This window comes from Serinus canaria, chromosome 25 (assembly GCF_022539315.1).
Source record: "Serinus canaria isolate serCan28SL12 chromosome 25, serCan2020, whole genome shotgun sequence".
Classification (NCBI taxonomy): Eukaryota; Metazoa; Chordata; class Aves; order Passeriformes; family Fringillidae; genus Serinus; species Serinus canaria.
This window is the reverse complement of record NC_066338.1, coordinates 10054487-10121885: the sequence shown is the minus strand read 5'-3', so window position 1 is coordinate 10121885 and position 67399 is coordinate 10054487. Positions and strand designations below refer to the sequence as shown.

Here is a 67399-nt window from a genome sequence, read left to right as displayed (position 1 = left end):
CCCCATCCCTGCTCTGCTGTGGGAATAGATGGGGTTCAGAGCTCCAGAATCAGGGGGATGGCCAAGATTCCCAAATTGGGGGGCTGAATGCATGCTCTGGGGCCATCCTCAGGGTCCTGGGGTGCAGGGGAAGCACACTGGGGGTGCAGGTTGGGGGGGGGGGCTGCCCTGCCCCAGCCCCTGCGAGGGGGTCTCTGGGATCTGTTTTAATCTCCTCAGGGCCGGTGCTTTTCCCATCCCTCATGGGAAGGTGACCGAATATCCCTCAAAAGGGGAAATTGAGGTGTGGGGGGTCCTCACCCCATCCCTGAGGACACTTGGGGGGGCGCAGGGTTTAATTTCCTGCCCTGCTGCTGACCCAAAGGGCTCTTCTACCTCCCTTCCTCCTCCTGCTTGTCCCCAACCCCTTCTGGGGACAGCTGGGGGAGGGACGGTGCCGCTCCCCAGGCTCAGCCGGGACTGCAGGTCCAGGGCTGCCAAAATCCAGGTGGGGCTGCCCATCCCCCCCAGCCAGGGCTGCAGGACCCTCCGGGTGGGGTCGAGCTGAACCTGGGATGGGGGAGCTCCAGGGCAGAGCCTCCCCCCTCCCTGGGCAGCTGGAAGAGGGGCTGGAGCTGGGGGGGGGCGGGGTGGGTGTCCCTGTGCCGGTGTCCCTGTCCTGGTGTCCCTGTTGTCCCTGTGCCAGTGTCTCGGTGTCCCTGTGCTGGTGTCCCTGTGCTGGTGCCCCTGTCCTTGTGCTGGTGTCCCTGTTGTCCCTGTGCCAGTGTCTCGGTGTCCCTGTGCTGGTGTCCCTGTCCTGGTGTCCCTGTCCTGGTGTCCCTGTTGTCCCTGTGCCAGTGTCTCGGTGTCCCTGTCCTGGTGTCCCTGTTGTCCCTGTGCCAGTGTCTCGGTGTCCCTGTGCTGGTGTCCCTGTGCTGGTGTCCCTGTTGTCCCTGTGCTGGTGTCCCTGTGCTGGTGTCCCTGTCCTGGTGTCCTTGTGCCTGTCCTGGTGTCCCTGTGCTGATATGCCTGTGCCAGTGTCTTGGTGTCCCTATGCCTGTGCCAGGGACACCGTCCCTGTCCTGGTGTCCCTGTGCCTGTGCCAGGGTCCCTGTCCCTGTCCTGGTGTCCCTGTGCCGGTGTCCCTGTGCTGGTGCCCCTGTCCCTGTGCTGGTGTCCCTGTGCCAGTGTCTCTGTCCTGGTGTCCCAGTGTCCCTGTCCTGTTGTCCCTGTCCCTGTGCCAGTGTCCCTGTGCCTGTCCTGGTGTCCCTGTGCCAGTGTCTCTGTCCCAGTGTCCCTGTCCTAGTGTCCCCGTGCTGGTGTCCCTGTGTCCCTGTCCCGATGTCTGTGTCCCTGTCCCCGTGCTGGTGTCCTGCTGTCCCTATGCCTGTCCTGGTGTCCCTGTGCCAGTGTCTCTGTCCTGGTGTCCCGGTGTCCCTGTGCTGGTGTCCCTGTCCCCGTGCTGGTGTCTCCGTGCTGGTGTCCGTGTCCCTGTCCCTGTGCTGGTGTCCTGCTGTCCCTATGCCTGTCCCGGTGTCCCTGTGCCAGGAGCTGCTCTGGCAGAGGGTTGTGGTAGAACTGGAAGAGCAGGGCCAGAGCAGAAGGTGAAGGTGTGGGTTTGGCACAGGTGAGGGGCTGGGGAGTTGTGGGTCACTTTTTGAGGGCACCAGCAGAGCTGTCTGGGAGAACTGGTAGGGCTGGAGTCAAACCGGCCGTGTGGGCAGGGCTGGAAGCGCTGCAAGGATAGCTCCTGCTCCTTCCAGCCCCGGGATGGATCCTTGCACCTGCTGCTCTTCCCCGCTCCAGCACAGGCACCCACTTATCCTGCCCAGGATTCAAGCTTTCCCCTCCCAACCCACCAGCTCCCACAGGATCCACGGTCTGAGCCTTGCTCTTTCCCTGACCCTGTGGGGTGAGTTTGTGTCCAGCTCAATCCATTCTTCCCCCTAAACTTTGAGACTTGAGCTGATTTGCACCCAGGATTGTTTTTTTTTAATTTTATTTTTAAACTTTCCTTTATTTGCAATAAATAATAAACTATAATACAAAGATTTCAACACAGAATCCAAAAAGTCTTGTTCTTTTGGGAATAAAAAGGACTCCCAGCACCAGGAAAGGTGAAAGAGCATCTACGAGCAGCCCCTGGGCTGGGGGTAGCCCCACCCCCTGCCCTAAGCAGTTGTTCCCCTTCCCCCAGGTGTTCCCATCCCTGGGCCAGGTGAGGTCCTGCAGGTGCCCCGGTGTGGGGTGTGGGGCCCTGCCAGGGTGCAGAGCTGCACCAGGAGGGCAGGGCAGGGGCCGAGGGTGCCAGGGCCTGGCTGAGGGGCTTTGTGGCTGTGGGGAAGCTGGAGAGGTTCTAGAGCTCATGCAGGGGTTCTTTACACACACACAGAGCCCCCGGCCTTCCGGCATCCCCGGGGGCCGGGATGGGAAGGTTTGGATGCAGAGTCAGCAGCTGCAGCTGGGTGTGGTGGCCTGGCTTTGGGGCACACACGAGCCCACGGGGGGCCTTCCTCCCCTCCCTCAGCTTTGCTTTGCCAGCTGCTCCTACGGCGGGGTCAGCTCCATGGACTTCTTCCTCTCCTCCCGCTGCTCCTCCCACTCCTCCTCGGACTCGTAGGTGCCCTTGATGATGGCCACCCTGTCAGACATGTTCATGCAGTAGGGGACCAGGATGTAGAAGTAGAGCAGGGAGGCCAAGCAAGCCCCAAGGATGGGCCCAACCCAGAACACCTGGAAAGCAACAGGGACGTGGTGAGAGCAGCTTCTGGGGCTGCTGCTCCAGCTCTGCTCATGGCACCTCCATCCATCCATCCATCCATCCATCCATCCATCCATCCATCCATCCATCCATCCATCCATCCATCCATCCATCCATCCATCCATCCATCCATCCATCCATCCATCCATCCATCCATCCATCCATCCATCCATCCATCCATCCATCCATCCATCCATCCATCCATCCATCCCTGTTTCCCATCTCCTGCCATGCAGAGAGGAAAATCCCTGTTCCAGAGACTTCCTGGGCTGAACCCCCCAGCCTGTGCTCACTGAGGGCCAAACCTGCTCTGTAAGTGTGGGGCTGAGCTTGCAGGAAGTGCTGGGTGAGTGGAAAGGCCAAGCTGGGCTCCTCCGTGGGCTTCCTTCCCCTCAGATGATGCACCAATGGTGCTCAGGGGGCACCATGGCTGATTTCCATGCCTGGAAGTGTCCAAGGCCGGGTTGGATGGGGCTTGGAGCAACCTGGGCTGCTGAAAGGTGTCCCTGCCCACGGCATGGGGTGGGACTGGATGAGTTTTTAGGTTGTTCCCACCCAGCCTACCCTGTGCTCGGGGATTAACTGTTCCTGATGCATCAAGGTGAAAAACCTCCCTCCTTCTTCAGCCCCTTTTAATCCTTCCTGCCTGGGGTGGGCTCTGAAACCCCACCCCTGCCATTCCCACGGCAGTCCCTGCCCTGTCCCCACGTGGCCCCCACCTGTCCCTGTCCCAGTGCCACCAACACCCACCCAGTGCGCGGGGCTGAACCTTCTGGTGACAACGGCGGGCCCGAAGGAGCGTGCAGGGTTCATGGAGCAGCCGGTGAAGTAAATCTGGAGGTGTGGAAAGAACCCTGGGTTAAGGAGCAGATCAGAGCCTCCCTTTGGGAGCAGGGACTGATGTGTCCCCTGACGGTGTCTCTGTTCCAGAGAGCTGGAGATGACCCCTCACCAGGAAAGACCCCAAGATCTCCTGTGTTTGCTCCTCCAGAGCAGCTCCCTCAGGACTAACTGCTCGAGGGCATTTTGGGAAGCTCTGTGCTCGCAGGACCCCGCTGGACTCACCCCCACCAGGTGGCCCAGGGTGACGGAGAGGCCGATGGACAGGGCGGGGGAGCCGACGCCGCTGCGCCGGTTGTCCGTGGATGCGAAGATGCAGGCGGCCAGCTGGAAGGTGAGGATGATCTCCACCACCAGGGCCTGGCCTGGGGTTATGTTGTTGTTGAGCTGGAACCACGAGAGTGACAATAATTAACCCTCCCAGGGCTTAGCAGCACTGGGAGGGCTCCCGGGTGCTTTGCTGGGAGGTTTGGGAGGGTGAAGTTGGAGGAGAAACCTCCAGGGCCCCTGCCCAGCCCCTGCTTGAGCTGCTGCTCCTTCTCTGAAAGGAAAGAAATGATCTTTTGTTCTTTGCAGTTCTCCAAGGTCTGTCTCTCCCCTGATCCTGTCCCTTCCCTGGGCTCTCTACATCTTTCTCCATTTCCCTGTCTCCGCAGCACTGAGTGCTTTCTTCCCACCAAATCCCCTTTTTCCTGCGTTTCTTTGATCCTTGCAGCCTGTTGTACCCTGCACTTCATGGAGCACCTGCCCAGGAGGATGAGGAGCAGCAGGGATGGGATGGAGGGTGAGGGTTGGGATGAAGGTCATGGGCTGGGATGGGCTGTTCTGTCCCAGTGACTCTGCACAAAACCCTGGGGACTCAGGGGAACTTGGCCCTGCTGGACATGGAAAGGACAAAGTGACCCAACCCATCACAGCTCATTTTTTATCTAAATCTGGCTTGTTTGGGATGTGGAACCTGTGGAATGAGAGGCATTGGAGCTCCTCATCCCAGTGAACATCTGTGCTGCCCCCAGGGGTCCAGGCCTGTCCGTGGCTGGAGCAGCAGCTCCACCACTCTCACTGCAGATGTTCTCCAGCACTGCCCCGAGAGTTTCAGGCCGTGCTTCATTCCTGCTTATCTCAGAGGGTTCTGCTGTTCCCCCTCCTGCCCTGGGAGCAGCCCTCACTGCTCGCAGCCCCTCGACACCGTCCTGCCCTCGCTCCTTCTCCAGCTCTTGCCCACCACTCTCCCCACCCGTCTCTGTTCCCAGCTCCCCCAGTGCTCTGGTTCCAGTGGGCTCCTGCTCCCCCTGCCCGTACTGGTCTGACTGGGCCCTGCTCCCTCCCTTCCCCCTGCTGCTGGCACGGCTCCTGTCCCGCGCTAATCTCCAGGTGGAGAGGCTGCACTCAGGAATATCTCAATGGTGCGGGTGACTCACGGGGCCCTCAGGACAGAGGAAGCCCTCATTAAAGGAGGGAAAAACATCCCACTCATCACTCGCACAATAAAGCCGTCATGTCAGAGCTGGGCTCCGTTCCCGTCCCATTCCCAGCCCACCGTGTGTGCGGGACAGAGCGCTGAGGATCCATCCCCACGGATTCTCCTCCCTGTGCCGGTGCCGAGGGGAAGGCAAGGGAAGAGGGGAGCTCCCCAGGCAGGGACTCACCGCGTTGATGGCCAGGTTGCCGCGGGTGTTGGCGGGGGTGACGCCGTAGAGGATCCCGGCGCCGGCGATGGCCCCGACCAGCTGGGCCACCACGTAGAGCAGCGTGCGGAGCAGGGAGATCTGGTTGCCCACGAAGAAGGCGATGGTCACGGCGGGGTTGATGTGGGCACCGCTGATGTGGCCGAAGGCCTGCACCAAGGTGCCGATGGCCAGCCCGAAGGCCAGCGCAATCTGCAGGATGCTGGGCAGCGCCGACGGCCACTTCAGCGCTGAGCCCAGCCCAATGAAGACGAAGATGAGCGTGCAGAGGAACTCCACAAAGACGGCTCGAGCAAAGGCCAGGGTTAGTATTTCCTTCTTCATGGTGGGAGCAGGTGGAGGGCAGCCAGGGAGGAAGAAAGTTTAGGATTGCTCTGTGTCCGGGCTCTGGTGTGTGCAGCCAGGTGTAGGGCCATACCTATCTATATATGCAAGAGCAGCAGGAGCTGTGTTACAGGGTGGTGGGTGGAGCCAGGGGATTAGCCAGTCCTCCCAAATTACCATGTGAACCTGCAAAAGTTTCCACCTGAAAACGTCTTTGGAGCCTCTTGGTGAACCTGTGACTCAGATATTGGTGGTATTTCTCTCCTTTCCCTCTGCAAACAAAGAGCCCCTACAGGGTGTCTCTGTGGTCGTTAAATAACAAGGTTGCATAACGAGGCTGAGCTCCCTCCTCTGCTTTTGGCTTTTACTGCCTCTCGCCAGGTCCTGGGTGTTTCACTAGCACAGGTGTAGTTAATATTTGCTCCCTCCCTTCTTTACCTGTGCTTGCACACTCCTCCTGTTGGAAAACCCTTGTTGGGCCGGAGCTCTGCTGGGGCCAGGCTCCGGGTGTGTTCGATTTCCATGGAACCTTGAAATGGAAAATCAAACACCTGGAGTTTCTCCCAGGGTGTCAGGAGAGCTCAGCTCCAGGAAACAAATGGTTTGTGGTTGTCCAGGGAGCAGGGGAGGGTTTGGGGGAAGCTTTGTCCATCTGGGGAGCTGTAGATGAGCTGGAGCTTCCCTGAGGTGCATGGATGGAGAAATGGCATGGAGAGGGCTCCTGGTGCAGAGCCTGGCTGGCAACCTCTGCTCCCTGTCCTTTCTGCTGCTCCTTCCAGAGCACTGGAGCAAGTGCTGGAATTGGGGCGTGCAGCTGGGAATGGTGTCTCCTCCCCTGTCACCCTGTGCCCTTTCCTTTTCTTTCTGCCTTTCCAGCTCTTGCTCAATGAGCAATGATTTTGCTCCTGGGAATGCCAGCACCAAGCCACAGGCTCTGCATGGACACAGGCTGTGTTTACATGTCTCCTTTCATGTTCCTGGGGCGCTGCCCTCCATCCCAAACCTGTCCATTGGCAGATGCTTGGCTGGCAGGGAGGGGCAGGGGAGGCTCTTGGGGCTGTGCCCATGGAGCCGGTGGGGACGGAGGTTTCGGGGCGGAAAAGGTCTCGGGTGACGCTTAACAAAGAATTCTTGGTTCTCTTGTGGCCCTCGCAGCCTTGTGCCAGGATATTTTTTTTAGATGGGTTTGGGCACCAGATCAGCTCTCCTTGCTCAGTTGATCCACTTTTCCTTTCCCAAATGATGCCCAGGCTGGTTTTATCCCTGGCTGCCAGGTCCCTCTGCAGGGGCAGCAACGTGCAGCACTCAGGGATCAAAGCTCTGCATTGGTAAAAATTGTAAATCAATTGGACATTGGTAAAACCCTCCCTAAATCCAAATAGTTGGATTCACTGCTGCCTTCTGAGAAGGCTGTCAGGCCTGGGGGGGTTCCTGTCCAGAGCAAGGAGAGGGAACTTCTTGTCCAGGACTGGAAATAAATGAGCTTTTCTCTTCCTTTGTACCCAAAATCCTGAGCAAAACAGACCTGGCGGGCCTCGAGGGACTGAGGATCGGTTACAGCCTTAATTCCTGATGATGGTTTTCTCCTGGATCTGCTGATCCTGGGGCTGATTGCAGAGTCAAAGCCCAGATCTGTTATCCTCGAAACACCTGGTCCGTTGGCGTGTTTTGGTGAAAGTTTTGCAAGCTGGTATTTCAAGACACCCTGGCTGGATTCCAGGGTGGCAATTACTTGCCACTTCCCTTCAGCCCTGTCTGTGGCTCCAGCTGGATAAAATGCTCCCTGTTCCCATCCTGCAAACCCTTCCTTGATGTCCCCATCCCTTGGTGGCAGCTGCATTTTGCTGTCAGCTCCTCCAAGCACACTCCTCACTTTGGCTGAAAGGCCAAACAAATGCTCCTCCAGCCTCCCAAGTGTGGAGAGTAATAAGGAAAATCCTACAGCTGACTAGGAGAGCTAATCAAACAGGGCTGGGAATGGCAGGGAAAACTTCTGGAAAACACCACGCAAAGCCTCTGCTCCCGAGGCTCTTTGGGAACCTTTTCTCAGCGGGGCATTCCTGCTTGGCTCCTCCGATGCCAGCCCTGGCATTTGGAAGGCTCCCTGTCCTCTCTGTGGCGCCGTGCCACCCGAGGAGCTTGGCTGAGCTGAAAGTGCTTTGATGTGTCAGGTTTAATGGAATTGGGCAAGGTGCTGCAGGCCTGGGGCAGGCCGGTGCTGACAGACGGACACCCACGTGCAGGGGTCACACACGCCTCGCCTCACCCGCCCTGCAGGAGACAGCACAGGAGGCTTTTGGCAACAAGGGCAGGTTTGGCTGTCTCCTTCCTCATCCTCCTCATCCTCCTCCTCCTTCTCCTCCTCCTCCTCCTCATCCTTCTCATCCTTCTCCTCCTCCTCCTCAGCCTCCTCCTCCTCATGCTCCTCATCCTCCTCCTCCCCACTGGCATCAGCAGACAACACAACAAAAACCTGCCCCAATCTCCCACTCAGGAGAGGGACCCCAAAGTGGGGAGGGGGTGGGAGGGAGGCAGCTGCTGCCTCATCCTCACCTGGGGCTGCCTCGCCCAGGGAGGCTGTGTGTCATTGAGGCCACCCTGTGCCACCCCTGGCAGTCCCTGCTCTCACCCCGCTCGTTGTTGGAGCCTCTGCAGGGCTGTTGTTAATTTGCTGTTGTTAATTTACTGCTGTTAATTTGCATTTCCTCGCTTTTTCTGGTGAGTTCAGCTCCGTGCTGCACCTCAGGGCCTGGCAGAGGCTGCTCCAAATTCAGGTCACAAACGCTGCTAAGCCAGGGTTTGGGATTTCCTCCTCACCTGGCTCTGTACCTCAGCCAAGGACCTTAAAACTGGCCCAGTAAAGGAGGCAGGAATAACAACAGTGACAGGATGTCCTGAACAGGAGACACCAATTCTGCTGGAACTGTGATCAGAAACACACAGTTAATTGAGCTGGAAAAGACCTCTGAGGTCTTCAAGTCCAACCCTAAAATCATGAGCTGGGATGTGATGACCCAAAGACCTTGGTTAGGATGACATCAGAAGAGAAAGTTTGCTTCAGTTTTCCAGAGAAAAGGTGTTTCTTGCTGGCTCAGCTCCAGCATTTTGCAATGAGGCATTGATAAGGAAAAACCAAAATATCACAGAGCAGAAGCAGCAAACTTTGCCCTCGTGATCCTCAGTTGGAGGGTGCAGGGAAGGCTTTGCTGATGCTTTAGGATGCCCCCGTGCAGGTGTTTCAGATGGGGATCTCAAGGATCCCTCTTATCTGACCTCCATCTGCTGCCCTCTCTTTGAAGCTGAGCGATGATGACACCGCTGGCCTGGGGCTGGCGGCGTTTCCACTTTCCCCTGCCCTGCAGCAACGAGGTTTTGGCTTCCTTCAGTGCTGGCTTCAGAGCCAGAACTGTGACACTGAGCTTTGGGGCTGTGACACTGAGCTTTGGGGCTGTCCGCACGTCCCCTGCTGCTGTCCCTGCTGCAGCCCGCCGTGGCTGCCGGGGGTGACAGTGACCTGCCAACCCTGGATGCCACCTGAACGCTCTTTAATGCTGACTGGTGACAAAGCTTAATGACAGCTCTGCTCTGAGCTCAGTAACTCCTGCCGGTCAGGGCTGCTCTGGGGCTGCTCTGAACTCCCTCAGGAGTTCATCTGCACTGAAACCATTGTTAAATTGTCCCATGGGATCATGAGCGTCAGGGGAAGCAAAAGCCTGGTTGGAAAACCAAACCACACAGTGGGAAAGGTGGGATGAACCCCTGGTGTCCTGATTTTCAGGTCCAGCCCTTTCCAGCAAAGCCACCAGCACCAGAGACATCCCAAGGCCCACTTGGAACTCTTTGGGGCTGTTTGTTTTGTCCTCAGGATTCAGAGTGGGGGGCAGTGGTGCTGTTCCTCTAGAAAGGTGTTTGCTGTCGAAATGTCTTCACCTGTGCAGTCCTTCCTCAGTTTACAAGGAGCACACCCTGGAATAAAGGGGAATGGTGTGGGGAGGGAGATGTCCCTGGGAAGGTGATTTTCCCCCTCCCCTGGGCACTGCCATCCCTCCTGGGCTGGAGGAGCTTCAGCTGCATCAAGGCAGAGGGGCCTGAAATCACAACCAGGCTCTGAATCACCTGAAAAACACCATAAATAAATGAATGACTTCTTGATATGATTGCAGGAATCTGGAAACTCCTAATAACATTCTGGGGGGTGAGAGATGGACAGAACCCAGAGTCCGCTGAGCCCAGAGGGAGGGTTCTGGCCCTGTGCCCAGGTGAGACCCCACCTGCAGAGCTGCCCCAGCCCTGGGCCCAGCACAGGGAGGAGCTGGAGCTGCTGGAGAGAGCCCAGAGGAGGCACCAGGAGGATCAGAGGGATGGAGCAGCTCTGCTGGCAGGAAAGGCTGGCACAGCTGGGGTTATCTAGCCTGGAGAAGGCTCTGGGGTGACCTCATTGTGGCCTTCCAGTGCCTGAAGGAGCAGGAAAGATGAAAGGAGACAATTTCCAAGGATCTGGAGTGCCAGGACAATGGCGGGGGGGGGGGGTGCGGCTTCCCACTGCAGAGGGCAGGGAGGGATGGGATATTGGGAGGGAATCCCTCACTGTGAGGGTGGGGAAGCCCTGGGATGGATTTCCCATGGCAGCTGTGGCTGGTCCATCCCTGGCAGTGTCCAAGGCCAGGCTGGACAGGGCTTGGAGCATCCTGGGACAGTGGGAGGTGTCTCTGCCCATGGTAGGGGTGGGACAGGATGAGCTTTAAGGTCCCTTCCCTTTCAAACCCTCCCATGGTTCTGTGAAAAGCCAAGATTTCCACACAATCCCCTGGCTCCAAGTGCCCAAGGTTTCACAGCAGAACATTGGGGACAGCTGGGGAATGGGAAAATCCTTTTTCCCTCCATTTTGCCTCTGAAACTCGGAGCAAATGTACCAAGGAACTTCTCAGCTTTAAAAATCTTCACTGGAGAGTTAAAGAGACCCATGCTGGGAAATTCCCTTGTGCCAGCAGATCCGAAGCTGAAGGTTCTTGCACTGAGGGGTGGCTGGAAATGTGGGCTTTGCCTTTGGATTCCTGGGAAGTTTGGATTAAAATTGAAGCAGAGCTTCCATTCTCACCAGCAGATCCTTTGGCAGAGCCCTGGGAATAGAAGAGCTTTGGGAAATTTGGCTTCCCTCTGGAGCACCAGCACCCTCTGGCATGGTCTGTGGTCATTTCCTACACCTGGCCCTGCCTTCTCCTCTTGCCCTCCTGGCTCCTCAAGGAAAACACACTTGGAAAATATTTCTCCATCTACAAATAGATCCATAAAATAATGATGCAAAGCAAGGAGGTACCTGATCCCAGGCAGGCCATGGCACTGCAGGGAAGTGACTGCTGGAGGCTCACGCAGCCTCTGGGACTGGGAAGGTTTGGAAAGGTCAGGCCAAGAAATCCAAAGCAGAGAATTCAGCTCTGTCCCCCCCTGAGGTGACCCTGGGCTGGTCTCTGTCCTCCCCGTCCCACAGGTGGGACCAGGGGCTGGAGGGGCTTGTCTTGTGCTGGGAATTCCAAGGGACAGCTGGGTTTGGGCTTCTCCAGGCCATGATTTTACTTCCACGTTCTCCCAATGGTTTCCCCATTTCCCCACAGGATGCAGAAACCCTTCAGGCACTGGGATCAAGGTTCTCCCAGATTCCCTGAGCAGGGATTTGGATGCTCTCAGGTCCCTACAACAGGTAAGGGATCAGTGGGTGGGTGTGGCAACGCTCCATCCCAGAGCTGGAATAGGCAAGGGAGGGAATTCCTTGGGATTAGTTTCAAATTGTGGCAGACGTTGTGAGGAGCAGGACCAGGACAAGGCCCCTGGGCTGGGCTCTGCTGAGACCCCTCAAATCCTGGGGTCCCCTTGGACCCCACTGCCAGGAGAGACCCTGAGGGGCTGGAGCATGTCCAGAGCTGGGGAAGGGCTGCAGAACTCCTGAGGGACCTGGGCAGGGCTGAACCTGGAGAAAAGGAGCTCAGGGGGGACCCTGTGGCTCTGCACAACTCCCTGACAGGAGGGACCAGCCCGGGGGGGTGGGCTCTGCTCCCAGGGAGCAACAGGACAAGGGAAATGGCGTCAGGCTGTGCCAGGGGAGGTTTAGCTGGATATTGGGGGAGATTTCCTCAATGGAAAGGGTTTTCCAGACCAGGGACAGCTGCTCAGGGCAGGGGTGGGGTCCCATCCCTGGGGGGATTTCAAAGCTGTGGCACTTGGGGACATGGTCAGGGGTGGGGAAACGCTTGGGCTGGGTGTTTTCCAAGGCATTTTCCAGCCTGAACAATTCCATGGTCCCAGGAGCGTGGCAGCCAAGCCGCAAGGACAAGGAGGGGATGTGGGTGTGTGCAAAATGCTCTGGAGTTTCTGCAGCTCTGCAGAAGGATCAGCCCAAAGCTGAGGCACCCCTGACCCCAAGGTGGGAGAAGGGGAAAACCTCGTGATCTTGGGGGTGGAAGGACACGGGAATGCTTCAGATCCTGGCTCTGACATCCAAGTGTGGCCGGTTTAGGGAGGGTGTGGTTGGTCTGTGGCAGCTCCAGGTTCCTGGTCCTGCCCCCAATTCCAGCTCCCCCAGTACAACCTGGAGTGTCTGGGTGGTTTCCTGACAGGCCAAGTTTGGGAATGAGCCAGCTCCACAGGGAAGGTGAATTAGTATTCCCAGGAAGACTGGGGCTCCCTCAACCCCCTGGCTGAGGGGTTTGGGTCTGGGAGGTGACTTTATTATTTACCATAAATGTGTCAGTGTTCTCCGTAAATATGTCAGTATTTGATCCCTGTGTCCGAATTCAGGGGGTAAAAGGGAATTCAAATCACTTCATGGGAAAGAGGAGAGCCATAATCAGACATTAAACCTCAGGTTCAGGCCCTGTGAGACTTAAACGTTGTCAGGGTAAATAATAAATGAAATGTTTCGATCTGGAGACGAGACATTGAATGCACCAACGTTAATTTAAATAAATAACTGAATTCAGCTGTGGCTTTTTCTACAGCAGAGCATCCCCAGGGTGACTTCTGGAAAAGTCCACTGGGATTTTCCTTCACACATACATGGGTTAATTTTCCTTTGAAGAGCATCAAAACCCTCATATGACTTTTAAAAGTGAGCATTTGATAACAGAAATACAATTTGACACTGGAAATGATTAAAACCATGATTTTATTGCCATTGCTGAGAACAGAGGGAATTTTTGAGAAGCCTCTTCTGAGCTAAAATTCAAATTCACCATCAAGGAGCAAAGGGAAGCAGAATCCCTGTTTTGGGTGGATCAAACCAGGGCTGGAAGTGCTGCCTTGGCAAAGCCCTCTGGGGGTGTTTGCATGGATTGGCTGTGGATAAACACCAGGTCTGGGCCAGATCAAAGCCAGGCTCTCTCCTCACCCCTGCAGCAACAGCCACTCCAACATCTGAGGAGGAGCACGGGAGGAAGGCAAGGATGGATCTGATGGGAGGAGGGGATGGTGCCAGTGGAGCAGAGTGCAGAGCATCCCGTGGTGGGGGTGTCCTGTTAGAACGAGGGAGGGAAATGATCCAGAATGATCTATAAATCACCCTTATGATTGGAATTGGGCCCAGTCTCATTGAATATTCCCATCACAGCCATTCCAGAGAAATCCTGGTGGGGCTGACACTGGTGGGGCAATGCTGGAGACACTGCTGGGATCCACTCTGGGAAGGGAGAACTTGGGCCAGAGCAGGGGAAATGGAGTTAAATAAATGGCTGAAATGGGCTTAAATCAATGGCAGAAAGAGCAAAGTTCACCCAAAGACTAACCCAAAGTCCTTGGCCAGGCTGAGGACCATGACCAGGTCCTAAGAGGGCAGAGGGAAGGTGTGGGAGGGGTTTGGAGGGTCTGGAGTGATGCAGCCATGAGAAAGGGATGTGAGATAAGAAGGAATTCCTCCCTGAGAGGAATGGGGAGGCCCTGGAATGGAATTCCTGGAGCAGCTGTGGCTGCCCCATCCCTGGAAGTGGCCAGCGCCAGGTTGGACAGGGCTTGGAGCAGCCTGGGAGAGTGGGAGGTGTCCCTGCCCACGGCAGGGGTGGGACTGGGTGGGGTTTGAGGTCCCTTCCCATCCAACCCATTCCATGATTCTGATTCTTCACACCTGGAACACACTGGGTGTGAAATCTTCCCTTAGTGTGTTCCAGGTGATCCGAGCCTCCAAGGGGAACAGGACCAGATGAAAGAAGGGAAGACCAGGGAGAGAGAGGAAGGACAACCCTGGCCCAACAATCAGGTGGGTATGAGTTCGGGCTGTAACCTGGGCTTGTTGTTTCACAGGAGGGAGAATTCGCAAGTGCTCCCCAGTGGGGCCTGCAGGGACTCACGGCCATGCTCTCAGTCCCATGTTCCCAGGAAAGCCCCTGTGGGAGCACCTCCGTGTTCCGTGGCAGGTGGGAAATGGCACTTTGGTCCCTTTCACAGCAGAACCTGTCACGTGTGGCAGTCACGGCTCAGAGTCAGCGCTCCTGCTCCTGCTCCTGCTCCTGTGTGTGAACCCAGAGGCGAGCGGGGCCCCAGGATGGGAGCAGAGTGCAGCAGCAATGAGGCATCAGGTGGAACCTCCACGCCCAGGGTAATGAACACTCCTCAGGTTCCTTGGAGCTCTCCGGGAGGGAGCAGCCTCAGCCAAACTCCGTGTCCTGCGAGGGGGACAAGGGAGAGGGCATCCTGGGGAGATCCCTTGTTCCTGTGGGGTTGGGATTTACTGGCTCTCCCCCAGATCAGAAACCCCCCGGGCATGGGGAGAGCTGGGGACAGGAGTGGGTGGGACCAGCACAGCATCTCCCCGGGAGAGGAGTCAGCTTCAGCGCCCCAGGAGAAACGGAGGGAGAGAGGGGACAGGTGAGGTGCTCCTCTGGACGAGCACTAAAACCACGCCAGAGGTTTCCAGCTCCTCTCTCGGCCCAGGGAGAGTTTGGCTACACCTTCTCAGACATCCCCCTGGGCAGGGTCTGGGGGGAGTGCAGCTCCACGGACTGGCGCCGCCGGGCCTCGCGCTCGGCCCAGTCCTGCTCGGGCTCGCAGCCTTTGAGGATGGCCAAGCGCTCCGAGAGGGTTTTGGCCTGTGGGAACAGCACGTAGTTGTAGAGGATGGAAGCTGCTGCAGCCCCAATCAGGGGGCCCACCCAGAACACCTGGAGAGGAGAGGAGAGGAGAGAAAAGCGGGGTGAGCAAAACCCAGCCTGGCTTTGGAGGGTGGGGAGGAACTAGGATCTCTGAGGGGCATTCCAGGGGCTTGGGCTCCTTCCTGGGAACAAAACCTGAAGTCAGCTCTGCTTTGGCCATCGCTGGGGATCTGAGCTCCCCTCCAGGGCTGGGATCTTCCCAACCATCCTCTTCCACTATTCCCCCTCTGCTCAGACTCTGCATTAATGACAGGACCATTGTGAACATGCTGAGTGATGTGGCATCATCTGGAGGAGCATTTTCCTACCCACTCATGGATTGCTGTGGGAGGAGATTCAGCAGGAGGAGGAAGAGGAGGAGGAGGAGGTGGAGGCACCTGCCTGGGCCAGTCACCTTGGGAACAGACATCAGGAACTACCACAGCTCTGCCTCCAGTCAGGCTCTTTGTAGATGAAAACAATAAAATCATGGAATCTCCTGAGCTGGAAAGGACCCACAAGGATCCTCAAAATCTCCCTGGCCCTGCTCAGGACAACCACCACCAATCCCACCCTGTGCCGGAGAGCATTGCCAAAATGCTCCTGGAGCTCTGGCAGGCTCAGAGCCATGGCCATTCCCTGGGGAGCCAGGGAGTGTTCCCAAAGGTGTACCTAGATCCAGGAACCAGGAAAGTTCCCCAGGACTGGCAACAGCTCCACTCTCCATTGGTTTTGTTCCCTGTGCCAAGTCATGTCAACAGACCTCACACCCTGATCCTGTTGCAACGCTCCCAGTTTGAAGTTTGGAAAAGCCAATTAAGCACCCGGCAGCCCCACCTCCTTCTAATCTCTCCATTTCTCCCCCAGCTGGGAGCTGGCATGGAAATTCCCGGAATTTGTCTGGCTTGGTGAGTTTCGAGGAATATTGGAAGTGTGGGGGCCTCATCCAACCCGACCCAACCCAGAGCCGAGTTCTCACCCAGTGGTCGCTGAAGTCTCCAACGACGACCGCGGGGGCAAAGGACCTGGCGGGGTTCATGGAGCAGCCGGTGTAACGGATCTGCCGGGAACACCACGGCTGCTGTCAGCATTAAACCCTTCTACCTCATTTTAAAAACGTTGGGGTGTCATTAGGGTGACAGCTGAGCTGCTGCTTCACCCTTCAGCATTCCTGTTCCAGGAAGAGGGATGCCAGGAGCTGCCAGCACCTGAGTCAGCCCTGTGAGGTGGCTGAGCTCGCTTGTCCCGGGGTTGCTGTGCTGCAGCCCCAGGAGCTGCGGGGATGAGCTCCCACTCCTGCAGAAAATTCCCTCCTGTGCCCCTGAGGACAGGAGAGGAACAGTCCCATGGACACAGGGGCTCGTGGGGCACTGAGGATGGAAGGTGTGCTGTGACCAACAGCGTTTTCCTGCATGCACTTGGTGTGGGGGCTGCTTTGGGCCGTGACCCAGGTGGGATTTCCCTGAGTGTCCATCCCAAACACTTCCCAGGCTCATCCTGGAGAGCCCCAGCAGCCAGCACCTTCACTCCAGGAGAGATCCCACAGATCCCTGAACTCCCAATGGGACTCAAGGAGAGGCAGGGTCCAAGGGATGTGTTTGTGGCCAGCTGGATCCTTCCTCTGGCTTTAGCCCCAAAACCAGGGGACATTTTTGGTGCCAATATGAAAAGAACAAAAATATCCCAGGTGGAAGAAGTGGCTCAATGAGAAATAGTTGATGGACCTCAGGAAATTTTAGCCCTAAAACCAGAGGAGGAAGATGAGTCCTGCCTTCATCCCTGTTCCTGACAGGACCCTTGGAGCAGCAGGATCCAGCAGGTGCTGGGCTTGGAGATTTTCATGCCAAATAAAGTCTGGGCTCAGGCCACAGCTCTCCCATGGCTTTGGTGGGATTTTTCCTTCTCTCCACTGGAAAACCACAGGTTACTTATCCCCTGTCAAGCCCAGAGATGCAGCCAAACCATCTTGGGGTATAAACAAAAAAAGAACCCCAAAAGTGTCAAGTTTTGGGCCATCCACTCACCCCGAGAAGGTGCCCCACGGCCACAGAGAGGCCGATGGAGAGGGCAGGGGAGCCCAGGTTGTCCTCACGCCGCTCGTCTGTGGAAGCAAAGATGCACAGGACCAGCTGGAAGGTGAGGAACAGCTCCACCGTCACCGCCTGCCCTGCCGTGGTCTCATTGTGCAGCTGGAACGAGAGGAAAAACAAGTTCCAAGGCCAGGTTCTGTGAGTGGATGGGAAATATGGAGGAGGAATCCAAAATCAGGGGGAACCAAAGGAGACAGGGGAGATTTTTGGCACCAATAAGAAAAAACTTCCCAAGCAGAAGAAGTGGCTCAATGGGAAATGCTTGACTGACTTCTCATGAAATTTTATTGGCAATTTCTTGGTATTTTTCCATTTCTTTTTGTTTTCCTCCTGCTCAAAATGCCTTTGGGAAAAGTTTACAAGTTGCATTTTGAAGGCATTGAAAAGAAATATTTTGGCATGAAAAAAGAAAAAAATTCCCTTTCCACACTTTTTTGACTCAGAGAATTTGTCAGGTCGGATCTGGAGCTGATCCTCCAACTAGGTCCCTTCTTTCCCTGTCCCCTCCCAAATCTAATCCCATCGCTTGGTGATCCCAGGAAGGTCCTAACGCTTGGTGATCCCAGGAAGGTCCTAACTGCCCTCCTGCCCAAGCTCCAGAGTCAGATCCTCCTCATTCTCCTCCCCAGTATTCCCCTCCCTTTTTACAGGGGTGATCTGTGCAGGCAGCCACGCCATGAACAGCTCACAGGGGGAAAAAGCCTTCTCAGAATCCCCAGTTTCCACTTTAAGCTGCAAACCAACAAAGCTGAGCAGTCTGAGTCTCCCTTAAACCTCCCGCTTTTATTACCCTCAGTCACTACAGCCTAAATCCCCTCATTCAGATCAAACCACAATCCCTCTTTTTAACCTTCTTAATCACTCTGGCAGTGCCTCCCTGCTGTGGGAAAGGCAATTTCCATGTGCTGCCTCCCAGCCCAGCTCCCTGCTCCTCCCTCGCTCCCTTGGGGTTGGGTGGTGCTGATCCTGGCAGGTGCCTGTGCCCCCCTGGGATGGGACAGTGAACCCCTGGCTTTCAATTCCTTTTCCCCCTCCTGTGGGGGTGTTGGAGGCCAGGATACCACTGAAGAATCCCCCATGGGGATCCTAAGCTTCCCTGGTTTTATTTTTTCCCTGTCTGAAACCAGCCAGAGATCCTTGTGAAGCTTTAGGGAATCCATGTGTTGGGTTTTGGGATGAAGCAGCTGGTTCTGGTGTGACCATCCCATCACAGTGGGAAGCAATGAGATGAATCTAATGAAAATCTGGGATTTAGACCCAAATCTCTCTTCTCCCCACCACTTCAGCAACCTGGGAATTGTGGCTTGGCCAAAGCAAAGCCAGGGTGGGATTTACTGGCTCTCCCCCAGATCAGAAACCCCCCGGGCATGGGGAGAGCTGGGGACAGGAGTGGGTGGGACCAGCACAGCATCTCCCTGGGAGAGGAGTCAGCTTCAGCGCCCCAGGAGAAACGGAGGGAGAGAGGGGACAGGTGAGGTGCTCCTCTGGACGAGCACTAAAACCATGCCAGAGGAATCTAAATCCAGGGAATCCCTGGGTTCAGACCCAAATCTCTCCTCTCCCCACCACTTCAGCAACCTGGGACTTGTGGCTTGGCCAAAGCAGAGCCAGGAAAAGGCTGCGTGTACCCACAGCTGAGGGGAAATTGGGATGGGCTGGGACAAGAGGAATGCAGAGGTGGTATTTTGGACGTGTCCTTCCTTAAACCCCTGGGACCCCCCGAATCCAAGTCCCCCAGGTACAAGCCTGGGAAAAATGAGATAGTTATGACTCCAAGGGATGTGTCTGTGGCCAGCTGGATCCTTCCTCTGGCTTTAGCCCCAAAACCAGGGGACATTTTTGGTGCCAATATGAAAAGAACAAAAATTTCCCAGGTGGAAGAAGTGGCTCAATGAGAAATAGTTGATGGATCTCAGGAAATTTTAGCCCTAAAACCAGAGGAGGAAGATGAGTCCTGCCTTCATCCCTGCTCCTGACAGGACCCTTGGAGCAGCAGGATCCAGCAGGTGCTGGGCTGTGGCATTCAGAGGCTTCCTCACTGTGAATTCTGGAAATTTTCGGGAATTTTGGGAATTCTGGGATGCTTGGCAGGAGGGTTTGGGTAGCTGAGGGGGTTTTAGGGATTTTTGGGTGTATTTGGGATGAAATTCCCATGGAATTCCCCTGATTTTCAGCCTCTCCTAGTTCTCTGAGGAAAATCCCAGTGGGAATTCTGGGATCCCTGGCAGGAGGTTTTGGGGAGCTGAGGGGTTTTTTTTGGGATTTTTGGGTGGATTTGGGATGGAATTCCCCTGATTTTGGGCCTCTCCTAGTTCTCTGAGGAAAATCCCAGTGGGAATCTTGGGGAATTCCAGTGGGAATTTTTGGGAATTCTGAGAATTTTTGAGATCCCTGGCAGGATGTTTTGGGGCAGCTAAGGAGATTTTTAGGGATTTTTGGGTAGATTTGGGAAGGAATTTTCCAAATTTTGGACCTCTCCTGATTCTCTGAGGAAAATTCCAGTGGGAATTCTGGGATCCCCAGATGGAAGTTTTGGGGAGCTGAGGGGGATTTTTAGGGATTTTTGGCTGGATTTGAGATGGAATTCCCTTGATTTTGGGCCTCTCCGGGTTCTCTGAGGAAAATCCCAGTGGGACTTTTGAGAATTCTCGAGTTCTGGGATCCCCAGCTGAAGAGGTTTTGGGGCAGCTGAGGGGGTTTTTGGGGCCGGCCACAAGCCCCTTCCTGCCCCCCTCGGGCTCCCAAAGACCCTGCCCGGTGTCCCCGGGCCTGCCGAGCGCGCCCCGCGCCGCAGCCTCACCTTGTTGAGGGCCAGGCCCTGGCGGGCGCTGGCCGGGGTGACCTCATGCAGGATGGCAGCGCCCACCACGCCCCCCAGCAGCTGGGCCACCACGTAGAAGAGGGCGCGGAGCAGGGAGAGCTGCGAGCCCAGCAGGCAGCCCAGTGTCACGGCGGGGTTGATGTGGGCGCCGCTGACGTGGCCCAGGGCCTGCACCAGCGTCCCGATGGCCAGCCCGAAGGCCAGCGCGATCTGCAGGGTGCTCGGGGCCGGCGCCGAGGGCCAGTTCAGGGCTGAGCCCAGGCCGAAGAGCACGAAGACCAGGGTGGCCAGGAACTCCGCAAGGACGGCCCTGGTGAAGGCGATGGAGCGCAGCTCCCACATCATGGAGGCTCCTGCCCGCAGCGTCCTCGGTGCCCACCTCCTGCTGTGTCCCTGAGGGTGACCTGCGACAACATTTATATACCTGGAGGAGGGGGGGCTGCAGGATCAGCTGCTGAAGGGGATGGGATCCCGGTCCCGGGAAATCTGATGCTTTTTTCCTGCTGTGTTCCAGCTGAGGGAACATCAGATCCTGCCCTTCTATCAGAGCCGGGGAATGGAGCACTTGCACCCTGGGGAGGTCATAAATCAGCCTCCAGCAGTGCTGAGAAGGACTGCTCCCCTTCCCCTGGGCTCCTTACCTGGGAAGGACTGCTCCCCTTCCCCTGGGAAGGACTGCTCCCCTTCTGGACTCCTTACCTGGGAAGGACTGCTCCCCTTCCCCTGGGAAGGACTGCTCCCCTTCTGGACTCCTTACCTGGGAAGGACTGCTCCCCTTCCCCTGGGCTCCTTACCTGGGAAGGACTGCTCCCCTTCCCCTGGGAAGGACTGCTCCCCTTCTGGACTCCTTACCTGGGAAGGACTGCTCCCCTTCCCCTGGGCTTCCCTACCTGGGAAGGACTGCTCCCCTTCCCCTGGGAAGGACTGCTCCCCTTCTGGACTCCTTACCTGGGAAGGACTGCTCCCCTTCCCCTGGGAAGGACTGCTCCCCTTCCCTTGGGAAGGACTGCTCCCCTTCTCCTGGACTCCTTACCTGGGAAGGACTGCTCCCCTTCCCCTGGGCTTCCCTACCTGGGAAGGACTGCTCCCCTTCCCCTAGGAAGGACTGCTCCCCTTCTGGACTCCTTACCTGGGAAGGACTGCTCTCCTTCTCCTGGACTCCTTACCTGGGAAGGACTGCTCCCCTTCCCCTGGGCTCCTTACCTGGGATCTATCCCAGAGCTGCTCCTGCAGCTGGACCCTGGGAGTGTGGAGAGGACAGGAAGCAATGGGGGTCTGTGGAGATGGAGCTGATGTTGGCTTGTGTTGAAAATCAGGCCATGGGCTGTGATTTAACAACCAGGAAAGTCCAGGAGCATGGAAGGATTCCTGGGGGTGTTCTGTGCAGGGCCAGGAGTTGGATTCAATCATCTTTGAGGGTCTCTTCCAACTGAGGATGTTCCATGATTATTCCATGAAAAGTGAGTGCAGGGGAGGCACAAAAGGGATTCACTACAGCTCAGCTCCTCAGAGCACCAGAATTTTGCAGCCTGGGCACAGATTTCCCACCCAGAAAATTGGGAATCAATCTCAAAGCAAAGACTGTCAGAAGTTCCCATGTGGAAATGTGACCCCAGGGCTGGAGCACCACTGCACCCTAATTATGGCCATTTTGGCCAACTCTGCTCTTCAGAAACGTCCTTTTAGTTCTTGGTGTCAATCCCAGAGTTGGAATTTCTTCTCTGGGATTTAGTTCTTCCCATCTGCTCCTTGCCCAGAAAGTTTCTTTTCCCTTTTGTTCATTTCCCATTCCTGAGGGATGTCTGCAAAACCTTTTCCTCGCCTTGTCACTGGGGTTGGTGAAATTGGAAATTGAGGAGCTGGTTTTTCCTCTCCAGAGTCGACTCTGAGGTGGGATCATTTTATCCCAGAGGGATGCAGAGCAGCAGGACCAAGTGTCCATTTTTGGGCTCTAACAAAGGCTCTTGCTCTACAATAAACTGAGTATTTTTCCCTTCCAGAGGAGCTGTGCAAGTGCCATGGGACTGATGGCCAGTGTTCCATGTTGCTGGGATTATATCATGGGATGAGGGGTATCCCAGGCAGGAAAGGACCCACAGGGGTTTGTGGAGGTTCTTTTCTCCAAGACAGGTGGGGAACAGAGCTCCAGGTGGAGCAGAGGATGGACGTAGGTCCCTTCCAATGGAACTGTTCTTCTCATCTTCTCCCTTCTTGTCTCCCTCCCTTCCTCCTCCTCTTTGCCCTTCCCCTTTGCTTTCTCCTTCTCCCTTCTTTTTTCCCTTTCCCCTTCTTTTCCCCCTCCCCTCTCCTCTCCTATCCCTCTCCCTTTTCTTCCCTCTGAAAAAAGGTTTTTCGGAACATTGCTCTTAACAAGTGAGGGACTGGGGGAAAAACAAGTCCAGCCCATGGCTGAGTCTGTGCAAGGTGGGACTGTGGTCCAATAAAACCTTTTCCTCTGAAAATCCTCCCCTGGGACTGTGTCCCGCCCCAGCATCTCTCCAGCCAGAGCTTTTCCATCAGTAGAGTCAGTCTCGTAAAACAGGTTTGGAGGCTAAAGGGATTTGGGTGCTGAGCCTCAGGATCATGGTCGTGGCCAGACTCGTGCTCCACATGCCTGGCACAGGGCTCAGCCCTACTCAGGGCAGGAGTTACTCAGGGCTGCAATTACTGCAGGGAGGATGGAGAGCAAATCCGGGTAATTACTGGAGCTCATACCCTGCCTGATTAGTGGTTACTCATGGGGAGCGTGGGGATGTCTCAGTGCTCAGGACTAATTAAAAGGAAGGAGAAGTCAGCAGGATTAGTTCTGAGCCACTTAGAAGTCCAACCCTATGGTCCTGACTTTTGTCTGGAGATGCAAAACTCTTTGCAGCTTGTTTGTACTGAGCTTGGAGATGCTGGTGCTGAAATTGGAGACGTTTGTTTCAAGCTTGGAGCAGTCTGTGCCATGGCTGGGGGGTTCCTGTGCTGCTGGGCTGTGGGGAAAGGGTCAGAGCTGCATTTTGAGACTGGCTGTTGTGGTGTCCATGGCATTTGCTGGGAGATGGTGTTTTACAAAAAGAACAGCCCATCCCAGCTTTGCCAGAGACCCCCAGCACTGTAATTCCATTGGTTTTACAGAGGAATCCATCCACGGCACCAAACCAGACTCTGCTGACTCCAGGCACTGAGTCAGTGGCAGAGCCAAGGTTTCCTGGCTGTGCCATGGTTGGACACTGCCCCGGAAAAATGGGAGACCCCACCAGCTGAAGGGTTGGGAACGGGCTGTTGAATCTGTGCTTGTGTCTGGGAGGGGGTCCTGGAACTGCTGGAGATGATGGAAATGTGGCTTTCCACCTCACCCCAGGTGTGCTGCTGCTTTGGGAGCAGCCAGGAGCATTCCAGCCCTGCAGGGAATCCAAGGAGTTTGGGAAAGTGCATTATTTTACCCTACAACCCCAGCCCCTGGAGTGTGACGGTGTTATCAGCCCTCCCTGGGACCAGGTGCAAATGTAATGATCCTGAGGAGTGGCTTGGCATCTGCAGGAAGTTGGAACTCATGTGGGTGCCTCATGCTGGTGCCCTGTGCTGGAGCCCCACGGTGATATCTCACGTTTGGAGCCCCATGTTTGGAACACCATGCTGATGCCCTGTGCTGGTGCCTTCTGTTTGAGCCCTGTGTTGGTGCCTCAACTTCATGTCCTGTGTTTGGAACCCCGTGTGGGTTCCCCATATATGGAACCCCGTCTTGGTGCCCTGTGTTGGAACCCCACGACTGGAACTCCGTGTTGGTGTCCCATGTTGCAGTGCTGTGTTTGGAACCCCGTGTTTGGAGCCCTGCGTTGGTATTTGTGTGGGTTCCCTGTGTTTGGAATCTGGTGTTGGTGCCCCATGTTTGAGCCCCATGTTGGTGTCTGTGTTTGGAACCCCATATTTGGAGCCCTGTGTGGGTTCCCTGTGTTTGGAATCTGGTGTTGGTGCCCCGTGTTTGAGCCGCATGTTGGTGTCCGTGTTTGGATCCCCCTGTTTGAGCCCCTGTTGGTTCCTGTGTTGATGTCCTCAGTGAGTTCCCTATGTTTGGAACCCCATATTGGTGCCCATGTTTAGAACCCCATGTTTGGAGCCCCGTGTGGGTTCCCTGTGTTTGGAATCTGGTGGTGTCCATGTCTGAACCCCATGTTGGTGTCCGTGTTTGGAGCCCCATCTTTGGAGCCCTGTGTGGGTTCCCTGTGTTTGGAATCTGCTGTTGGTGCCCCGTGTTGGTGTCTGTGTTCAGAACCCCCTGTTTGAGCCCCGTGTTGGTTCCTGCATTGATGCTCTGTGTGGGTGCCCTGTGTTTGGAACCCCATATTGGTGTTTGTGTTTGGAGCCCCATTTTGGAGCCCCATGTTTGTGGTTTCCCTGTGTTTGGAATCTGGTGGTTTCCATATTTGAACCCCATGTTTGGAACCTGGTGTTTGGAGCCCTGTGTTGGTGCCTTGTGTTCCTGCCTCATGTTTGAACCTCTTGTTTGGAACCCAATGTTTGGAGCCCCGTGTTTGGAATCTGGTGTTGGTGTCTGTGTTTGGAGCCCTGTGTGGCTTCCCTGTGTGGGTTCCCTGTGTTTGGAATCTGGTGTTGGTGTCCATGTTTGGAACCCCATGTTGGTGTTTGTGTTTGGAACCCCCTGTTTGAGCCCCCTGTTTGGAACCCCGTGTTTGGAACCCCGTGTTTGGAACCCCCTGTTTGGAACCCCCTGTTTGGAACCCCCTGTTTGGAACCCCGTGTTTGGAACCCCCTCTTTGGAACCCCGTGTTTGGAACCCCCTGTTTGGAACCCCCTGTTTGGAACCTCCTGTGTGAGCCCCATGTGCTGGTGCAGCAGGACAGGTCCCGCTGCCGCGTTTCGAAGAATGTTTTGAAGGTGCCGTATTTTGAAGAATGTTTGCGAGGCAGGGAATGGTTCTTGCACAACCAGGAGCTCCTCCAGTGCTTTAGATGGCCCTGATATCTCTGCTCCCCTGGCTTCCAGGAAAGTATAAACATCCCGAGGTATCGCCATTCCATCTGAAATACCTGGGAGCCACAAAAACACTTATTGCATAAACAACACGCAGTTTTCCTGCTTGGATCCAAGGAGTGTCACAGGAGTCCCATGGGCTGTCAGACCCTGCTGGAAATCCCATTTTCTGCTCTTTTCTGGGAGCAGGGAACCCCTGCAGGCAACTCCCCCTCCTCTAAAACAGCCTGGGACAACCTGAACTGCTCCTTCCCACGGCAGCAAACGCCCTTTTCATTGGACACCAGAGAATCCACCACTGGAATAAGGCTTAGGAGAAATTTTTATACAAATTTGAATGGTTTTGGTTTTGCAGTTCTTGAAATGAAAGATTTCTGTCCCACAAAGGAGGGGGAAAACTGAAAAGTGTAAAACTGGAATAGGTAAAACTGGAGTGGGTAAAACTGAAATCCTGTCTCAGAGAGTTCTCCAGGAACAGCCCTTAAAAAAGAAAAAAAAAATCTTGTATTGTGACAAATGCTGTTCTTGGTTCTCTGTTGGCTGCCTGGAGAAATGGATGTGCCTGAGCATTTGGTCCCATCCTGCTGCCCAGCAGAGTGTGGGGAATGGCAGCCATGAGCTTGGGAAGCAGATGGGAATGAAGGAATGGACTCATCTGGCTTGGGATCAGCAGGGGCAGAAGCCCCTCGGCCTGGCTTCCAGCTGGGAATTGGAGCAGCAGCAGCAGCAGTTGCACCCTGCAGGTCCTGATCCTGGCAGGATCCCCAGACAGGAGGGGCTGTGGGTGGGGGTCCCTCAGCAGTGACAGGACCAAACATAGGTCCCTCACTGTGGGAGGGAGTCTCTGCTGGGTTTTTCCAGGATTTGGCTCCTGCTGCCTCATTCCAGACTGGTTTGGGCTGGAAAGGATGTTAAAAACCATTGAGTTCCAACCCCCTGCCATGGGCAGGGACACCTCCCACTGTCCCAGGCTGCTCCAAGCCCTGTCCAGCCTGGCCTTGGGCACTTCCAGGGATGCAGGGGCAACCACAGCTGCTCTGGGAAATCCATCCCAGCCCCTCCCCACCCTCACAGGGAGGAATTCCATCCCAATATCCCACCTAATCCTGCCCTCTGGCAGTGGGAAACCATTCTCTGTGTCCTGTCCCTCCATCCCTTGTCCCAAGCCCCTCTCCAGCAGGGAGCTGTGGCTGCCAGGGAGGGATTTAAGGTCCCTTTTGGTGACCATCAGGAGAAGGGATTTTCTCCCCCTGCCCAATTCCATCCAAAGGATGTTCACCAGAGTAGCAAAGTAGGGAAAGAATCCCCACCTTCTCTGCCTTTCACCTCATCTCCTAAATCCCTTTTTGCACAGAGCTTCTGTTGGCTCTGGCTGTGTTTGTTGTTCCTTAGGGAGGCAAATGGATTATTGCAGCCCCGATTCCCTCCAGTGCCTCCCGAAGGGACCTTGGGCGTGGGCCAGGAGCAGAACCCGCCTGAGAGGCTTTGCTTGGTTTCTTTATCCCATCTCAAGGACTTGCAAGTTCAGTCCTGAATGTTTGCCTGGGCTTTAGTGCAGGCAGACAGAAAGACTGGTGCTGCCAGAGCCAGGCTGTGGATCCTGCTGGGATCAGGACATTCCCATGGCTGTGGAGACCACGGAGCCTTTTGGCCCAGCAGGAATCATGGAACAGTTGGGGTTGGAAAGGGCTTTAAAGCCATCCTGTCCCACCCCTGCCATGGCAGGGACACCTCCTGCTATCCCAGGTTGCTCCAAGTCCTGTCCAACTTGGCCTTGGACACTTCCAGGGATGGGGCAGCCACAGCTGCTCTGGGATTTGGCCATTCCCAACATCCCATGGCAGCAGAGATGGAAGCTGGGACCTCCCTTCTATCCCACCTAAGGGATGGCAAAGAGGAGAACATTCTTCCATTGTTGGGTGCTGAAGTTCAGGCCAGGGCATATAAACATTTATAGGAAAATAAGGAATGCTTTTCTCTAAAATCCATGAAAGAACTCCAGCCAGAATCCAGGACATCCAGAAACGTGCAGACTCCTGTGATGGTCCCAGTTGTTGGTTTCTCTGGGTCTGGATTGAAGGCACTTGAGACAGTAATTTGTGTTTAGACTCAGGTTTTTATTATTTCTTATCAGTAAAACAGTGTCACTGCTGTGAGCTCAGCAGCAAGGCACAAAATGGCCACAATCTCTTGGTACAAGGTCTTTTAAGACTGAACTATCCAATTAAGAACTGACACCCAGATTATTTTCCCTTTTAACCAATAAGTGATCCCAAGGAGCCCCAGTGGGGACTTTTCTGCCCAATTACAAAATGCCACCCAAACCCATGGAGGAGAAGGAAGAAGCATCATGAAGAAGAAAGGACACCCAGGACAACACCCTGTGCCCTCCATCTTGCTTCCATCCACAACATACTAAAAATCCCAAAACCTAAATTTCTCCCTAAGTGACCTACACTGCTCTCTATAATCTATTTCTCACTTTTGTAGATTCCAGTCTATCTTGAAGTCTGGGAAACTTTCTCCATGAGTGAGGATCAAAGTCAGTGCTCCCCTGGAGGTCAGGGCACCCCAGAGCAGACAGAGAAATACTCCTGGTGCCCTGGGTTTCCACAGACTCCCAAGTGATGGAGCCCCCATGGCCCCGCTGGCTGCTGGAAGCTCTCTGCCACATTCCGGGCAGGAATGTGACATCATTGAAGAGCAGGGAGGGTGGGACACGACCCTGGTGACAGGAGAGCTCAGCTGGCTGCCCCGGGCTTTGTTTGCACAACCAAACAGCTGAGAGAGCCCCAGAGCTGCGGGTGGGACTGGGGAGTGGCTGTGGCATGGTGCGGTGACACCGAGCAGTGACACGGAGCAGTGACGAGCAGTGACACGGGGCAGCCTGAGCTCAGCTTTCCTCATTTTATGTAAATCTCAGTAATCCGGGGCTGTGGGCTGGAAGGGAATGAGCTCTGGGAGATGCCAGCTCCAGGTGACCCCAGAGTTAAAAAGAAAATCAAAACCAGTGTTGGATGCTGCTGGGAATTGGTCCTGCTGGTGGCTCCAGCAATGATGTCCTGTATCCCCTCCTCACCTGGCACCTGCAGCACCTTTTCCCTGTCCCCTCCAGTCCCAGGGATCCAAGGTTCTCATTCCCTGTCCCCTACTGTCCTGTCCCCTGCACATTATCCCTGTGCCAGTGCCTTTCCTGGGGAGCTGCTCCTGGTGAGGATGGGCAGGGAAAGAAGAGAGTTATTGCCAAAAATCCCTCTAAAAACCAGCTGGGATTGAGGCAGAAAGAAAAAGGCTTTGGCTTCTCTCACCTGAGGCCAAGGTCAGTCCATGGCTCTCGTGGGCCAGACACAGCAGAGGCAGGGCAGGGAACTTTGGGGTCCACAGGGGAAAAAAACAAGGAAAATTTTCAGGCTGAGATGCAGCAAACAGAGGAGGCCAAAGGAAATGTTGGACTGCACCAAATACCCCCCAGCCTTTCCATGGATCATCTTCAAATCAATTCCTGAGCAAGAGCTGCTCCTGCCTCTGCTTTGGGGGAGTGTGGAACAGGAATATCTGTATGGAGCTGGGATCTGGGCACTGAGCTGGGATCTGGGTGCGGAGCTGGGATCTGGGTGTGGAGCTGGGATCTGAATGTGGAGCTGGGATCTGAGTGTGGAGCTGGGATCTGGATGTGGAGCTGGGATCTGGGCACTGAGCTGGGATATGGGTGGGGAGCTGGGATCTGGGCACTGAGCTGGGATCTGGGCACTGAGCTGGGCTCTGGGCACTGAGCTGGGATCTGGGCATTGGCTGGGCTCTGGGCACTGAGCTGGGATCTGGGCACTGAGCCGGGATCTGGGCACTGAGCTGGGATCTGAATGTGGAGCTGGAATCTGGGCACTGAGCTGGGATCTGGGCACTGAGCTGGGATCTGGGCACTGAGCTGGAATCTGGGCACTGAGCTGGGATCTGGGCACTGAGCTGGGCTCTGGGTGTGGAGCTGGAATCTGGGTGTGGATCTGGGATCTGGGCACTGAGCTGGGATCTGGGCACTGAGCTGAGCTGGGCTCTGGGCACTGAGCTGGGATCTGGGTGTGGAGCTGGGCTCTGGATGTAGAGCTGGGCTCTGGGCACTGAGTTGGGCTCTGGGTGTGGAGCTGGAATCTGGGTGTGGATCTGGGATCTGGGCACTGAGCTGGGATCTGGGCACTGAGCTGGGATCTGGGCACTGAGCTGAGCTGGGCTCTGGGCACTGAGCTGGGATCTGGGTGTGGAGCTGGAATCTGGGCGTGGAGCTGGGATCTGGGCACTGAGCTGGGATCTGGGTGTGGAGTTGGGATCTGGGCACTGAGCCGGGATCTGGGCACTGAGCTGGGATCTGAGCACTGAGCTGGAATCTGAATGTGGAGCTGGAATCTGGGCACTGAGCTGGGCTCTGGGCACTGAGCTGGGCTCTGGGCACTGAGCTGGAATCTGGGCACTGAGCTGGGATCTGGGCACTGAGCTGGGCTCTGACAGCCCCAGCATTCCCAGTGCTGGGTTCCTGAGTCCAGTGGGGTTTGTGCAGGACCAGCTGATCCCTGAAGGTCGATCCCACCAGGACGGGATCCAGGGAAGGTGCTGTGCCCAGAGCCAGGAGGACAGGAACAGTTTCTGTCCTCCAGCAGCTGCCCCCTGCCTGGAGCTGTCCCTCCTGGAGCTGGAAGGGATTGGAAACCAGTCCTGGGCTCTGGGACAGCTTCAGGAGCAAAGTTGGGAGCTTGTGATGAATTCCCAGAGTTCCATCCCACTAAGCTGCCTCTGGGAGCTGCTCTGGCAGCCTCCAGACACAGCAAATGAAACCCTCACGCTTCTCATGATCCCTACGTTTCTTCAGGAAGTTTTTCCCATGGGGATTGTGTCTGGGAGTGTGGGAGAAGCAGGAAAAAGGGCAGAACAGCTCCACAAGCTGGACACCCCCATGGAAAGGCCTCCACAGCCATCAGGGTTGGCTGAAGCCCTTCCCACCAGCCTGGATTCTGCAGAGGTCTCCATGTGATCAACAGCTGGAAAAGGGCTGGGACAGGCTCCAAAACTGCTCCCAAAACTTTTGTTTTTACACAGGAGGTGCAGGCGGGAGATCCAACCTCTTTGTTTTCAATTTTCAGTGGAAGGGCCATTTATCTTCCCTCCTTCCATCTCTTTTCATCACCTTCTCCACTTTCCATCCTCCATGTCCCTCCTTCTCCTTCTGCTTCCTGGTCCTTCCCAGAGCCCTCCTCAATGCCGAGGCTGAAACGAGAGAAGCCCAAAATGGCTTCTGCAAAGGCTCTGTCTCCTTCTCTCTGTGGAGGAGAAAGGGGAGGTGAAGGTTCAGGGGGGGATATTTTTGTTTGTGGTGACTGGATTTCAGTGGGGTTTGGGCGTGGTTAGGCCTGGGTTGGGATTTGCCCTCCTGCCACGGTACAGAGACTTTTGGAGGAGTTTTGTTTTTAAATCTGGGCTGTGGCTCTGATTTCCTCCCGTGCCCATGCCCGTGCTGATGGGATTTGGCCCCGCTGTCACTGTGATTTTCTTTGGCTCTCTGAGCTGTGCTGAGGCTCGGGGAGCCCTGGCATCTCCTCGAGGCCATGCCAGCCAGCCCAGCGTGAAGAAAGCTCTGAAATCCTCTCCTGGGTGGGGACAGAGCTGCCCACGGAGTTCAGAATTTCATTCTGCTGCTCCAGTGGAGCTCGTGAAACTGCTGCTTTGGAATCCAAGAGGGGCTGGGCCTCGCCGGGGTGGAGGAGCTTTGCTGTACCCCAAAACCTGCAACAATCCACCCAAAGAGCACAAACTAAGGCTAAAAAAATTCTGCCTGGAGGTTTTGGGGATAAAGGTCCCAACGTGGGACAGCTGGGGGCAGCCCCAGGTCCCTCCTGGGAGGGATGGAGCTGTTCCCTCGTGGTGGAACGGGGTAGAGAAAGAAATCTGCCCCATTTAGGGGCTGAAGGTGCTTTCCAGGCAGAGATGTGAGTGCAGGGATGTCATGGGAAAGGTGGGGTCTGGGGAGGATAGAGAAGAAGGAAGGGGATTTTGGGATGTCTGGAGCCACACAAAGGACAAAAGCGAGGTCTTTGTGTCCCAGGGATGAAATTCAGGGAGGCACAAGCCACAGGCTCGTCTTACAAACTGCTGCAAGAACCTGGAGAGGTGCAGTTCAGCTCTTGGGAGGGAAATCCTCCCTGTGAGTGTGGGGAGGCCCTGGAATGAATTTCCTGGAGCAGCTGGGGCTGCCCCAGGGTCCCTGGAAGTGCCCAAGGCCAGGTTGGACATTGGGACAGTGGCAGGTGTCCCTGCCCTGGTCCCTTCCAACCCAACCATTCCAGGATTCCCTGATTCTGCAGTTCCATTCCTGGGACATCCTTAGGCCTGGTGGGAAATGCCCTTCCTTCTAAATTTGGGGGGGCAGGGCAAGGACCGAGGATCCTTCCAGGAGAACAGCAGCAAACCTGGGTTTTGAGCCAGGTGTTGGGAATTTGGGCTCTGGAACCACAGAACCTGGAATACCCTGAGCTGGAAATGACCCCCAAGGATCACCCAAGTCCCACCTCCATGTGCTCTGCTGGACAGGATGCAGCCATGTCACCAGCACAGTGACTCCTGGGCCAGGAGCAGTGCCAGACACTCCTGTGGCCACCCTGGGCTGTGCTCTATTGTCAGAGCCTGAGTGAGGGATGTGGGACTCCAGGCAGCTCTTCAAAATGCAGTTTATTGCATCCAAAATGCAGTTTATTGCATCCAAACTGCAGTTTATTGCATCCAAAATGCAGTTTATTGTGTACAAAATGCAGTTTATTGTATCCAAAATGCAGTTTATTCCATCCAAGATGTTGCAGCCGTCCAGGGTGGTGGGTGACAGAGCTGTGCCCACAGCTGTCAGCTCCAGCTGCAGGCAGGCCTGCAGACCCTTAGTTTAGGTTACAAGGCATTCTATACTTTTATTTGCTGAGCATCTTCATCCAGCAGAACCAATCTCTCCCTGAACTATTGTCCATAGCCTGTCATAACTGCTGTCATTACCATATTCCTGTCACTGCTCTCCAGTCACTCACAGTCAGTACATTACAGTTGAAGCCAGAAGTTGTTACTCAGTTTTCTTGCAGTGGAAAATTCTGAGACCTTTTCCTGCTTGCCACATTTGCTGACTTCTTTGCCTGTGCTCTCTTTCTGCTTGGTAAAAACATCTTCTTCTTTGGGGAGGATTTATCCTTTGCTCTCAGTCATGAAAACCCCTTCTAACTAACACACCCTTTGCCTCCTTGGTTATCCAGTAAGTAATTCTCTTCTTCTATATCAGAATTTGCTTCCATCTCTATTCCTTCTTCAGATTCTACATTCAAAAATCTTTCTGCCAAGCACACATAGCTGTGGGATGTTCTTGTCAAACCTTCATCCTTCCCAGCATTATCTAAAGTCCCTGCACAGCAGCTGGGAGCAGGAACTGCTCGGTGTCCAGGCCAGTGTCCCCAAACCTGTTCTGCTCCCCCTCCCAGCCAGGACTGGGAGCTCTTGAGCAATTCCTGCCCTCCAGCAGCCCGGCTGCACCCGGGGGGCAGGACAGGCTCTGCTGGCAGCGGGTAGGGAGCGCTGCCAAGGCCCCTGAGAGCTGCACAGTTTAATCCTGGGCAGAGCCAGGCTGGGTTGCAGTGTTTGCTCGGGCCTGGGAGCACCCGGAGCTGCTGCTCTGACGTGGGAGCACCGACTTCGCTTCCGTTTGCTCCTTTGTGTCCACACTGCCAGGGAAATTCATCCACAAACACCAGAGGTTTGTGTGCAAATAGGAGCCAGAGGAGTCCTTTTTTTGGCTTTATTCCAACCAAGGCAGAGGCCATGGGGCATCCCCTGGGGTCTCTCAGATTTTTGGAAGACGCAGCCTCTTTTTTATCCCAATTTCCAGCCACATTTCCCTTCTCTCTTTCCCCATTTCTGAGGTGCTTGGGAGGTTCAGACTTCCCAGAGCACCTGATACCAGATATTCCCTCTAATGTACAATCCTCCCTTTTCATTTTCAATTCTTATGGAATTTAGGGGTTTTCCCCATTGGGTGAGGTACTTGGGAGGTTCAGACTTCCCAGATCTCCTGATACCAGAGATTCCCCTCTAATGTACAACCCTCCCTTTTAAGTTTTAATTCTTATATAATTTAGGTGTTTTTCTTCCCCATTGTTTCTTTCATCTTTCAACATCTAATTTCATTTATCAGCAAACCTAAAGTTTGTTTGTAAAAGCAAACCTCTTTTCCCATTCATCAATCAGTGCAATCCTTCCCATTGTTTCTCTTCTCTTCCAGTGCTGGTTTTATCCACCAGCAGACCCAGAGCTGGTTTGGAAAGACAAATCTGCTGTTCCTCTCAACACTGTCCCCTGTGATCCATGGAGGTCTCACACCACAGCTCTGGAGGTGTTCAAAGAAATGAACCAGCCCCAAATTTCTCCAGACCCCCCAGTTCCCTTGGTCCCAAGGCAGGGATGCAGCAGGAGCTTCCTCAGCTGCTGCTCCTCACGGGTGCTGCCCACCACGGCAGGCCAAGCCCTCGTTAATTAAGGTGACTGCTCAGGGTTGTAATTAATGTTCCCTGGCAGCCAGGGTCAGGGGGACAGCTCGGTTGGTGGGACCTCCCCCCAGGCAATGGGAAACTGAGGCACACAGGGGGTGCTGGAAGGGGTTTGGGGTCAGCTCGGGCACCAGCAGGAGCTCTCCAGGCCTGAGTGCAGAAAGCCAGGAGGGCATTCCCACCCCAAGGCTCATCCAGCTCCTTCCCCCACGTGTTGAGGGAGTGCTGTCCCACCCATCAGGAACGTCCTGGGGAGGAAGGAGGGGACAGTTCAGCTGCAGGGGGCTGGTGGGAGTCAAGAGGCAGGAGCTGGCTGGGAATCATGGAATGCTTGGGTGGGAGGGGACCTTAAAGCCCATCCAGTCCCAGGGCAGGGACACCTCCCACCGTGCCAGGCTGCTCCAAGCCTCGTCCAACTGGGCCTTGGGTGCTCCCAGGGATGGGGCATCCTCTGGGAAATCCATTCCAGGGCCTCCCCACCCTCCCAGGGAGGAATCCCTTCCTCACAGCCAATCTAATCTTTCCTGGTTTAGTTTAAAACCTTTCTCCCTTGTCCTGCCCAGGTTTCCATCTCCCATGCAGACGAAGCTCCAAGGCTGACAGCCCCGGGAAGCTCCCTGGGATGTTGGCAGGGCTCTGCCCCTCAAGGACAAGGAGGTTTTCATTTATTTTATTCTGCAAACCCTTCTCTGTGCATTCCCTGATGTTTTCAGTCGGCAGGTTAATCCCCCTCCCAGGGACCAGGGATTTAGCATTAATAATCCATGGATAATTCAGCAGCCTGGGGTAAATTCCTGAATTTTCAATGTTTTATTTTGAAGCCCACAGCACAGCTTTCACTTCCAGGGATTTTTTTTTCTCTCTTGGGATGGGGGACAGAGTATTTGCTGAGGGCTTCTGGGTGTGCCCCTGTGGATGTTGGTGCAGCAAATCCCTTAATTATCCCATCAGGTTCCCTTTCCTTTGTTTTTGATGTGATTGAGTGTTCAGCAAAGTTGTTTTAATCCTGCAAAATCCCTGGTGGATTTGGCTGGGTGTGGCCTGGACAGAGATTTTTTATTGCCATTATTTCTCAGTCTGAGTGTTGAAGGGAAGAGTGAGGAGGAGAATGGCCAGAGCTGGGTTTGGGCTGGAGCTGGATGGGTGTGCCAGACACCTGCACCTGGCACCTTCTCCCTGTGGGATGGGCCCTGGGGACAATTCACACCTTGGGAGGACTCTGGCACCTTTGGGAGCTGCCAGCTCAAGCAGGAGAACAGGATCCAGGCCTGGAGCAGGGTTTGGGGGGGAGGAAGGTCCCTGCAAGCCCGAGGGATCTGCTCTCCACTGCTCAGCTCAAACAGCAGAACAAGGATCCAGGCCTGGAGCAGGGTTTGGGGGGGAGGAAGGGTCCCTGCAAGCCCGAGGGATCTGCTCTCCACTGCTCAGCTCAAACAGGACAAGGATCCAGGCCTGGAGCAGGGTTTGGGGGGAGGAAGGGTCCCTGCAAGCCCGAGGGATCTGCTCTCCACTGCTCAGCTCAAACAGCAGAACAAGGATCCAGGCCTGGAGCAGGGTTTGGGGGGAAGAAGGGTCCCTGCAAGCCCGAGGGATCTGCTCTCCATCGCTGCAGGCCGGGCAGAGTCATCCTCCTCTTCTCCAGGAGCAAGCAGAGCCCCGAGGGCTCTCCCAGATGCTTTTCCTGCCTCAGGAAGGACTTGGTGGCTCCTCAGAGCCCCATGGAGGTGGTGCTAGATTGGGTGCCAGGCTGGCCCAGGAGGGGAGGCCGAGATCCCCTGGGTGGGGATGGACCTTGGACACTCCTGGAGCTGGGCCAGGGGGGATCAGGCTGAGACCAGGGCAGGGCTCTTCCCCAGAGGGTGCTGGCCCTGCCCAGGCTCCCCAGGGATTGGTCATGGCCCCAAGGCTGCCAGAGCTCCTGGAGCCTTTGGACACCCCTCTCAGGCACAGGGTGGGATTTTGGGGTGTCTGTGCAGGGCCAGGGGTTGGAATGGATGATCCTGGGGTCCCTTCCTGTCGCCCTGATTTTTTAAGCCTTCTGATGTTTACATTTTTGTAACGAACTTTCTCACTCACTTTTTGTAAGTAACTTATTGTTTTACATTCTTTTATGGAAAAAGGGAAATTTAATAGACTGCTGGTTTATCCAGTGTCATTGGAGAGATGGCACTCTCCCCCTCCAATCCACTGTCCATTTTGGAAATCTGTAAATATTGAAGAAATAAACTTCCCTTTTTAACCTTGAAAACAGCAGCGTGTCCACGTCATGGGCTGGAGTCTCTTCCCTGCTGTTTTCATGCAGGAGGAGCTGCTGGGGTTGTTGCTTTGCGGGCGGTTTTTCCCCTCCCAGACCAAACGTTTCACCTCTTGGAGCCTTTCCAGCCTGGGATGGAGTTAAGGCTCCAGGGCTCCTGCCTTGGCTGGGCAGCAGAGCCCTGGGGCTCCCTGAGCAATTGGGCTCTCAAAGCCCCTGAGTTCCTGTTCCCGAGCCCCTTGCCAGGCCCTGCCTGGAGGGTGTCACCCCCTGAGTGTGTTCTTTTCCCCTCCTTGTCCGAGGTTATTTATCCATCCTTGTTCTTGGCTGTTTGTCCATCCTCACCCTCTCAGAGCAGCCGGAATCGGGGAAGCAGCGCTGTGCTCAGTTTCCCTCCCTCCCTTGGGACCTGCCCAGGGCTCTCAGCCCCTGCCCAGCCCCGGGAGAATGAAGCCCTTGAGGAGCCGCTGGTTAAGTGGCCCTTAATTGATTCGGAATAATCCTGACAGGTGGAATCGCCCCTTTCCGACTGAATGGCTCGGGCTGGGTCCGTGCGGATGCCAAGGCTGCTTTGCTTGGCTGCATTCCTGCCCTTCCACCTCGTGCTTTCCTTTTAACCCTTCCTTTCCCGGCTTCTCCGCAGAATCCAGGAGCGGGGATGGTTTTTCCACCCTGTTTCCCTGCAAAGAATCCTCCCCTTCTCTGCACTGGGCCGGGGGAGCCTGGAGTTTGTCACGTTTATTTATTTTTTTTCCCCCGCAGAGCGCTCAGAACAGCTGATTGATTTATTGTTTGTACCTCTGTTATGGACCTGGCAAACTCAGGAATGACTGGAAGGGGCTGGGGAGGGACGGGAGGGGGGGATGCAGGGTCTCAGCTCCAAATTGTCTCATTTTGGGGGAACAGAGTGCAGCTGCTCTGCTGAGAGCTCCCACTCCTCTCCAGCCCCTCTCCTGGGTTCCAGGTGGAGCCTGGGCTGTGTTTCTTCTGTCCTGGGCCCATGGGAACCCCTTCACCCTTCAAAAGGGACAATTTCCCCCATGTCCTGCTGCCTGTGGCACAAGAGCAGCTGTCCCCATCTCCCTGTGTCCTGAGGTTGTATCTCCCCCCCAGGCTCTGTCAGAGCACTGAAAACCCCGATTCCCTCAGGGCCCTTTCCCCTGGGCTGGGAGGTCCCCATTGTCCCCCTGCCCATGGGTTGGATCGATAACACTGATCAATAATCCGCCGTGGGGGTGGGGCTGCTCCTGGCCCTCCCTGTGCCCCCCTGGGCTGCAGCAGCCCCAGGAGCCGTCCAGTGTGGGATTCCTCCCTCCTGCCCTGTGCCTGGGCCTGGCTCAGGCAGTCCCCTCTTGTCCCACTGGAGCCTCCAGCCCCCAGAGCACCCCCAGGATATTTGGGAGCTGCTCCCACGGCTGGTTCTGAGGCTGCAGCAGAGAAAGGCTCCTCTGAGCCTCCCTCCCTTTGCAAATCCCAGTCCCGAGGTTCAGCAGCTCTGGGGCAGCTGCTTCCCAGCCCTGGAGTGGGACCCTGTCCCTGCATCCTCCCCAAATGCAGATCATCCCCATTCCTGGATCCCCACATCCTCCCTAGCCCTGGATTATCCCTTTCCCTGAATCCCCACATCCTCCCCATCCCTGCACCCTCCCTGTTCCTGACCCACACCCGTCACCCTCCTGGGTGCCCTGTCTGTCCATCCTCCCCATCCCATCCCATCCCATCCCATCCCATCCCATCCCATCCCATCCCATCCCATCCCATCCCATCCCATCCCATCCCATCCCATCCCATCCCATCCCATCCCATCCCAGCCCATCCCAGCCCATCCCATCCCAGCCCATCCCATCCCATCCCATCCCATCCCATCCCATCCCAGCCCATCCCATCCCATCCCATCCCATCCCATCCCATCCCATCCCATCCCATCCCATCCCATCCCATCCCATCCCATCCCATCCCATCCCATCCATCCCATCCCATCCCATCCCATCCCATCCCATCCCATCCCATCCCATCCCATCCCTGCATCCTCCACATCACCCCGACCCTGTATCCTCTCCATCCGTAAGCCCATCCCTGTGTCCCCCCTGTGTTCCCATCTCCCATCCCGCCCCTCTCTCTCCCCATCCCTCTCTCCTCTGCCGGCTCCCCTGCTCCGCGGGCTGGCAGTGGTACAGCCCTGCCTGCAGCGCCCGCTGCTCGGGGACGCTGCTGCCAGCGAAGGCAGCGGCTGCGGGAGCTGCGGGGGCTGCGGCGGCCGCATCCAGCCCCGACAGCTGCGGGAGAAGGGCTGGAAGGGTCCCCAGCTCCGTGCCGATCCCTCCGCGGGGCAGGCAGCAGCCATGACCCAGGGGAAGGTAGGAGCGAGGCCGGAGCGGGCAGCGTGAGCCCGTCCCTGTTGCATAACGGCGCGTTCGGAGGGGAAGGAGCGGCGCAGGGAAGGGATTTAGGAGCAGGAAGGGATTTAGGAACGGAACGATGGGTGCAAGCGGAGCTGGGTATCCGTGCAAGGAACCTGCCATGGGGGTGGAAGGGGCTGGGGGCTGGAAAGGGCTGGGGGGCTGGTTGAGGTGTTGGGGCTGGTTTAGGGGTGATTTTGGGATGGGAGGCCGGTTTGGGGTTTGTTTGGGGATTGGGGTGGTTTAAGGGTGTTGGATGCACAGCTCAAACCCCGTTGGGCCGGACCTGTGGCCGTTTTACCCCCCTGTGCCCCCCACATCCCGGGTGCCGGGGGGCTCTGTGAGCTGTTTGTGCTGTCCCACCTCTGTCCCCACCTGGCAGCACCTCCTGCCCGGCTCGGGGACTCAGGATTTTGGGGATTTTGGGGCTCTCCAGTGCTCTCAGACAGAGGACGGGGCGGGGGGGGGGGGGGGGGGGGTTGTGGGTCCTCTGCCAGCTCATGCACCATCGCCATGGCAACGCTCTGGATGCAGCTCCATCCCTCTGGATCTCCTTGGATATTGGGGAGGTGGGGAGGGGGCTTGTATGAACTCGACCCCCTAAAGGCAAGGGACAGGGAAGGACAGGGAAGGACAATCCCTGGGGGCTGGCAGGGGAGGTGGCACATCTGGACCTGCCCGTGGGATTCATCCCAGCCCAGCCCTGCTGTGTTTTCAGGGTCCGTGGCCCCTTCACGCTGCTCTGTTAATGCCCCCCTGTTTTGGGGTTCACTGCAGCCCCCCCGAGCTGTGGGGCCGCTGCTCTGGAGCTGAGCTGGCTCCTCCGCAGGCAGCAGAGTTTATCCTGCCAGTTTGTCCATCCCAGGCCCAGCTGGGAGGTTAAAGGGATCATGTTCCCAAGGAGAGGCGAGTGCTCAGGTGGCCCCAGGTTGGCTCCTTGCTGCAGTCCCGGGTCCTCGGAATGCTGGGAAGCAGCAGAGCTGAGCCTCCTCACAGGCACAGAGGAGAAAATTCTGGAGGGCCAAACCAGAGCATTCCTGGGAGCAGCTGACCCAAAATGGGGTAAATGGGAATGAAGAGTTCAGGATTTTCTGCCCAGGAACTGAAAGCTCTTTTTAAGGAGCAATGTAGGAAGTTTGATGAGAAGCAGAGAATTCCTTGGATGTTTCTGGTGTCACGTTGAGTCCCCTCAGACCTTCCTGCCTAGAACTTCTCATCCCAGTGAGCACCTCCAGGGCTTTCCCATCTCCCCTCAGCCATGGATGCCCTTCCCGGGGTGCAGGGATGGGTCCGTGCCCAGCCCCCAGGAATGCCTGGGGGGCTCCCAGGTCCTGGGGCTCCCAGTTCCCGACCCCTTTTCCAGAACCTGTCTGTGCCAGCTTCTCCTCCAGGGCAGTTTTTGGGATGCTTTTACTCAGCTCTCTCTCTGCCCCTTTCTGTGCAGCTCTCTGTGAACAACAAACCCCCCAGCTCTGAGGGGCAGGGGGACAAGAAGGACAATGCCACAGCCCCCCCGGCTCCCCCGTCCTACGAGGAGGCGACAGCAGGAGAAGGGATGAAAGCCGGAGCTTTTCCTTCCCCGCCTGCGGCCCCGCTCCACCCCAGCTGGGCTTACGTGGATCCCAGTAAGTCCTTCCGTGGCTGGGCTGGGGTGAGCCCTGGGAGAGGGGCAGAGATCCCCCAGGATGGAGAGGAGGGGGGAACTAGGATAAGAGGGGGAGCAGGGATGAGAGGAGGAGCAGGGACAAAAGAGGGACCAGGGGCAAGAGGGGGAACCAGGATCAGAGGAGGAGCAGGAATAAGGGGAGGAGAAGGGATAAGAGGGGGAGCAGGGATGAGAAGGGGACCAGGATAAGAGGGGGACCAAGGTTGTGGTGCCCAGTTTGGCCCAGGGCAGAGCTGCAGCTGTGAGCCTGTGTCTGCACAGGAGAGCCTCTATCAATGTACAAAAGTCTCCATCTACACATAAAAGTCTCCATCTGCAGACTAAAGTCCCTATCTGTGAATAAAAGCCATTCCAGCCAGCCCAGAGACCTCACCCCCTTCCAGATCAGGGAGTAAACTCCTTCCCAGTCCCTTGGTGGGAGAAATCCCCATTCCCAGCTCGCTGCCCTGGGAGGTCCCAGCTCCCAGGGCTGGAGGGAAAGTCCTGGAGCAGCTGCAGGGACCCCCACCCCCTCCTGCAGCTCGTGCTCAGCCCCAGCTCTCAGAGCAGCTGAGGTGGCACAATTGGTGTCACAAGTGGTGTCACAGCCCTGAGTGTGGCTGTTGGCAGCAGCTGGCAGAGCCAGGGAGGCTGGGACACAGCTGGGGCCAAAGGCCGGATTGTTCCAGCATGCTCATGGCCATTCCTGGGCAAACCAGCAGTTTTCCCAACCCCAGAAGCTCCCTGGAGCATCTGCAGGGCCGTAGCAAAGGACAGAGCCCTGGCTGTGCCCAGGGCATGGCTGCAGGCTTGGAAATGGGGCTGGTGCCTGGGAAGTGACGCTGGGGGTGGCTGAGTGCTCAGTCAGCATAGTTCCAGCCAGAGAAAACACTGGGATTATGGGATTTAGGGACTCCTGAGCTCTTGCCCTGCTCTGTCCTTTGCTGCCTGTTCTGGGCAGCTGCAGGAATAGGATGCCTGGGGAAGGGGAAGGAGTGAAAACCTCCCCTGCTATGTCTGTGCCAGCACATTCTGATGGTTTCTCAGCCTTTCCCCTGAGGAGCAGGATAAATCCCCCCAGGAGCCCCTGGGCATCATCTGGATTTCTCTGCTCTTGCAATGAATTAGGGTGGGATGGATATTTGGGGTTTAGGAGGTGGGATGGGATATGTTGGGGTTCCAGGTGGGAAACCCACTCTATGGGATGTCTCCCACCTGACTGGGAGCACCTGGAGAGAAGGGATGTGGATTTGGGGTTGTTTCTGTGACCATGAACTCAGGGCACACCATCCTGCTGTGGCCTTGGAGGAGGGGACACCAGGAGGGAGGGGATGGAACCCTCTGGATGCTGGCAGGGAGGGAGGGAGAAGGGTAGAACCCTTTAGTTCCTCCGGGGCACTGAGGTGCCAGCTGGGTGTTTAGGAGCCAGCTGGGTGTTTAGGAGCCAATTTGGTCTTTAGGAGCCAATTTGGTCTTTAGGGGTCAGTTGGGAGTTCAAGGGGCCAGTTGGGTGTTTAGGGGACAATTGGGAATTTAGGGGACAATTGGGTGGTTTGGGGCCAGCTGGGTGTTTAGGGTCCAATTGGGAATTTAGATGCCAGTTGGTGTTTAGGGGACAATTGGGTGTTTAGAGGACAATTGGGTGTTTTGGGGCCAGCTGGGTGTTTAGGGGCTGGGATTGCTTTGGTGCAGGAGGCCTGGAAGTATCCCAGGGATTCTCCTGGGTACTCTGGGACTGATGAGGGATCCAGGAGAACACACAGGAGGTTCAGCTCCAGTGGGGCAGGAAGGAAGGATGAAGGGGTTTATTGACAGCAGAACAGCACCAGGGACTTATTTCCTGCTGGGAGCACCTAAGTGAGGCTCCTGCATTTTGAATGAGCAACTTTAACCAGGAAAACAGGAGAAAATCAGGATCAGGACCTTGAGTTTGGCTCTCCTGGTGTCTGCTCTGAGGCTGAGAGGGTCTTTGCTCCATCTTCTGAAGGATTTGGGTATCCCTGAGCTCAGAAGCTTTAGGAGGAGGGGTGGTGTCTGTGGACAGGAATGTAAAGCAGGAAAATCACACAAAAATCCTTCTGTGGAAACCCAGCAGGGGGGACTTCAGTGACACAGGAGGGGACATCAGCAAGGGAAGCACAGAGGGCACAGGATGATCACGGAGTCATGGAATGGTTTGGGTGGGTGGGACCCTTGAGCCCATCCAGTCCCAGCCCTGCCATGGCAGGGACAGCTCCCCCTGTCCCAGGCTGCTCCCAGCCCCATCCAGCCTGGCCTGGGTCATTTCCAGGGATGGGGAAAGGAAAACCAGGAGCAGGAGCTTCTGTTCCTCTTTTGGCAAGGCAGAGATGACTTGTGCAGGGATTTGAGGGTTTGGGGGAAGGTTTTCCTCACTGGTAGCATTGGACCTGTTTTCTCCTTTTTCAGGCTCGGTGCTTAACTGTTTGCTGAGTCCCTGCATGGAAATAGGGTTGAGGGATGGGGCTCAGGGAGCTGCCAGGAGCTGCTCTCAGAGCAGGGAGGTTGTTGACAAAGCCACAGCAAACACAGCTCAGGAGAGCAGCGAGGGACTCCTCCTGCTCCCCTGGGAATGCTGAGTCACAGCTGCTCCCCTGGGAATGCTGAGTCACAGCTGCTCCGGGGATGCTTTAACACCCAGTGAGAGGAGAGCAAGGGATGATCCCAGACCTCCCACTGCTGTGGAAGCTTTGGCCTTTCCTCAGACAAGGATTCAGCCTGGTGTTGGGATGGTTGGTGGGAATGTTGCCCCTCTGTTCCCAGGGATGGTCCTAAGAAGCAGCAGGGGTGGGAAGGGAGCAGAGGAACTTTTGTATTTGCTGGGAAATGTCCCAATGAAGGCAGGAATGATGAATTTGACTCCACGATCTCAGAAGGCTAATTTATTACTAAATTATACTATATTATATTAAAGAATACTATACTTTAATATAATATGGAATATAACTATACTAAAGAATAATATATTTAATATTCTTTAATATTACTATTCTTATATCAATATTTTTTAATAATTATATCAAAGAATACTATATTTAATATAATATATAATTTAATTACACTAAAGAATACAGAAAGGATACTTACTCAATGCTAAAAGCTAATAATGAAAACTGGTGACTCTCTCCAAAGTCCCGACACAGCCTGGCCCTGATTGGCCAAAGAGTCAAAACCACTCATGCCAGAATCCAGTGGAACAATCACCTGTGGGTAAACAATCCCCAGACACATTCCAGATGAGCAAAACAAAGGAGAAGCAAATGAGATAAGAATTGTTTTGCTTTTCTCTGAGGCTCTTCAGCTTCCCAGGAGAAAAATCCTGGCTGAGGGGATTTTTTCACAGAATGTGAATGGCACAGGGAACCTCTGGGGATTTGGGGCACCTGAGCCGTGATGGCTCCCTGGGCTCAGGCTCCACAGCTGGGGGGGATTTGGGCTGGGAGCTGCTCCTTTGGCCTCTCTGCAGGCACCAGCCCGAGCTACGGCAGCGGGGGGTACCCGGGGGACACGGAGCTGCTCACCACCTTCAGCTGGGACGACCGCAACGTGCGCAGGGTGTTCATCAGGAAGGTGAGGCAGGGACATGTCCCTTGCCCTCTGGGCTGGCAGAGCTGGACCCCCAGCCCCTGGAGGGCCTGGCTCTGCTGGGCCCTGGGATCCATGGATCACCACCTCTCCCTGCAGGTTTATGCCATCCTGATGGTCCAGCTCCTGGTCACCGTTGTCATCGTGGCTTTCTTCACCTTCTGGTGGGTGCTGGGTGTGTCCTGGACCACCTGGGACTGGGCCCTGGGCAGGTTCCTGGGGGTTGTGTCACACCTGGATTCTTTCTGAGTATTCCAAGAGAAAAGCAAAGCTGAGGGAACACTCAGAGGTCCCTCAGTCCTTTTGCCCCCATTCCCACCCACGTTTGGGATTGGATCTTCCACCCTGGGTGATCCCCAGGGCTGCTGCCCTTGGCAGTGGCTGCTGGGTTTTCCCTGTGGGAGTTACCAGATCCCAGCTCCAGGGGCTGGCTTCCCTCCCCCTCTCATCCCCCTCTCCAGCTCGGATGACCGAGCGCTCTGGCTGTGTGTGGCTCATGTTGCCTACAGAATAAATAATGGATCAGTGCCAGCTTGAGGGTTTGGTCTCCCTAATCCCCTGTGGGAGCCATTCCCAGGCAGCTCTGGTGTGGAACTGGGGGACCAGCGCTGCCCTTCCCACCTGGCTGCTGGAATTCCTCTCCACAGGCTCAGGCTGCCGAGAGGATTCACCCAGGGCTGGATTTCTAATCCCCTGCTAGGGCTGCTCCTGGGTTCATTGAGCAGGGAGTCTGAGGGACTGGGTTCTTCCTGCTCAGGATCTTTCCTTCTGTCTTGCAGTGAACCAGTCAAGGGCTACATCCAGACCCACTCTGCCTGGTACTGGGCTTCCTAGTGAGTATCCCTGGCTTTTCCTATGGCCTTGTGTGCTCCAGACAGCCGGGGTGGGGCTGTGGGGATGTGGGAAAGGTCTCCAACACTTCCCAAACACTACCCTATCCTGCATGTGAAGCATCACTCCAAAGATTCTCTTGAAGCATTCCTCCTTCCCTAGGGGCAGCTGGGGAAGGTCATGGAATCATGGGGTGGGTTGGGTTGGGAGGGACCTCAAAGTCCATCCAGTGCCTCCCTTGGCTGGGCAGGAACACCTCCCACCATCCCAGGTTGCTCCAAGCCCCAGTGTCCAGCCTGGCCTTGGGCACTGCCAGGGACCCAGGGGCACCCCCAGCTGCTCTGGGCACCAATCCATGGGTGAGCCTGAGGTGAGCAGGTGGGAAATCTCACCTGAATGAGCAAGAGACACCTGAGAGGAGAACTCCAAACACTTTCCCCAAAATGGCTCTAGAAACCAGGGTCGAAATAAATACCTGAGTATTTCCTGCAGAAAGCCAGAGAAAACTGGGGAGTTTCCAGGGAAACAGAAACTCCTAATGAGACCTGGAGGGATGTCCACGGTACCTTAGAGGGTTCGTTTTGGGGAGGTCCCCTGGGAAGCTCCAGAGGCCTCTTTGCAGAGCATTCAGGAAAACACTGCAAAGCCCCATATCTGACACCTGGAAGGATGTTCAGGGCACCATGGAGGCTGAATTCTGGGATTTTCCACCTTGGAAACCAGGTGGTTGTCGGGGTTTGCATTACATAATATCCAGTGGACATGTGGGGTGTATTTGGAGGTGTTGGGAGGTTCCTGGCCATGTCTGGGTGGGGCTGTCACTCCTGGGGCTCCATCCCTGAGCCCTGAAGAAGGGATGCCATTCCTTGGTTCACCCAGCCCAGAATGGAGCTCCCAGGTGCTGGCATCTCCTGGCTCCGTGGTTTCCAGGCTGCTGGTGGGGTCAGTGCTGCTCATTGAGTGTGAGGTGAACTCAGCTTTAATCAGCTCACACCCAAATCAGGAGGTGAGACATCGGCTTATGTAACCTGGGAGAACCCTCCAAGCAGCAGCAGTGGGAGCTCCGGGGCACCAGGAGGGAGCCAAAGGTGCTCCAAGAGGGCAGCTGGGCTTGGAGAGGCAGTGTCACCTCCCAGGGTACAGGGGGAGGAGCCTCAGCCCTGCTCAGGTCCTCACCTTGGCCTCTGGGGTTCCATCATCCAGCTCCCTGCCCAGATGGAGTTTATTCCCTCCTGTTTCCCAGTAGGAACACCCCTGGGGCAGCTGGGGGGGTTCTGTCCTGGAGGAAATTGTCATTGTCCCTCTGTGCCCAGGTGAGACCTCACCTGCAGAGCTGCTCCAGCCCTGGGCTCCGGCAGGGAGGATGAGGAGCTGCTGCAGAGAGCCCAGAGAAGGCCCTGGAGCTGCTCCAGGGTTGGAGCCCCTCTGGAGCCAGGCTGGGAGAGCTGGGGGTGCTCAGCTCACTGTGGGGAGAGCTCAGAGCCCCTGGCAGGGCCTGGAGGGGTTGCAGGAGAGCTGGAGAGGGACTGGGGACAAGGGGTGGAGGGACAGGGCACAGGGAATGGCTGCCAGAGGGCAGGACTGGATGGGAGATTGGGCAGGGATTCCTCCCTCTGAGGGTGGGGAGGGGCTGGGATGGATTTCCCAGAGCAGCTGGGGCTGGTCCATCCGTGTAAGTGCCCAAGGCCAGGCTGGATGGGACTGGGAGGAACCTGGGACAGGGGGAGGTGTCCCTGCCCACAGGAGGGGGTGGGGTGGGATGGGATGGGATTTAAGGTCCCTTCCCACTCAGGCCATTCCATGACTTTAATTTTGCCTTTTTTTCACTGCTCAGTGAGCCAAGCCCTTCCCTTCATTCCAGTGTCTGAAAATGTTTTTCCTGCTTTTTGCCTGGGTCTCCTTCCCAACCAGAGACCTCTGTAATCAAACCTGGGAGCCCCAGGATGTTTTCCTACCACTGGGATGGCACCTCAGTGGGAATAAATCCAGAGCAGCCGGGGGATGGACAGCCCTGCTGGCTCTGTACTCCTGACAGTCTCCTCCCAGCTGCTCAGCTGTGTCCAGGCTGGCTTTCCTGGTTTCCCAGTGGGAGAGCTGGGCTTGGGTTTATCTCTGTGCCCTGGGCCTCGTGGCCCTGGACTCTGCCGTCACCTTCCTGCCCTGGCCGAGGGTCAGTGGCTATCGGGAACCATCGGCACGCCCGGAACTGCTGCCCCGGGGGGAGCAGCTTCCAGAGCCTGGAAAAACACCCAGCTGTGGGCAGGAGAGACTCCTTCAGCTCTGGGGCTGCTGTGCCTTGAGAGGCTCAAATGCTGGGAGATAAAACCTGCCAAACCTGGGTGGGGCTGGGCAGCCACAGCACCCTGGGCTCTGCTGAGCCAGGAGGATCCTCCTGCCCTGGGCTTGTCCCTGAGCCCTGTTCTGAATGGATCCTCCTGCCCTGGGCTTGTCCCTGAGCCTTGTTCTGAATGGATCCTCCTGCCCTGGGCTTGTCCCTGAGCCCTGTTCTGAATGGATCCTCCTGCCCTGGGATGTCCCTAGCCTGTTCTGATGGATCCTCCGCCTGGGCTTGTCCTGAGCCCTGTTCTGAATGGATCCTCCTGCCCTGGGATTGTCCCTGAGCCCTGTTCTGAATGGATCCTCCTGCCCTGGGATTGTCCCTGAGCCTTGTTCTGAATGGATCCTCCTGCCCTGGGATTGTCCCTGAGCCCTGTTCTGAATGGATCCTCCTGCCCTGGGATTGTCCCTGAGCCTTGTTCTGAATGGATCCTCCTGCCCTGAGCCCTTCCCTGCCCTGAGCTCTTCCTCAAGCACTCCAGCAATGGAATCCTGGAATGGGTTGGGTTGGAGGAACCTTCAAGTCCACCCAGTGCCACCCCTGTCATGGGCAGGGACACCTTCCACTGTCCCAGGTTTCTCCAATCCCTGTCCAGCTTGGCCTTGTGCACTTCCAGGAATGGAAAGCCCAAAAATTCCTATTCCTGGAGGGATGTGCCATGGGAGCAGCTCCCTCCTCCAGCACAGCCCTTCCAGCCCTGCCTGAGCCTGGTCACTTTGCCAGCTCTTGGTTTAAGAACCTCCAGTCTTGACAGCCCCAGGCTGGAAAGGGTTTGGAAATGAGGGGCAAAGCCTGGCACGTCCATGTGAGAAACTCGCAGAACCAAGGAATCCTGGAATCATGAAGGTGGGAAAAGCCCCTGGAGATCATTGAGTCCAGCCACCAACCCTCCCCTCACCACTGACCAAGTGTCCTAGGTTGATAAGGAAGTGAGTTTTTTGGGAGTTTATGGTCAAACCAATCAGTGCTCAGATTTGAATGTCCCCCAGTGCCACTTCCAAAGGCTTTTGGACACTTCCAAGGATGGGATTCCACCACTGCCTGGGCAGCCCCTCCCAATGCCCGACCTCCCTTTCCATGAAGGAACATTTCCTAAGAGCCAACACATGCCCAGTTCCTGCCCTGTTTGTCACTCACACATTTGGGTGCTCTGCTCCAAATCCAGCCCTCAGCTTCTCCAGGGATGCTTTGTCCCACCCTGGGGACGGGCACGGGCAGAGGAGGCTCCTGAGGGCAGGAAGGAGCTCAGTGAGAGGGACCAGGGGTGGGAACCACTCTGATCCAGCCTGCTGGGTGTTTGTATTTCCAACATCCCCATCCCAAGCTGCTTTTCCAGGCAATTCCATCCCGGGGAATTCCACCCTCCCAGCCTGGTTTTCCAGGGAATTCCACCCCAGGGAATTCCCCCCTCTACCACCCTCCCAGGCTGCATTTCCAGGGAATTTCACCCCAGGGAATACTCCCTTGCACCACCCTCCCAGGCTGGTTTTCCCCCCTGACCTCTCCCTCTCTCTCTCCTTGCAGCGCCGTTTTCTTCGTCACCTACCTGATCCTCGCCTGCTGCTCCGGGCCCAGGTGAGGGGAAGCTTTGGGGTCTGGGAAAGCCTGGGGAAGGCAGCAGGAATGTTTTCCTCAGGTTTCCAGCCCTGTTGTGGGGCAGGGATGCAGCTGCTGTGTTTCCATGGGATCATGGAATGGTTTGGGTTGGAAAGGACCTTAAAGCCCATCCAGTGCCACCCATGCCACAGGCAGGGACACCTCCCACTGTGCCACAGCGCTCCACTGTCCTGGCCTTGGACACCTCCAGGGGTCCAGGGGCAGCCACAGCTGCTCTGGGGAACCTGTTCCAGATGCTGGAAACAGCTGTTCCAGGCCTTGGGTGGCTGCAGCTCAGGAGTCCAGTTGCAGCTGGGAGTTGCCAGCAGAAGCTGCCCAGTGGCAGAGCTGTGAGGGCCCCTCCGAAGGAGGAGTGATGCACCTGACTCCATGGATATCAGAAGGCTAATTAATTACTTAATTATACTGTACTATAGACATTTCATCTAAAGTGAGTCTGCCAAGCCCTCACTCTGCACACAGTGCTCACCCTGCACAGAATCTTGTGACTGTCACCTCAGTCCTGACACACACAAACACACACCTGGCCCTGATAAGCCAAGGAAACAAAACTCCACTCTGGGTAAACAGTCTCCACATTGCATTCTACTTTGGCACAACACAGGCACAGCAAGTGATAAGAATTGTGTTTTCCCTTTTTCTGAGGTTCAGAGAATGTGAATCTCAGCAATCCTTGGGAAGAACTGTGCCTTGCTTTTCTCTGTGAAAAGAAATGTGGTGACACCGCCCCGCTTGCAGCTCTGGGTTCTGGGAATTAAACATTCCAGAGGATGCTCTTGTCAGCTCCCAGAGGAGCAGGAATATTCTGGGGACCTCTGTCCTGCTAGGCCAGGAGGACCCCAAATGCCCTGGGGCCCCCAGCAGGGTGACTGTGCCCTGCACTGCCCCAGCACTTGTGCACGGGGCACTAATTACCAGCATGGCCATTAATTACCCTCCCAGTCACTAATTACCCCATGGTCAGGGATTCCCTGGCACAGCCCGGCTGACTGACCCCTGTTTCCTTTGCAGGAGATACTTCCCATGGAATCTAATCCTGCTCAGCATCTTTGTGAGTAACACATCTGGCCAACATCTGCCCTGGGGTCAGAGTGGCTCCCAGGACAAGGCTGGCATTCCTGGGGAAAAGTGGGAATTTCATCCCCTTATTGTCCTGGGCTTGGGCGGAGGAGCTGTGGTTGCACTGGGATGGGAGAAGCTGGAAAAAAAGGGAGACTCTGTTTGTTAAAAAATCACAAAAAATCATCTGTGGAGTCTGGTGGGAACTGGGATGGGAGCTGGGAGGAGAACTGGGATGGGAGCTGGGATGGGAGCTGGGATGGGAGCAGGGATGGGAGCAGGGGTGGGAGCTGGGATGGGAGCTGGGATGGGAGCTGGGATGGGAGCAGGGGTGGGAGCTGGGGTGGGAGCTGGGATGGGAGCTGGGATGGGAGCAGGGACGGTGGGAGCTGGGATGGGAGCAGGGGGTGGGAGCAGAGTGGTGGGAGCAGGGATGGGAGCAGGGGTGGGAGCAGGGGTGGAGCGGAGGATGGAGCAGGGGTGGGAGCTGGGATGGGAGCAGGGATGGGAGCTGGGATGGGAGCAGGGATGGGAGCAGGGGTGGGAGCAGGGGTGGGAGCTGAGATGGGAGCAGGGGTGGGAGCTGGGATGGGAGCAGGGATGGGAGCAGGGGTGGGAGCAGGGGGGGGAGCTGGGATGGGAGCAGGGATGGGAGCAGGGGTGGGAGCAGGGGTGGGGGCAGGGATGGGAGCAGGGATGGGAGCAGGGATGGGAGCAGGGGTGGGGGCTGGCTCCTGTGCGGGAGGGATGCAGGAGCAGGGGCTGCTCCTGTGCCATTTGCCCTCCCTCTGCCCTCTCCTGTGCCCATCAATCACTGGAGGGTTCCAAATGCTGCCCAAGCTCCTCCTGAGGGTCTGAGAGGCTTCCCTGCCCTTTTCTCTGGGATTGAGGGATTTCAGTGGTGTCTGCTCTGGGGCAGGAGGGCACTAACCAGGCTGTGTTTTCCCCCAGACCCTGTCCATGGCCTATCTCACTGCCATGCTCTCCAGGTGGGTTGGGCACTGCCCTGTGTCCTGTTTCTTCCTGAAAACATTCCCTGTTCCTGAGGCACCTGGGCCACCTGAGCTCCCTGGGGCTCCCAACAGCCAACTCCCAACACAAAGCTGGAGCTTCCCTGTGAAAACTTTCCAAGGAAGGTTTCCAAAGCCTGTCCCTGTCCCAAGGGAGGCAGTCCTGGGAGATTCCACCTCCCAAATCCTGCAGGGGAGCCCTGGAGGGCCAGGACAGGGCAGCACCTGGCTGCAGGTGACCACTCAGTGATCCCACACTTCTCACTGGGCAGGTCCCAAGCAGGTCGGGCTGCAGGGAGCCAAGGGATTTTTTTCCAGCACTTTCAGGAATTTGTATCTCAGCCTGTTCCCTTCTGCTCATTTGCACCAGGAAATTTGCTCCTGGCTCATGTGGGATCCTGGAGAGAGGGCCATGACCCAGGCTGGGTGATGGATGGATTGGGACAAAGAAATCTGCAGCCTCAGCAGCTCCAGGGGGAAAACTCCAGTGGCTGCACACAAACACCCCCAGGGAGAGCAGGACTGGCTTTTCCAAGGGCTGAGCCTGGCACTGCAGCCAAAATCCTGATCCAGCCTGGAAACCATTCCAGCCTGAGCCTGCAGCCCCTGTCTCTGCTCCAGCCCCTCCTTCCTGCCCTTTTCCAAAAGCCAGACCAGGCAGGAGCCTGGGGCTGCTCCTTTGGTTTCCCCTCGTGCTGCTGTGACTTTTGTCATCCTGGTTTTGTTACCTCCCAGTCAGGACCTTCCCCATTCCCTGTCTGTCCATGGGCAGTGAGAATGGTTGACTTGGGACTTCTCCAAAGCTCTGGAAGGCCCAGAGGGACCCTCCTGCCTTACCCCCATCCTTAAAAACAGCAGGAAAACCCATCCAGCCTTTTTCCTGTCCTCCCTTTTCTACCACTAGTGTGGAATATTGATAATTCCAGCGCTGTTTGTGCCCGTAGGATTCCTTGCTCAGCTCCTGCCTGTCTGAATCCCCTTTCCCATCCCTGTGGGAATTATCCCAACGTGGTTTTCCTGGTCATTTTGCAGTTACTACAACACCAAGTCAGTGCTGCTGTGCCTGGGGATCACGGCCCTGGTCTGTCTGTCTGTCACCATCTTCAGCTTCCAGAGCAAGGTGGGGACATCCCCCGGGAAGGGGACACCTGGGGCAGGACAGGGGGAGCTGGGGGTGTCTGGAGGGCTCTGGAAACAGGGCCAGCCCCAGGGATGTGGGGATGCCATGAGGAGGTTGGAGTGGATCAGGATATGTGCTGGGCAGGGACGTGGCTGGGATGAAAGTGGGGCTAGAAGGCGGTGATCTATGGGAATAAAATGAGATTTTTTTTTTGTAGATTGAGGTGGGGTCTGGAAGATGGTGATATATGGGAATGAGATTTTTTGTGGATTGGGGGCTAGAAGATGCTTATAAATGGGAATAAAATGAGATTTTTTTTGTGAGTTGGGGTGGGGGCTAGAAGATACTGATTTATGGGAATAAAATGGGATTTTTTTTGGGATTGGGGTGTGCCACAGGTGCACATGGGACTGGAAGTTGCTGATGTGTGGGAATAGTCTGGGATGTTTGGAGGATGTGAAGGATGTCAGAGGGGCTGGAAGCGGCTGCAGGGTGGTAAAAAGGGAGTTTCAGAGGGTTGGGCTGTGGGATCCAGGAGGACACTGGTGTGTGATGGGTTTGGGATTCCTGGTGCCTGGTGGGACCCGAGCCCTTCCCTGTGGCCCTGAGGGGATTTGGGGGCGCTGGCTCAGGGCCAGGGGGCGGCTGCTGGGAGGGAGAGGCAGAACTAGCCCCGGGAGGGTCCCAGTGGGACTCAGGAGCTGCAGCAGTGTCAAGCCCAGCACTAAACCACATCCCTGAAGTACCAAGGCCTGGGGCTCAAAGGACTTGCAGGGTGCTGGGTTCTGGCAGCCTCCCTTTTGGAGAAATCCAGCAAAGTTTGCACTGCATTATTGGCAAGGGCGAGTGGCTGCAAAGGGAGGCCATTTCCCATGGGAAGGAGAAGTCATTTCCCCAGGCTCTGGGTGTCAGATTAAAGGTGGCCTTTAGGGCTCAGAGGATGTGCAGGGTCCTCATTGCTGGCAGCTTTACTTTTGGAGAAATCCAGCAAAGTTTGCCAATCTCTCGCTTGGCGCCGCATTGTTGGCAAGGGCGAGTGGCCGCAGTTGGAGCCATTTCCCAGGGAAGGAGAATTCCTTTCTCAGGGACTGGGTGTTAGCTCAGAGGGAGCATCTGGGGCTCCCCTGGTGCAGCCCCTGGAACAGAAACTCCTCCCTCCCTGCCCTCTGCAGTTCGACTTCACCTCGTACCAGGGCGTTCTCTTCGTGCTGCTCATGGTGCTGTTCCTGGGCGGGCTGGTCCTGGCTGTCATCCTGCCCTACCAATACGTGAGTGGGAACTGGGCCAAACTGGGCCAAACTGGGTGGGTGGGAGGGAGGGCCCAGCTTCCTGACAATGGCTGGGAACCCCCATGGAGGGATGGGAGGGCAGGGTCATTCCCTGGGATGGACCGTGGGATTCAAGGATGGAGCAGGCCCAGGGCTGAGGACATTTCCTGCTCTTCCTGGTGGTGGAATCGTGGAGTGATTTTGGTCAGGAGGGACCTCAAAGCCCATGCCATGCCATGCCATGCCATGCCATGCCATGCCATGCCACCCCATGCCATGCCATGCCACCCCATGCCATGCCCTGGCAGGGACACCTCGCTCTGTCCCAGGCTGCTCCAGCCTGGCCTTGGGCACTTCCAGGGATCCAGAAAAAGCCCCAGCTGCTCTGGGAAATCCATCCCAGCCCCTCCCCACCCTCACAGGGAACAATTCCTCATTCCCAATCTCCCATCCAGCCCTGCCCTCTGGCAGTGGGAGCCATTCCCTGTGTCCTGTCCCTCCATCCCTTGTCCCCAGTCCCTCTGCAGCTCTCCTGGAGCCCCTTCAGGCCCTGCAGGGGCTCTGAGCTCTGCCTGGAGCCTTCTCCTCTCCAGGTGAGCCCCCCCCCCAGCTCTCTCTGGAGCTTCTCCTCTCCAGATGAGCCCCCCCAGCCCTCCCTGGAGCTTCTCCTCCTCTCCAGGTGAGCCCCTCCCACCTCTCCCTGGAGCTTCTCTCCTCTCCCGGGGAACATTCCCAGCTCTCCCTGGAGCCTTCTCCTCTCCAGGGGAACATTCCCAGCTCTCCCAGCCTGGCTCCAGCCCTGGAGCAGCTCCATGGCCCTCTTTGGGCTCATTCCAACACTTCCATGCTCTCCTGTGCTGGGACCCCCTGGGTGCCAGTGGGGTCTCACCTCAGCACAGCTGCCTCAGTTTCCCTCAGGAAAACCAGGGAAATGAGCACATGAAACCTCTGTCCCAAGCCCAGGGCAGGACTTGCACTCAGGACTAACACCCAGCCCCTGCAGAGCTCAAATCTGGAGGCCTCCTTTGCTAAGCAATGGCCCTGAGGTGTGAGAGAGCCGCAGGAGCCAAGGGACAGTGACCCATGTGTGTCCCCAAGGTGACAGTGACAGTCCCAGGGGCAGTGACATGTGTGCCCCAAGGGACAGTGACCCCTGTGTGTCCCCAAGGGGACAGTGACCCCTGTGTGCCCCAAGGACAGTGACCCCTGTGTGTCCCTGAGGGGACAGTGACCCCTGTGTGTCCCAGGAGGGACAGTGACACCCCTGTGTGTCCCAGAGAGACAGTGACCCCTGTGTGACCCCGAGGGACAGTGACCCCTGTGTGACCCTGAGGGACGTGACCCCTGTGTGTCCCTGAGGGGACAGTGACCCCTGTGTGTCCCAAGGGACAGTGACCCCTGTGTGTCCCAAGGGACAGTGACCCCTGTGTGTCCCAGAGGGACAGTGACCCTGTGTGTCCCCAAGGGGACAGTGACCCCTGTGTGTCCCAGAGGGGACAGTGACCCCTGTGTGTCCCGAGGGGACAGTGACCCCTGTGTGTCCCAGAGGGACAGTGACCCCTGTGTGTTCCCAAGGGGACAGTGACCCCTGTGTGTCCCAGAGGGGACAGTGACCCCTGTGTGTTCCCAGGGACAGTGACCCCTGTGTGTCCCAGAGGGGACAGTGGACCCCTGTGTGTTCCCAAGGGACAGTGACCCCTGTGTGTCCCGAGGGACAGTGGCCCCTGTGTGATCCCTGAGGGGACAGTGACCCCTGTGTGTCCCAGAGGGACAGTGACCCCTGTGTGTCCCTGAGGGGACAGTGACCCCGTGTGTGTCCCCAGGGGACAGTGACCCCTGTGTTGTCCCAAGGTACAGTGACCCCTGTGTGTCCCAGAGGGACAGTGACCCCTGTGTGTCCCCGAAGGGCACGTGACCCCTGTGTGTCCCTAGGGGACAGTGACCCCTGTGTGTCCCCAAGGGCATGACCCCTGTGTGTCCCTGCGTGACAGTGAACCCCTGTGTGTCCCAGAGGGGACAGTGCCCCTGTGTGACCCGAGGGGACAGTGACCCCTGTGTGTTCCCCAAGGGACAGTGAGCCCTGTGTGTCCCAAGGGACAGTGACCCCTGTGTGACCCAGAGGGACAGTGACCCCTGTGTGTCCCTGAGGGACAGTGCCCCTTCGTGTGTTCCCAGGTGACAGTGGCCCCTGTGTGTCCCCAAGGGACAGTGACCCCTGTGTGTCGCCCGGGACAGTGACCCCGTGGGTCCCCCCCAAGCGGACAGTGGCCACCTGTGTGTCCCCAAGCCCTGGCCAGCCCCTCACACCAGCTCCCAGCCGCTTCCTTTGGCCTCTGCAGGCCGCTCCTGGCCCCAAACTGTGACCGGGCAATCGTGGAGCAGCTTCCAAGCCAGCCTGGAGGGGCCGGGGGCTGGGCAGCATCCAGGGATTGGTGCCCCCCCCCAGAGGGTGCTTGTCAGCCCCCCTGGACCTGGCATCGGATGAGGGAAGGGGGGTGGGGCCAGGCAGGTGCTATAATCACCTGAGAGGCTCCTGAGACCCTCAAACCCCCCCTCCCAGCCATTCCCTCGGCCTGAGCCATACCGCTAAGGGAGTACCGCTCCGGCGACCCCACTGGTCCCAGCCCCCTGGAGCTGGTGCTGGAATAAACCCAGCCTGGGCATTCCAAGGGTTTGGATTTTGGCTTGTCTGGGCTTGAGCTTCTCCTCTTCCACTCCTCTTCCCGTGGGAGATGAGGCTGGAGCAGCTGCAGTGCCAAAGCACAGCCACGAAACTGGAGAGACAACGGTGACAACCAAATGGAGAGACAGCTCCTCCTCCACCTGGCACGTGGGGGAGATAAAACAACCACAGGGTGGGAATGGAGCCCCAGAGGCTGGGACAGGCCCTGGCCCACTGAACCCAGCTCAGGTTGAGCCCGAACCTTACTCCTGGGGTCCTCTGGGCAGGGCAGGGGCCGGAGCTTTGCTCCCGTTCTGGTGTGGGAAAATCCCTCCCCTGTGGACTCCCTCTGATGAATAATTTAAAGCGTGACCTTGTTAATTAGACTCCCCAATGGAGTGTCCTAAGGGGAAGGACACACAGGGTCATCAGTCCAACTCTGGCCTGCCATGCCATGCCATGCCACCCCATGCCATGCCCTGGCAGGGACACCTCGCTCTGTCCCAGGCTGCTCCAGCCTGGCCTTGGGCACTTCCAGGGATCCAGAAAAAGCCCCAGCTGCTCTGGGAAATCCATCCCAGCCCCTCCCCACCCTCACAGGGAACAATTCCTCATTCCCAATCTCCCATCCAGCCCTGCCCTCTGGCAGTGGGAGCCATTCCCTGTGTCCTGTCCCTCCATCCCTTGTCCCCAGTCCCTCTGCAGCTCTCCTGGAGCCCCTTCAGGCCCTGCAGGGGCTCTGAGCTCTGCCTGGAGCCTTCTCCTCTCCAGGTGAGCCCCCCCCCCCAGCTCTCTCTGGAGCTTCTCCTCTCCAGATGAGCCCCCCCAGCCCTCCCTGGAGCTTCTCCTCTCCAGGTGAGCCCCTCCACCTCTCCCTGGAGCTTCTCCTCTCCAGGGGAACATTCCCAGCTCTCCCTGGAGCCTTCTCCTCTCCAGGGGAACATTCCCAGCTCTCCCAGCCTGGCTCCAGCCCTGGAGCAGCTCCATGGCCCTCTTTGGGCTCATTCCAACACTTCCATGCTCTCCCTGTGCTGGGACCCCCTGGGTGCCAGTGGGGTCTCACCTCAGCACAGCTGCCTCAGTTTCCCTCAGGAAAACCAGGGAAATGAGCACATGAAACTCTGTCCCAAGCCCAGGGCAGGACTTGCACTCAGGACTAACACCCAGCCCCTGCAGAGCTCAAATCTGGAGGCCTCCTTTGCTAAGCAATGGCCCTGAGGTGTGAGAGAGCCGCAGGAGCCAAGGGACAGTGACCCATGTGTGTCCCCAAGGTGACAGTGACCCCTGTATGTCCCTGAGGGGACAGTGACCCATGTGTGTCCCAGAGGGACATTGACCCCTGTGTGTCCCCAAGGGGACAGTGACCCCTGTGTGTCCCCAAGGGGACAGTGACCCCTGTGTGTCCCTGAGGGGACAGTGACCCCTGTGTGTCCCAGGGAGACAGTGACCCCTGTGTGTCCCTGAGGGGACAGTGACCCCTGTGTGTCCCAGAGAGACAGTGACCCCTGTGTGTCCCAGAGGGACAGTGACCCCTGTGTGTCCCCAAGGGACAGTGACCCCTGTGTGTCCCCAAGGGACAGTGACCCCTGTGTGTCCCTGAAGGCACAGTGACCCCTGTGTGTCCCTGAGGGGACAGTGACCCCTGTGTGTCCCAGAGAGACAGTGACCCCTGTGTGTCCCCAAGGGACAGTGACCCCTGTGTGTCCCAGAGAGACAGTGACCCCTGTGTGTCCCAGAGGGACAGTGACCCCTGTGTGTCCCCAAGGGGACAGTGACCCCTGTGTGTTCCCAAGGGACAGTGACCCCTGTGTGTCCCAGAGGGGACAGTGACCCCTGTGTGTCCCTGAGGGGACAGTGACCCCTGTGTGTTCCCAAGGGACAGTGACCCCTGTGTGTCCCAGAGGGGACAGTGACCCCTGTGTGTCCCAGGGGACAGTGACCCCTGTGTGTTCCCAGGGGACAGTGACCCCTGTGTGTCCCTGAGGGGACAGTGACCCCTGTGTGTCCCCAAGGGGACAGTGACCCCTGTGTGTTCCCAAGGGACAGTGACCCCTGTGTGTCCCTGAGGGGACAGTGACCCCTGTGTGTCCCAGAGGGGACAGTGACCCCTGTGTGTTCCCAAGGGACAGTGGCCCCTGTGTGTCCCAGAGGGACAGTGACCCCTGTGTGTCCCCAAGGGACAGTGACCCCTGTGTGTTCCCAGAGGGACAGTGACCCCTGTGTGTCCCCAAGGGACAGTGACCCCTGTGTGTTCCCAAGGGACAGTGACCCCTGTGTGTCCCTGAGGGGACAGTGACCCCTGTGTGTCCCAGAGGAGGACAGTGACCCCTGTGTGTCCCAAGGGACAGTGACCCCTGTGTGATCCCAGGGGACAGTGACCCCTGTGTGTCCCAGAGGGGACAGTGACCCCTGTGTGTCCCCAAGGGACAGTGACCCCTGTGTGTCCCCAAGGGACAGTGGCCCCTGTGTGACCCTGAGGGGACAGTGACCCCTGTGTGATCCCAGGGGACAGTGACCCCTGTGTGTTCCCAAGGGACAGTGACCCCTGTGTGTCCCAGAGGGGACAGTGACCCCTGTGTGTTCCCAAGGGACAGTGACCCCTGTGTGTTCCCCAAGGGACAGTGACCCCTGTGTGTCCCTGAGGGGACAGTGACCCCTGTGTGTCCCAGAGGGGACAGTGACCCCTGTGTGTCCCCAAGGGGACAGTGACCCCTGTGTGTCCCAGAGGGGACAGTGACCCCTGTGTGTTCCCAAGGGACAGTGACCCCTGTGTGACCCTGAGGGGACAGTGACCCCTGTGTGTTCCCAAGGGACAGTGACCCCTGTGTGACCCTGAGGGGACAGTGACCCCTGTGTGTCCCCAAGGGACAGTGACCCCTGTGTGACCCTGAGGGGACAGTGACCCCTGTGTGTTCCCAAGGGACAGTGACCCCTGTGTGTCCCAGAGGGACAGTGACCCCTGTGTGACCCTGAGGGGACAGTGACCCCTGTGTGTTCCCAAGGGACAGTGGCCCCTGTGTGTCCCCAAGGGACAGTGACCCCTGTGTGTCGCCAGGGGACAGTGACCCCTGTGTGTCCCCAAGGGACAGTGGCCCCTGTGTGTCCCCAAGCCCTGCCAGCCCCTCACACAGCTCCAGCCGCTTCCTTTGGCCTCTGCAGCCGCTCCTGGCCCCAACTGTGCCCAGGGAAATCTTGGAGCAGCTTCCAGCCAGCCTGGAGCCGGGCTGGGCAGCATCCAAGGGAGGTGCCACCCCAGAGGGTCTGTCAGCCCCTGGACATGGGCATGGATGAGGGAAGGGGGGTGGGGCCAGGCAGGTGCTATAATCACCTGAGAGGCTCCTGAGACCTCAAATCCCCCCCATCCCAGCCAGTCCCTCTGCCCTGAGCCATTCCCTAAGGGAGACCTCCAGGAGACTCCCACTGGTCCCAGCCCTGGAGCTGGTGCTGGATAAACCCAGCCTGGGCATTCCAAGGGTTGGATTTTGGCTGTCTGGGCTTGAGCTTCTCCTCTTCCCAGTGGGAACGTGAGGCTGGAGCAGCTGGCAGTGCCAAAGCACAGCCATGAAACTGGAGAGACACGGGAACACAATGGAGAGACAGCTCCTCCTCACCTGGCACGTGGGGAGATAAAAACCACAGGGTGGGAATGAGCCCCAGAGGCTGGGACAGCCCTGGCTCCACTGAACCCAGCTCAGGTTGAGCCAGAACCTTCTCCTGGTTCCTCTGGGCACAGCAGGGGCGGAGCTTTGCTCCCAGTTCTGGTGAAATTCCCCCTGTGACTCCCTCTGATGAATATATTTAAATTGTGCTTGTTAATTAGACTCATGGAGTGTCCTAAGGGGAAGGGACACACCAGGGTCATCCAGTCCAACTCCTGGCCCTGCCCAGGACATCCCAACAATCCCACCTTGTGCCTGGGCAGTGTCCAAATGCTCCTGGAGCTCTGGCAGCCCTGGGGAGCTGTTCCAGTGGAGGAAGAGCCTTTTCCCAACATCCAACCAAAACCTCCCCTGACACAGATCCAGCTGTTCCCAAGGCAAATTAAAGCTGGCTCCAGCTGTTGGAATATTTGATGTTTCTTCCAGTGGGATCGGCTGTGTTTGGGAAAATAAATCCATTCTGGGGGTGCTCCAGAGTGTTCCATCAGGAGAGTGCTGGGACTGGGACATGTGGCTTCCCCAGCCCTGGAAGTGCCCAAGGCCAGGTTGGACAGGACTTGGAGCAGCCTGGGGTAGTGGGAAGGGAATTCCCTTAAAGCCCATCCCTGGGCTGGGATGGGCTTTAAGGTCCCCATGATTTCCACAGGCCAGGTGCTGGGGCCGAGGGCTGTTAGCCATAAGGAGCAGCTGATGGAGAAGTTCAGGAGCTGAATGGACACGAGGGCCCAGGGAGGGAGGGCCCGAGGCCCCGTGCCCTGCGCTGTGCCACACGAGCATTCCCAGGGAACTGCACAGGCTGGAGGTGCTGCAAACCCAGCCTGGGCTTTTGGGGCCTCTCCAACTTTCCCCCTCCAGCTGGGAGCCGAGGACCTGGGGAGGGAAGTCCTGGGTGGCCCAGTCTGTGCAGCTCTGACAGCTGTGTCTGTGTGTCCCTGTCTGTGTCCGTGTGTCCCTGTCTGCCTGTCCCTGTCCATGTGTCCTTGTCTGTGTCTGTATCTGTGTGTCCATGCATCCCTGTCTGTGTCTGTGTCCGTATGCCCCTGTCTGTGTGTCCCTGTGTCTGTGTGTCCCTGTCTGCCTGTCCCTGTGTCCTTGTCTGTGTCTGTGTCCATGTGTCCATGCATCCCTGTCTGTGTCCGTATGCCCCTGTCTGTGTGTCCCTGTCTGCCTGTCCCTGTCCATGTGTCCTTGTGTCCATGTGTCCCTGTCTGTGTCTGTGTCCGTATGCCCCTGTCCGTGTGTCCCTGTGTCCCTGTGTCCGTGTGTCCCTGTCTGCCTGTGCCCGTCCATGTGTCCTTGTCTGTGTCCATGCATCCCTGTCTGTGTCTGTGTGTCCCTGTCTGCCTGTCCCTGTCCATGTGTCCTTGTCTGTGTGTCCATGCATCCCTGTCTGTGTCTGTGTCCATATGCCCCTGTCCGTGTGCCCCTGTGTCCCTGTCTGTGTCCATCTGTCCATGTGTCCATATCCATGTGTCTGTATCCATGTCCCTGTGTCCATGTCAATGTCTCTGTCCCCATGTCCATGTCCCCGGCCCCATGTCCCTGTGTCCCTGTCCCCGTGTCCCTGTCCCTGTGTCCATGTCCGTGTGTCTGTGTCTGTGTCCCTGTCCATCTGTCCCTGTCCATGTCCATGAGTCTGTGTCCATGTCCATGTGTCCCTGTCCATGTGTCCCTGTGTCCATGTGTCCGTGTGTCCCTGTGTCTCTATCCCCGTGTCCCTGTCCCCATGTTGCTGTGTCCCTGTCCCTGTCCCTGTGTCCGTGTGTCTCTGTCTGTGTGTCCCTGTCCGTGTGTCCGTGTCCTGCAGGTCCCGTGGCTCCACGCGATCTACGCTCTGCTCGGGGCTGGGATCTTCACCATGGTGAGTGGCTGCTCCTGGGGCCTGCCCAGGAAAACAGCGGGAAAAGGAGCTGGAGCCTGGTGGGGAGCCGGGGAAAGGAGCTGGAGCCTGGTGGGGAGCCGGGGAAAGGAGCTGGAGCCTGGTGGGGAGCCGGGAAAAGGAGCTGGAGCCTGGTGGGGAGCCGGGAAAAGGAGCTGGAGCCTGGTGGGGAGCTGGGAAAAGGAGCTGGAGCCTGGTGGGGAGCCGGGAAAAGGAGCTGGAGCCTGGTGGGGAGCTGGGAAAAGGAGCTGGAGCCTTGCAGGGAGCCGGGGCAGGGACCGGAGAGTCGCAGGGAGCCGGGGCAGGGATTGGAGCCGGAGCAGGGATTGCAGAGCTCGGAGCGGCCCCGGAGCAGCGATCCCGAGCGGAGGTGCCGCAGACGTGCCGGTGCCGGTGCCGGTGCTGGCGCAGGGCACGGTGTGAGTGCCAAGCTGTGTGGGGCGAGCAGTCCTGGCTGGATTGCTCTGCAGGGATCGCGGGGACAGGCCAGAGGTGCCTCTGGAGTGGAGCAGGCAGAGCTGAGCTCAGCCGAGCCCCGGGAGCGAGGGGATCCAGGGGTGAGGCTGCACGGTCGAGTCGGGGCTGGTCGGGTGAGAGCGAGCCAAGGTTTGGCATGAGTTTGGCTCACAGAGGTGCAGAAAACCAGAGAAGGCTGAGATTGGGATTAAGAGGCATTAGGAGGGTTTACACAGGCGGGAAAAGCCCCGGAGCTGGGCAGCTCCTCCAAGGGAAGGCTTGGCTTGCTGCCCGTGGTTCGTCCCCAGAGTCCCTTCCTGAGCGAGTCCCGGCCCCTGTGCTGGGATCCAGCAGGGGATCAGGTACCTGGGGAGGTGCCCCGTGCCCCCGGGGCCGGGGCTCAGCCCCGGGCGGCCCTGGCTCCGAGGTGGTGCCCATTGGGCATGTTGGGAATGGGAACAGTTGAGCAATTGCCTTTATCACCCATAAAAGTCACTCCAAGGGAGCACGGGGAGCTCGGCGCTGATTCATGGCTCAGGATCCCTCTGTAAAATACAAGGAGGCTTCAACATCTGATAATTACCCCATAAACATCAGTCAGAGCCTCGGCCTGGCCCTGCCAGGGCAGCTTGGCTGGGATTTGTTCTGAGGGGATAAAAGAGCATCTCTGGAGGATGGTGCAGCTCTGGAGAACTCTGGACCCATGAGGGACAGCAGGATGGCAGAAGGAGGGAAGGGAGGGAGGAGAAAATGGTGCATTTCAGTCACACCTGGGATTTCTGGTGGTACTGCTCCGTATCCTGTTGGGGTCAGGCCACCCTGTGACCACCTCGTTCTCTGGCAGGTGTTTCTCACCCGAGGGAAGTGTGGGAATAACAAGTTATGGGCTCTGGGAGAGGAGGAGGAGGGAGGGTGGCTCCAGAGCTGGCCCTGGGATGGAGGAAGCCTGAGGGAAAAGGGCCTGGAGTGGGAGCTGCACTCGGGGTTTGATTGTCAGGAGGGGAATGAGGAAAGGGGAGAGTTGCAGCTTGTTCAGTGCCTTGTGCCTCTTAGATTATGGCTGCAGCACATAAAAAGGGGCTGCACCCTGATCCAGGGGACTTCTGTCATTATAGCCCTTCTTGCCTCCCTGGGCCAAACCTCCCTGTCACTGTCCCGGGGTTTCCTCTCTTCCCTTCCAGTTCCTGGCCCTGGACACGCAGATGCTGATGGGGAACCGCCGGTACTCGCTGAGCCCCGAGGAATACATCTTTGGAGCCCTCAACATCTACCTGGACATCATCTACATCTTCTCCTTCTTTCTGCAGTTCTTTGGCTCCAGCCAGGAGTGAGGGCAGCAGGGCAGGATGCTCCCTGTGCTGGCAAATGTGAGGGGTTAAATTGAAAAGCAGAGGTGAAAGGGTTCAAACCCGCCAGCCTGACCCAGTCCCTCCCTTTCTGGTCCATCTGAGGAGCCCCAGGCCCCTCCTGCAGCTTTGTACATTTGCTGCCAGGCCTTTGTGACCCAGAGAGCAAAGCAGGGCTTCAGTGTCGTGTCCCTTCTGCTCCCCCCAGTCCCAGCCCAAACCAGTCCAGAGGCTGGGGCAGAGACGGGACCTTCCTGGCCCCAGGGGCTGCTGGAGGTGCCCTCTGAGTGCTGCCCATCATGGGCTGAAAGTGCTGTGACAAAACAGCAGAGAGGGCAGCAGAGCAGGGAGTTTGGTTAGATCCTGGCAGGAAAAGCAGCTGAGCCGAGGGAAAAGCCTTGGGGAATCCTGGCATTGCCCTGTTTCCCACAATCCACTGGAGCTTGGTGGCCTCTGTGCTATTCCTGGTGACTCCTGCTGTTGGAAAGGTGGAGTGTGGGATCACGTAGCTGGATTTCAGTGCTCCAGGCACAGGAACCTGTTTGTTCAGGACGTGCAGCTCTCTGAGGTCATCCCTGGTGCCACTGCAGAAAAAATTCCCCTGGATCCCTTGCATCTGGCTGAGTGTCCTTCCCTTCCCTTCCCTTCCCTTCCCTTCCCTTCCCTTCCCTTCCCTTCCCTTCCCTTCCCTTCCCTTCCCTTCCCTTCCCTTCCCTCCCTTCCCTTCCCTTCCCTTCCCTTCCCTTCCCTTCCCTTCCCTTCCCTTCCCTTCCCTTCCCTCTTCCCTTCCCTTCCCTTCCCTTCCCTTCCCTTCCTTCCCTTCCCTTCCCTCCCTTCCCTTCCCTTCCTTTCCCTTTCCTTCCCTTCCCTTCCCTTCCCTTCCCTTCCCTTCCCTTCCCTTCCCTTCCCTTCCCTTCCCTTCCCTTCCCTTCCCTTCCCTTCCCTTCCCTTCCCTTCCCTTCCCTTCCCTTCCCTTCCCTTCCCTTCCCTTCCTCTTCCTTCCCTTCGCCTTCCCTTCCCTTCCCTTGCCCTTCCCTTCCCTTCCCTTCCCTTCCCTTCCCTTCCCTTCCCTTCCCTTCCCTGATCCATGGGTCCCACCCAGGGCAGTGTGCTGGTTCTCTTTGGAGTGTTGCTCCTCACAGGGGGTGTTGGGGTCCCGGGGAAGGAATATTTCAGGAAATGGCAGAGAAGAGCTGGAGGAGGCTGAGTTTCCATGCTGGGAAATGCCATTCCATGTGGGAAGTGGGCTGGGATCCTGTGACCCACGCTGAGGCTCTGACACCCTCACAGAACTGTCCTGGTTGCTCCAAATTAGGATTCCTAAGGGTTTTTTCCAGGGACTGAGGCCATTGGAGCAGCAAGGTTCCCTCTCCCTGGCTGATCTCCATTCCTCCTCTCCCAAACGCGAATGTCAGCGCGGGCTCTGGATATGCTCAGGTAACTTTCCACCGTGGCCCTGCTCACATTCCCTGTTTGGGGCTCAGCTGGCTGATCTGGGGCTGTAAAGCTCCCCAGGGAGATAAGGGCCCTTTTGCTCTCATTCCAAGAGTGATCCCTCCTGCAGATAGGAGCTGGTATCTCCCATCTCGCTGGGAATGCCGCGAGTGCTGCGTCAGGGAGCTGCCTCCAGCAATTCCTGCTGCACGGAGGCTCTGCCAGAGCGCTGGAACGGTCCTGCTCCTTCTGCCCTGGGTTTTACCCCCCACATATCCTGTCCTCCTGCCACACGTGTCCAGGGAAAGTTACTGGGCAGGGAATGGAAACGCTCTGGCCCTCGGCGGCTGCAGCGACGAGCAGAAGTGATGCCTTCCCCTTGTCTTCCTTCCTAAAACACCTCCCCAAAAAACCCAACCTGACCAAAAAAACCCAGTCAGACACGAAGAAACCCCAACCAGACCAAAAACCCCAGTCAGACCCAAAAAATCCCAACCAGACCAAAAATCTCTGACTGGACAAAAATCCCCAGACAGACACAAAAAAAACCCAACCTGACCAAAAAACCCCAGTCAGACCCAAAAAATCCTAACCAGACCAAAAATCTCTGACTGACAAAAAACCTCAGTCAGACACAAAAAAACCCAACCAGACCAAAAACCCCAGTCAGACGCAAAAAAACCCCAACCAGACCAAAAACCCCAACCAGACCAAAAACCCCAGTCAGACCCAAAAAACCCCAACCAGACCAAAAACCCCAACCAGACCAAAAACCCTCAGTCAGACACAAAAAACCCCAACCAGACAAAAAACTCTCATCCAGATCAAAAAAACCCCAACCAGACAAAAGCCCCAACCAGACCAAAATCCCCCAACCAAAACCGAATTCTTTTTGGGGTGAAGGACAGCACGAGGTGATGGCAGCAGGAAGTTCATGCCCTGCTGGTTCCTGCTGAGGAGAACCAAACCCTTGGATTGCTGAGCAGGCAGGACTGGGAATGGCACAGGAGGAACCCTAAAAATGGATGGAATTGGAGTTCCAGGAGGGAATTTCCTGGCCTTCAGCAGGCTGGCTGGGCAGCCTTTCCTTGCTCAGCTATTTTCTGTAGGGATTTGTGCTTTCCAGGCTTGGAGGGAGGAGTGTGGAGCTCCATGATGAGCTCTGGCTCTGAAATAGTCCCAAAACTCCTCAAAAATGCCCTGCTGGGTGCTGGGGAGGAACACAGGGAACTGCAGCCCCCTCTGGAATTGTTCTTTTTCCTTCTGCTGTGGAGTAACTTTGCTGCTGCTGCATCCTGGCTTTCTGCTGATGTATCCTGGCTTTCTGCTGATATATCCTGGCTTTTCTGCTCCTATTGGGAATACCTGGCATAACCCTGCTCCAGGCACCTGGCTGGGGGGGGATTTCTACCCTCCTGTGTCCCTTGCACAAGTCCTGGTCCCTTTTCCACCCTGATCCCACCCCAGCCAGCCCTGGTGGATGCTGAGCACTGTCCTGCTTGGGGAGCTGGAGCTCCTCAGGAGGGTGAGGAATGCAGGATTTGGGGTGGGATGTGGAGGGCTGCTCCCCCTCCTCCTGTGTCCTCCACCCCAAGTCCTCATCCAGCTCCAAATCCCAATCCTTTGGAGAGATCGTTCCTGTGGTTTCACTGTAAATAGAATTTTGTATCTTCTCTGACTATTGCTAATAAATGGTTGCAAAACTGTTCCTGTGCCTGTTCCTGCTCTGGTTGTGCAGGTGCTGCTTCATCCCTTCAGATGTAAACAAGGTCCTGGCATGGCCCAGAGGTTTAACGGAGCCCAAGCCACCTCTTCCCTGGTTATGAGTGAGGAAAACATCCCACAGAGAGCAATAAAAGCACAAGGGTCTGGAACAGGTGTCATGGCTGAGGAACAGCTGGGAACTGAGGGCCAAAGGCTCCTGGAATGAGGGATTTGCTCCCTTTCCCACTTGGTTTATGTGGCCACAGGATTCAAAATTCCGTGGGTGGGGATAAGTTGTGGGAGGGCTGCAGCTCCAAGGGAGTTTTCTGCCAGCTGGAGCTTTCCCAAGAGTAAATGGAGGAAAAAAATTCCTCCAGGGACAGTTCACCACCCAAAATGAGAGGGAAATTCCCACCTGGGAGAGGTAAACTCCCATCTCACTCCCTCAGCTCTGAAGGGATGGTTGTGCCGGACAGAAATCCCAGTGCAGCAGGGATTGGATCCTTCCCCAAAAGCAGTTTGTGCTTTTGGGGAGGAGTCAAACACAAAGTGTGGGAAATTTGGTTCCTGGGAAGGGATGCTGAACAGCCAGGAGGGTTTTCCCTGCATTTTCTGTAGAAAAAAAAAAGGACTGAAGTGGAACATTGCCACACAGATAATGAAGTGTCCAAGAGCAGTTGGATGAGGCATCATCAGTGTTCCCTGAAATTGCCACAGACATGATGAAAGGCTGATGATTCCATCAAATTTCAGCACTGGGCTTTTGGATGCTTGGGCAAAAATTGGGATTAATCAGACTGGAATCATCAAAGGAAGGAGGGAGGGATGCAGGATAAGGGGGGAAGATTGGTCAGGGTGTGAGGGATGCTGGAGGAAAGAAGGGATGGAGCTGCTTCCCATGCCTGTTGAGAGCAGGAATTTGGGGGTCAGAGAGAGTCTTCTTCAAACCCCTGAACTGCCTGGAGAAGGGGGGAAATTGCATTTATTTTTGCACCTTTTTCTGCCTTTCTTTTATGGCCGGGGTCCCACCCAGGGAGGATGAGGAGCTGCTGCAGAGAGCCCAGAGGAGGCCCCGGAGCTGCTCCAGGGCTGGAGCCCGTCTGGAGCCAGGCTGGGAGAGCTGGGGGTGCTCACCTCACTGTGGGGAGAGCTCAGAGCCCCTGGCAGGGCCTGGAGGGGCTGCAGGAGAGCTGGAGAGGGACTGGGGACAGGGAATGGCTGCCAGAGGCCAGGGCTGGATGGGAGACTGGGCAGGGATTCCTCCCTCTGAGGGTGGGGAGGGGCTGGGATGGATTTCCTAGAGCAGCTGGGGCTGGTCCATCCGTGTAAGTGCCCAAGGCCAGGCTGGATGGGACTGGGAGGAACCTGGGACAGGGGGAGGTGTCCCTGCCATGGCAGGGGTGGGATGGGATGGGATGGGATGGGATGGGATGGGATGGGATGGGATGGGATGGATGGATGGATGGATGGATGGATGGATGGATGGATGGATGGATGGATGGATGGATGGATGGATGGATGGATGGATGGATGGATGGATGGGTGGATGGATGGATTTTAAGGTCCCTTCCCACCCAAACCATTCCCATGAAAACACAGAAGGGCGGATGCAGGGAGCTGGAGCCTTTCAGCTGCATTTGTGAGCTCCAGGCGCCCTCTGCTCTCCACGCTGTGCTTGAAACCAGCAGCAAATGAAACCCAGCTTAACTGTGAAAAACGCCAACCACTTCTTTTTAGAATTTTAAAACTTAATAGTAATTAAATGGTTATAAAAATAGGAATATAATTAGAGTAATAATAATTTGGACAATTCGAATTTGGACAATATGAGACAATAGAAACAAAGAGTTACAGACAGTCTGGGAACCTTTTCTGGGCAAAATAAGCCCGGAAAAGGCCCCGCGTTAACAGAGGATTAACCCTTAAAGCACCAGCCTGTTGCACATTCATACACCTCATCCATG

General features: G+C 56.7%; 3 protein-coding genes and 2 long non-coding RNA genes across 6 annotated transcripts; 3 read left to right on the top strand and 2 right to left on the bottom strand.

Moving 5' to 3' along the window:
• Positions 1-1961: 1961 nt before the first annotated feature.
• Positions 1962-5718, bottom strand: AQP5 (aquaporin 5). The gene is made up of 4 exons (XM_009099038.4): positions 5230-5718; positions 3806-3967; positions 3491-3574; positions 1962-2712 (listed from the first exon to the last, which is right to left on the bottom strand). The coding sequence occupies exons 1-4, from the start codon at positions 5590-5592 to the stop codon at positions 2527-2529; spliced, it is 795 nt and encodes a 264-aa protein (XP_009097286.1). The 5' UTR covers positions 5593-5718; the 3' UTR covers positions 1962-2526.
• Positions 5719-11037: 5319 nt separating this feature from the next.
• On the top strand, positions 11038-15662 carry LOC108963462 (uncharacterized). Of its 2 annotated transcripts, XR_007779770.1 has the most exons (4): positions 11038-11290; positions 13736-13834; positions 14023-14173; positions 14962-15662. It is a non-coding gene; the product is annotated as an uncharacterized LOC108963462 (long non-coding RNA). The 2 variants fall into 2 exon arrangements; XR_007779769.1 differs by lacking the exon at positions 11038-11290 and having other exon boundaries at positions 12878-13834.
• Positions 14182-19961, bottom strand: AQP2 (aquaporin 2). The gene is made up of 4 exons (XM_009099037.4): positions 19596-19961; positions 16730-16894; positions 15685-15765; positions 14182-14735 (listed from the first exon to the last, which is right to left on the bottom strand). The coding sequence occupies exons 1-4, from the start codon at positions 19959-19961 to the stop codon at positions 14520-14522; spliced, it is 828 nt and encodes a 275-aa protein (XP_009097285.2). The 3' UTR covers positions 14182-14519.
• Positions 19962-37609: 17648 nt separating this feature from the next.
• Positions 37610-62977, top strand: FAIM2 (Fas apoptotic inhibitory molecule 2). Its single transcript, XM_009099035.4, has 12 exons — positions 37610-37762; positions 39249-39429; positions 42934-43037; positions 43152-43216; positions 43832-43885; positions 47746-47796; positions 48850-48889; positions 49849-49886; positions 50940-51027; positions 52200-52295; positions 60424-60477; positions 62133-62977. Exons 1-12 carry the CDS (start codon positions 37748-37750, stop codon positions 62280-62282), a joined length of 936 nt encoding a protein of 311 aa, XP_009097283.2. The 5' UTR covers positions 37610-37747; the 3' UTR covers positions 62283-62977.
• Positions 62978-63389: 412 nt separating this feature from the next.
• LOC127060559 (uncharacterized) lies at positions 63390-65440 on the top strand. The gene is made up of 2 exons (XR_007779772.1): positions 63390-63734; positions 63862-65440. It is a non-coding gene; the product is annotated as an uncharacterized LOC127060559 (long non-coding RNA).
• Positions 65441-67399: the final 1959 nt, after the last annotated feature.

Excerpts from the sequence above, each read along its gene's own strand:
- AQP5 (XM_009099038.4), bottom strand. The coding sequence starts at position 5,592 with ATGAAGAAGGAAATACTAACCCTGGCCTTTGCTCGAGCCGTCTTTGTG. Across the intron at positions 3,968-5,229 it reads GCAACCTGGCCATCAACGCG|CTCAACAACAACATAACCCC; the intron begins GTGAGTCCCTGC and ends TCGTGGTTCCAG. Across the intron at positions 3,575-3,805 it reads CCCTGGGCCACCTGGTGGGG|ATTTACTTCACCGGCTGCTC; the intron begins GTGAGTCCAGCG and ends CCACACCTCCAG.
- FAIM2 (XM_009099035.4), top strand. Across the intron at positions 39,430-42,933 it reads CTGGGCTTACGTGGATCCCA|GCACCAGCCCGAGCTACGGC; the intron begins GTAAGTCCTTCC and ends GCCTCTCTGCAG. Across the intron at positions 43,886-47,745 it reads GCCTGGTACTGGGCTTCCTA|CGCCGTTTTCTTCGTCACCT; the intron begins GTGAGTATCCCT and ends CTCTCCTTGCAG.
- AQP2 (XM_009099037.4), bottom strand. The coding sequence starts at position 19,961 with ATGATGTGGGAGCTGCGCTCCATCGCCTTCACCAGGGCCGTCCTTGCG. Across the intron at positions 15,766-16,729 it reads CCGTGGGGCACCTTCTCGGG|ATCCGTTACACCGGCTGCTC; the intron begins GTGAGTGGATGG and ends TGTTCCCGGCAG. Across the intron at positions 14,736-15,684 it reads GAGACTTCAGCGACCACTGG|GTGTTCTGGGTGGGCCCCCT; the intron begins GTGAGAACTCGG and ends TCTCCTCTCCAG.